At 47.6% G+C, this 70,148-nt stretch overlaps 5 protein-coding genes and 1 long non-coding RNA gene across 7 annotated transcripts; all 6 read right to left on the bottom strand.

Moving 5' to 3' along the window:
- Positions 1-14,894: 14,894 nt before the first annotated feature.
- LOC109743877 (protein NRT1/ PTR FAMILY 5.10) lies at positions 14,895-19,514 on the bottom strand. Of its 2 annotated transcripts, XM_040404481.2 has the most exons (5): positions 19,266-19,514; positions 18,963-19,183; positions 16,252-16,742; positions 15,931-16,133; positions 15,487-15,830 (listed from the first exon to the last, which is right to left on the bottom strand). In XM_040404481.2, the coding sequence occupies exons 1-5, from the start codon at positions 19,378-19,380 to the stop codon at positions 15,772-15,774; spliced, it is 1,089 nt and encodes a 362-aa protein (XP_040260415.1). In that variant the 5' UTR covers positions 19,381-19,514; the 3' UTR covers positions 15,487-15,771. The 2 variants fall into 2 exon arrangements, with proteins under 2 accessions (XP_020158552.1, XP_040260415.1); XM_020302963.3 differs by having other exon boundaries at positions 14,895-16,133.
- Positions 19,515-23,616: 4,102 nt separating this feature from the next.
- On the bottom strand, positions 23,617-26,620 carry LOC109743871 (protein NRT1/ PTR FAMILY 5.10). Its single transcript, XM_020302958.4, has 4 exons — positions 26,440-26,620; positions 26,140-26,357; positions 24,654-25,147; positions 23,617-24,579 (listed from the first exon to the last, which is right to left on the bottom strand). Exons 1-4 carry the CDS (start codon positions 26,510-26,512, stop codon positions 23,790-23,792), a joined length of 1,575 nt encoding a protein of 524 aa, XP_020158547.1. The 5' UTR covers positions 26,513-26,620; the 3' UTR covers positions 23,617-23,789.
- Positions 26,621-33,917: 7,297 nt separating this feature from the next.
- Positions 33,918-37,972, bottom strand: LOC123497882 (uncharacterized). The gene is made up of 4 exons (XR_006672441.1): positions 37,852-37,972; positions 34,971-35,165; positions 34,701-34,855; positions 33,918-34,581 (listed from the first exon to the last, which is right to left on the bottom strand). It is a non-coding gene; the product is annotated as an uncharacterized lncRNA (long non-coding RNA).
- A 1,191-nt stretch (positions 37,973-39,163) lies between these two features.
- On the bottom strand, positions 39,164-42,530 carry LOC109743873 (protein NRT1/ PTR FAMILY 5.10). Its single transcript, XM_020302959.4, has 4 exons — positions 42,248-42,530; positions 41,946-42,163; positions 40,232-40,725; positions 39,164-40,148 (listed from the first exon to the last, which is right to left on the bottom strand). The coding sequence occupies exons 1-4, from the start codon at positions 42,330-42,332 to the stop codon at positions 39,389-39,391; spliced, it is 1,557 nt and encodes a 518-aa protein (XP_020158548.1). The 5' UTR covers positions 42,333-42,530; the 3' UTR covers positions 39,164-39,388.
- A 1,888-nt stretch (positions 42,531-44,418) lies between these two features.
- On the bottom strand, positions 44,419-47,364 carry LOC109743875 (protein NRT1/ PTR FAMILY 5.10). Its single transcript, XM_020302960.4, has 4 exons — positions 46,547-47,364; positions 46,234-46,451; positions 45,324-45,820; positions 44,419-45,247 (listed from the first exon to the last, which is right to left on the bottom strand). Exons 1-4 carry the CDS (start codon positions 46,629-46,631, stop codon positions 44,473-44,475), a joined length of 1,575 nt encoding a protein of 524 aa, XP_020158549.1. The 5' UTR covers positions 46,632-47,364; the 3' UTR covers positions 44,419-44,472.
- A 5,775-nt stretch (positions 47,365-53,139) lies between these two features.
- On the bottom strand, positions 53,140-55,694 carry LOC109743876 (protein NRT1/ PTR FAMILY 5.10). Its single transcript, XM_020302962.4, has 4 exons — positions 55,416-55,694; positions 55,065-55,282; positions 54,492-54,934; positions 53,140-54,418 (listed from the first exon to the last, which is right to left on the bottom strand). Exons 1-4 carry the CDS (start codon positions 55,567-55,569, stop codon positions 53,584-53,586), a joined length of 1,650 nt encoding a protein of 549 aa, XP_020158551.1. The 5' UTR covers positions 55,570-55,694; the 3' UTR covers positions 53,140-53,583.
- Between the last annotated feature and the right edge of the window lie 14,454 nt (positions 55,695-70,148).

A 70,148-nucleotide genomic window follows, 5' to 3' on the forward strand; every position in this document is an offset into this window, starting at 1 on the left:
CGCTAATAACCGATTAGCGATCGCACCTAGTGGCTTCCTACAGTCAGCCTGGCTCTGATACCAAGCTTGTCACGACCGGTTTCTCAATAAAATAATTATTGAGGAACCAATCCCTGTTACGGACCAGCGAGGAAGAATTCCTTCTCACTGATAGACAATATATTGGTCACAGAAGAAAAATACCAGGAGTACTAAATATAATATAAGGTTGAGCAGAGACTGCCCAACAATTTATTACATGCACGCCGATAAAACAATACGGCGGATAGGGTGGCAAACTACTAACTCACGATAAAAACGGTGGTGGAAATATCATCGCGAAGCGAGTGACATGATTCCGGAATACTACAACTCTTCGAGCGTCGGAGTGAGGCTCGAGAAGACTTATTGCGGGTGGCGGAAGCGTAAACGATACAAGTGACCAATATCCGGGATCGCGCAGGACTGACTGGGACTCCTCTAGGCGTCGGACGCGCTATCAAACTCTTCATCCAAGAGATCGCCTTCGTCAACATCTGGCCAAATCAACAAGCCAGGTGAGTACTATGAAAGTACTCGCAAGACAGTTCGGACATAAAGTATAACAAATGCAAACATGAAGCACATGAATAAGTTAACCTGAGCGATCAGACATAGAGATAATAAATACTGGGTGCCAAGCGAGGGTCTGAATGACGCCTCGAGCGGAAACTGCAGAATAGTAATGTGGGTGCCAAACGAGTGTCTGAAAGACTCCTCGAGCGGAAAATGCGGAATAATAATACAGGTGCCAAACGAGTGTCTGAAAGACTCCTCGAGAGGAAAATGCGGAATAAAAATACAGGTGCCAAACGAGTGTCTGAAAGACTCCTCGAGCGGAAAATGCGGAATAATAATACAGGTGCCAAACGAGTGTCTGAAAGACTCCTCGAGAGGAAAATGCGGAATAAAAATACAGGTGCCAAACGAGTGTCTGAAAGACTCCTCGAGAGGAAAATGCGGAATAAAAATACAGGTGCCAAACGAGTGTCTGAAAGACTCCTCGAGCGGAAAATGCAGAATAATAATGCCACAGTCGGGCGTCGGGGTGACACCACATAAAGGGCTTATATCGAAAGTGAGAAACGAGTACACGCCACAGTCGGACGTCTGCGCGACGTCACATAAAGGGCTTATGTCACAACTCATTAATACAATAGCTCGGAGACATAAATTATCACAAGCATGAGACACAAAATAAAGTTAGTCCATCAACTGGAATAACAATAAATCTGAGATTTTACCGCTTGAGCTTGTTCACCGGGGGCAAGATTTTCACACGGATAGATTTGGATGTAAAGTCTACATTACTGATCATGGATACGATGATTTGGAAAGAATTGACTCTGCAGAGTTTGTACTTAACCACAGCCAACGGATTTCAGTAGTCACGGGGACTAGTTCCGTCTACGGTGTTCTGGAAGGAACACGTCTAACCAGTACACACCCAATTTAACCATCCGAAGCCAGGGATCACCCTCGGCAACATTCAGGAAAAACCCTGAGTCGGGGAGGCTACAACCTCGCGTAGCATGGGATCAAATTTCTATACGCGCGCTATAAGGGGGTGCCCCCCCTCTCGGTCCCAACCGGAAACACCCATGCCCCCTGACCGAATGACTGGCTTTAATCCTGGGCCAAGGTACCATCATCCCGGCCTCTCTGTTTGGTGTGTACACGGAAAGAGGTTACCAACTTACTAAACCGTATCCTGGCAATGAGACATGTGGTAGCACGGAAAGGGGAAGGGACGATAACACGGCTCCAACCATGTTAACGTCGGAAAAGTCGGATGACACAAGGCTGGCATGCTACAACAGTACCACCTTGCTGCCCTTCATGTCACCACATGATTAGGCCACCTCTCATCAGAGGTCATCGCAATTTTGGAACATGCGGGAAAAGATCGATAACGTGGCTCCAACCACGTTAACGTCGAAGAGAGTCGGATGACGCAAGGCTGGCATGCTACAACAGTACCACCTTGCTGCCCTTCATGTCACTACATGATTAGGCCACCTCTCATCAGAGGTCATCGCAACTTCGGAACAACCGGGTCGTTGCCTTACAAGCAACGAGGTATTTATCGACACTCACATGCCACGCACAAACTTTCACATGAACATGCAAAACATCTGCCATATCAAATGTCCAAACATGCTTGCCTGGTTCGGAGAAGTCGGAGTCTAGCTCGGCGAAGTTCGCGGCTCCGTCCCCTCTCCCGGAACCTACGGCAATCACGAAACGGGGTACTAACGTGAAAACCAACACATGCACAGAAACTTTGCCAAATATTTTTCAAATAAATCCCATAAAAAACTAGACAAAATTTGGAGATTGACAGAAAAAGAATCACTCAAAAATACCTTTTCATTAAAAAGTTATAAAGGTTTCTGTCCAGGGACCTTTCTATAATGAAACAGAAAAGTTCCAGGGTTTTAACTGAGAAAACAGAAAACGCTTCGGCTGGGAATGCGCAAGCGCAAGGAGAAAACGTATTTTGCCCGAAGGCGCCAACAGAAAACGGTTCGGGGAAATAAAACAGAGGCTGACACGCGGGGCCCGCATGTCAGGTTTGAAAGCTCGCCGGCACCCGAAGACGGCGATGGACGCCGGCGTCGAACCACGGCGAGTTAGGAGAAACGGAGGGTACCAAGAGCTTCAGTGTCTTCTTCCGCGTCGGTGGGTGGTGGACTCGTCCAACGGGGAGCACCACGTCGACGGCGACACTATCTCCGGCGGACGGCGGTTCGGGTGAGGTTGGGGAACTCCGGTGGAGGGCTGCAAAGAACGAATTGAGGCGCGGGTCAGAACGGTTGATGCAAGGAGAAGCTACTGGCAAGAGAATGGGGGCTGTGGAGCACACACGGGGGCGAATCGGGCTGGATCCCGTGGCGGATCGCGACGGCCGGAGTCGAGGAAGGAGACCCCCTCGCGGCTCTTCCAGTGGCTGGGCGTGCTCTAGGGGAAGTGTAGGGCTGGTGGGTGCTCGAGTTGAAGCTCGGGGCCCCTATTTATAGGCAGATCGACGGGGTGGCCGTGAACGGAGAATCTCCGGCGAGCGATTACGGCGGAGCAGTGGGTTGGCAGGGGGTTTGAGCGGTCGAGCAGCATCAGTGGATGTTACTGGACTCGATTTGCAGCTGAACGGGGTTGGTCTTGGCGTAATGGCGTCTGCCCACGGTGAGGTGACCGCACGGGCTCAACGGCGGCAGAGAGTGCGCTCCGCGCCCTGGGGTTCACGACGAGAGCGGCAGCGCATTCGGGGGAGTGGACGGCCACGCGGCGGGCTCCGGTGGTTTGGGCGGCGCTGGGTGGAGTCGGCGGCGCCGTGTCTCCCGCTGGCGTCCGCAAAGCCGCCGCCGGCGTCGGTCACGGGGCGGCGCACCTTCTGCTGCTTGTCGCCGACGCCCGCAAGATGCCAGGCACTCGTGCGGTGCAGGAACGAGAGGGCGAGGACGAGGAGCAAGGCGACGTGAGGGTACTGGCGAGATCGACGCCCGTTTCTGAAGAAAACGACAGCAGCCACTTGACTGAACTCTGAACTTACTGAATCTTGACAGTGACCAAGCATTGCAGGTGTTCGACAGTAGGTTTTGGTAAAGAGATAAATTTTTCTGGAGCTGTAACTTGGTGAGACGATCACTCAAAGCACCCAGGGGCTGCCTGAATTTACTTGGAATTTTTGGAGAAGGTTTTGAATGAATTTCACCAAATTTGGCAAATCTGGTCCAAACTTGCAGCTGATGTAGTTTGAAAATTTTGAACTGGAGACCAGTGGATCTTCATGGTTCTAGGTTGAGGGTTCAAAGGACTAGGAGGGGAAAGAAGTTTGGTGGTAAAAGTCCAAACAGAAAATGGAGTTCCTTTGTAAATCTCCAAGAGGTAGAATAGAAGGCAGAAAATATTTGAATAGAATTTGAATGGAAAATAAATACATGGGGAGGTTCAACTTGCTGGATTTGATGTAAATCATGATCCAGAGGTGAGGGAGTGTTTAGGAGAGAGGATTTGCACTTATGCCATGGCAAGAAGGAATAGTTGAAAGTGGCAAAGTACTTTCCAAAAGCCATAGTGCAAATTCAAGAAAAGGTTTTCAAAAGTTATTCTCTCAAATGAAAAACATTTTGTCTTGAGCCCAAATGAAGAGCAAGAACTCCCCAGGTCAAAGGCAGATCTTGGGTGAATTCAAATAAAATTTTTGCCATAAAGAAAAATATTTGAGAGTGAGAGTTCTCTTGAAGAAAATTTTTAAATCACCCCCTTCAAGTCAAATAAAAAATCTTTTTGAAAAATTCAATAGAAACTTGGGTGTCACACCAAGTGCTGAAGAGGCATCCCAGGTATTTCTCAAGTCCAAACAAGATCAACTTGGCTATCTCATTCAGGCTACTTTGAGGATTGAGAAAGGTTTGGCCACCCTGACTCAAAATCAAGAGAGTCTTGAAAGGATTATCGAGACAAAGATACATGATCTAGATGTCAAGGTTACAGAGATTCAGACTTCTATGGAGAAGATTCAAGAAGAACTTGAGGACAGGAGTGACAAGACTACCACAAATGCATATCAGAGGGTGCCTAGAAGACAGAGGTCTGCGGCAGTGCCACTGACAGACACTAGGGCTACAATTTCAGCTCCTGCAGCCAGAACTTCAGTTGCCCCTCCAGTTGCAACTCCTCCAGCTCCACAGACTTCTTCAAATGCATTCGTTGCAGGACTGCTCTCACGCCACCTTCGCACTCCGGAGCTCCCGGGGATCAAGCTTAGAGAGCCGCATAACACTATGCATTTTCAAGCTTTTTGGTAACTTGTTGCCAAAGGGGGAGAAAGTGTATAGATCATAGGCTTCGAGAGAGAGTGTTTTGATTCTTTTTGCCTCTCTTGCTACTTATTTGCTTGCTTGTTTGGATGATACTCTATTTTATGCGTGTGTGAGATACTTGTATGGTCATGTGCTTGATCATATCATACTTTAATGTTCGTGCTTGGATGATGATATTCTATGATCATTCACATCTTGTCTTGGTGATGAGTGCATATTCCATATTCTATCATTTTGAGCGCTCCACCAAGATGTATGTGACATGGAAGAGTAACCCATGATCCTAATCGATTATGCATTTGCATTCAAAAGCAAATTTTAAATAATGCACAAATTTAGGGGAGCTCTTGCTTATCACATACTACATCTCAAAGCGACGATGTATTTCATTTTTGTTATCATTTGTCGAAGCTTTGATCTATATGTTGTCATTAATTACCAAAAAGGGGGAGACTGAAAGTGCAACTAATCCCTGGGTGGTTTTGGTAATTCTTAACAACATACAGCTCATTGAACTAATATTCTTTCAAGGTAATCATTTCAGAAAGTTCAATGATTGGCATGGCATGGACTAGAGATGTGGACCCCTCAAAATGCTAAAGACACATATTGGCAAAAGCTCAAGACTCTACATTTTCATTTTAGTGATCCAAGATCACATTGAGTCCATAGGAAAAGCCAATACTATTAAAAGGGGATGAGGTGTTGCTTAATGGCTTGCTTGCTTAAAATGCTTAGTGATATGCTCCAAAAGCCCTCAATCACTTTCTCATTTCCACATATGTCCTAAACCTAAAGTCAAACTCGGCCCCACCGATTTGATCTATCCGGCGCCACCGAGTTCATTTGACATAGCCATAGCCAGAAACCCTAATCAATTCGGTCTCACCGATAGGGATCTCGGTCTCACCGAGATGGGATTTCAAACTCTCTGTTTCCCTTCATAACGTTCCGGTCTAACCGAGATGAGCGATCGGTCCCACCGAGTTCGTAATGCAAACTCTCTGTTTCCTTTTCATAACATTTCAGTCTCACCAAAATGAGCGATCGGTCCCACCGAGTTTGCCTGACCAAGTCTGTGTTTGCTTATTACTGAAATCGGTCTCGCCGAGTTCATGTGATCAGTCTCACCGAGATGAAATTTTGCCCTAACCCTAGCGCATCGGTCTCACCGAGTTGATCATGTCGGTCCCACCGAAAAGCCTAACGTTCCCATTTTGAACCATATTGGTCTGACCAAGTTTCACTATTCGGTCCCACCGAGTTTGGTAAATTGTGTGTAACGTTTAGATTTTGTGTGGAGGCTATATATACCCCTCGACCCATTCTCCATTCGAAGAGAGAGCCATCAGAACGTGCATACACTTCCACTACTCATTTTCTGAGAGAGAACCACCTACTCATGTGTTGAGATCAAGACATTCCAATCCAACCATAAGAATCTTGATCTCTAGCCTTCCCCAAATTGTTTTTCACTCAAATCATCTTTCCATCATATCCAAATCTGTGTGCGAGAGTTGAGTGTTGGGGAGACTATCATTTGAAGCACAAGATCAAGGAGTTCATCATCAACACACCATCTATTAACTTTTAGAGAGTGGTGTCTCCTAGATTGGTTAGGTGTCACTTGGGAGCCTCCGTCAAGATTGTGGAGTTGAACCAAGGAGCTTGTAAGGGTAAGGAGATCGCCTACTTCGTGAAGATCTACCCAAATGAGGCAAGTCCTTTGTGAGCGATGGCCAGTGGCGGAGGACGGATTATTTTTGAGGTGGGGCGAACTCTTAAGCATTTAATGTGTTTGTTCATGCATTACAGCCGTATTAGTCTATGTTTAAAAATCCAAATATCTTATACATTTATGAATGGAGAGAGTATATTTTTTATGCAACTAACGACTACCAGGAAATTTTATTTTCAAATATGCAATTCATTACAAAAAATGCCACCAATCATTATATGTAGATGTAGATTGTCAAACCATTATCTAAAAAAATGACACTAAAATTCAAAACCAAATTATCTATGGCCATTATCTTTGCTAGCCATATTCCCTTCCCGTTCATGGTCTCCTACTGGCCACCGGCCTCACTCGCACAGTGTGCTGCTAATCGCCGGAAACGTGAGTACACGACCACGTCTGCATGCGCGCTCCTTCTGGCCGTTGGCCTCACACGCGCTTGGTTGGCCGCCGCGAACGTGCGAGCTCGCCCCTTTTTCGCTCGACTCTGGATCCTGGAGCTGGCGTTGGGACGATCGATTTTTTTTTTTTAGGTAAGTTGGGACGATCGATAGAGTGGATCGAGCGAGAGGCGTCGGGACCTGCTACTTGCCACGGCCCAGTTGGTTGGGTAATCACGGCCCAACAAAACGTTTCACGCTGATTTTTAAGCCGTTCTATTTTTTAGCAATCGATCATGTTATATATACGTATACACAAAACAGAAACGCCAAAATCAAGGTAGGGCGAGCGCCCAACCTCGCCCTACCGGAAGCTCCGCCTATGGCGATGGCCATAATGGGATAGACAAGGTTGCTTCTTCGTGAACCCTTTATGGATGGAGCCCTTCGTGGACTCGCGCAACCGTTACCCTTCGTGGGTTGAAGTCTCCATTAACGTGGATGTACGATAGCACCACCTATCGAAACCATGCCAAAAATCTCCGTGTCTATATTGCGTTTGCTCCCTCCAAACTCCTCCCCTTTACATTCATATGCAATGATTTACATTCCGCTGCTATACTCTTAGAATTGTATGTGTAGGTTGATTGCTTGACTTGTGTTAAGTTGCTAAAATTTGCGAAGACTTAAAATTAGGAAAAGGTTAGATTTTTATTTGGTCAAGTAGTCTAATCACCCCCCTCTAGACATACTTTCAATCCTACACTCCTTTCAGTTCATCGCCGATGGGCGAGGCTGCTCTACTACAACGCACCACCCTCCTCCATCAAGACCATGACCTTCGAAAGCCTCGATTTACACCTTGACTAGCACAACGACAATGTGTGCCTCCGTGTCCCGCCATCACCTTTGACACGTGAGGCAGTGCCGATCCCGGCTAACCCCGAGGCAACTGGATCTTCATCAACCCACCAGTCCGCCCTATCATGCACTGGGCGACTCCACCACCACCTTCAATCGCACCGACCACCTGAACTACATTCCTCCTCCAGGGAAATCCGCTCAGGTGCTAGATCCAATCGGCAGCGACTTCCGCCTTCCCCGAGTCCTTATGGATGGGGCAGCGGGGTCAACGTCATCTTCCCGACACACTAGCAAAGATAGGAATTTCAAAGTCTCGTCTGAGCCCCTCGCCTACCGGCTTCCACGGTTTCGTGCTCATGGTAGGGACTAGAACCAATAGCCCCTAAATTTTCTTCTCTGCCAACTGCTACTACTAGTAAGGTACACGTGCATTGCACGCATGAGATTTGGCAACCAAAATATGAATAAATACCACATTACAGCATGTAAGCTTTGAGTCATATATGCATGATGTAGATGTTCATTTAATTCTTATAGTTCATCCATTCAAAATCAATTAATTTTTATAAAAAAAGTTAATCTATTTTAAAATTCATGGAATTGTGCATTGTAAAGCATAAAGTAAAAACAAATAATGGCAATTCATCTAGAAAAAAGTTTGGGCAATTATAATACAGAAGATTCTAGAACAAAGGAGAAGTGCTTGTGTTTTGAGGTTTGTGCATTGTGCTCAAGTTCAATCATGTAGTCTTTTAGATTGTACATGTGGCAAAATCTGGTGGAATATATAGATAATATCCAACGGCTAGTAGTGCTCGGATTTGCCATCTCTACACCATCGGATTGGCAACGACCATCTTTCAAAGTTACTAGTGGTTGGGCCGCGCCTTTGCGCGCCTCTTGAGGCATTCTTGTGCGCCCCTATCTTTTCTCAGCACATTGGGCCGCCTTATTTGGTCCTCAATGTTGCTCCAGAGCGATTTTTTAAATATATTAGTTTAAATGTTAGACCGATCAATCCAGAATCAAAGATAAGGTCACCTGCGTATGTTGTAAGAGTTCAGATCATGCTTGATCAACCATATTTAGAAACTGAATCGCGCTTAGAGTGTAATTTAAAAATCTTACAGAGATTCATTAGGCCCCTTCTAACTTCTAGAGACAAGTTATAAGTGTACCATATAATAAGATTCAGTCATACTAAAATGGTTCAGTCATACAAAATTTTCGCATCATATGTATTCTTGGCAGTACCAATTTACCTGCTATTTTCAATCATGATAGTGGACAAACAAGGAAGGCTTGAACATATGATCTCGAAGATTTTCTATGAGTGTGTGAGGACCTGAAGGACCCAAAATATAACATCAGCTAGTTAATCAAAGAGGCCTGAATAGAATATGTCATGGGTGGCCTTGAGAAACTGGAAAAGACTATATCTGCAAATCTATTTCCCCATCGACCCCTTCCACAGCAGTTGCTATAGCACTGCCTTGTTCTGCTACCTTTTCCATTCTTGAAATTGCATCACAGAGGAACTTGGCAGTGTCCAACATGGCATTGACCACACTACAGGAAGATGCCTAACTTTGCCTGTACATGAAAGCCATATGACCAAAAATAAATCAAGAAGACAAGATAGAAGAGGTACATAAGAATGACAACAAGATGTCAGTATAAAACATGCTGGAAATTTCTTAACAGAACATTTTTTGTACTTCGAATTACATTATTCCTCTTGCAGTTATTGTCTTTGATTATTAGCCAAGACGTTAACATTACTCATCATGATCTGTCCCCAGTTCAAATTGACTCACATGATTTGTTTTCTCAAATATACGGTATCGTATCATAGGTTTATGGTCACTGTAACTTCGATTATTGAGCAAATACAGTCCTAGGATTACGAGAGCATGCTAACTTGGAACTGTTTAATGTGTTCATGCTAACTTGAACTGGCTCTCACCCATTATCAGACATGAGCAATCGATTAGTGCACAAAACTAATTAAGAACAATCTTACTGAAGGTAAGACTGTCAAGGGATACTACTGATTTGGGTAATGAAGAAAAATAACAAGCAGACCTTGGACCATCTTCTGCGGTGCCTCAGTGGACGATGAGCTGGACATCACAAAAACTGGTCCCACGTCAACATTCGATTCATCAGGCCTGAGACCCTCTGCTATCACTCGATCCGATATGACCTGCAAAAAAACACACAAATCCTTCATAAAACACACAGCTCATCAATAGAATACCTGATGCTGATCATTAATCCCATCAAATTCCTACAGAAAACCCCCAAACCTAAATTGTTTTACTTTTTGTTATATGTTTTGTTTAAACCCAGTCACTCTTTCCAGTTTGTCCTAAATACCGAAGCATGCCTGTCTCATACTTGGCATCCCAAGAAAAATTCAAGAGTAAGATTAGTCTTGATTTAGCCAAGAATCAAATGACATAAATATCAACATATTCACTTTGAAACTCAAGGTAATGGGTGCAAAGGGGCTAACGCAGATCATAATGAAAAGATGCATGAGAAGGACCTCTTGACATATATGAGGATATACCATAGGTTGTAAACAAAGTAGCAATGGACCGATAGTTTCTACAATCATCCTCGAAGAGGAACAAACTTGGTAGAGTAAACAATGAATTTATGATCTTTAGTCTTTACAACCTTAAAATATATTGATCTAAATATTCATAGACTGAAAGTCAAGTAGATTCCCTGCGACAAAATAAATAAAACATAGTAGGCGCAGTGAGTGGACAAACACATTAGCATGGTCAAAAGGAACATCAACATTTTAACATGCCTACAAAAAAGAAAAAATATGGGAGGACACTGTAATATCATGCAAACAAGAAATCACCTCAGATACTTATCCCTTTTCTGGAGAAGAAATGCATCAAACACCTGAGTTGTACAAACAAAAATACGAAATTAGCAACAACTGGTACTTCATTCACAATCACAACCTGCATCATTAAGTCTTGCTAGTCCTTAGAGCTAAAAGTACATATATTAGATTGGGAAGATCACATTCAGTTAATCCAAAATAATCAATGAACTATAAGAAAACAAATTCCTTGGGCAAAATGTACAGATAGTTTTAGAACTGACCAACAACCAACTAATGGGAAATCTAAGATTATGAGATGGTTTCAGAAGAAAATTTCTGTACAACAACCTTCTAGTACATGAAAAAGTTCCTAACATGTTAAGGTTTTCTTGTATGCTCTTCCACTAATATGCCTTTCTGGACATACTAATGAGAAAATTCAGAGGGAAAGCACCGCAAACCACAAGCTCACTTTTGTTTTCGTTTTGTTAGTGTTGCACATGTTCGTACCATGCATGCACAACAATTCCAAACATGTTACCAATCAAGATCACTTGTGTTGTCATCTCTTCCTGAAACTCACACTGATGGCTCGCCTCCTCAGCTACACATGCCATGTCAGGTTTCAGTGAGTACATGTAAATGAAGAAAAGGCCAAGAGCAAAGAAATAAGTGAACAGATGGCATTTCTTGAAGACACTTTTAACAAGGAACATGAAGGTATAGATGTAGAAAGAAGTTTTGGGTCTATCCTCACAAATAACCTGCAACAATTATTTAGAGTTGTTGTTTTTAGCAAGCACTATATCATTGGTCCAACTTTTCAAATTTTCTTTTGCATCTGTATCAACCACCAAAGAACAATCCGAAAAGGTAACATGAATGCACACCACCAGGCAATAAATCATGAATTGCACAGAAAAATAAGGAACAACTTTTGTGCATGCATTCATCAGTGGAGCAAAGAATGTCCATTGCTCCATAGTTATCCGCAGAACCTAAGAAGCATGAACTGGAAACCAATCTGACAGGCTCTGAAACCAGATGTCGATAGGACACACTGTAATCCTTGTAAAAGAACAAATCTTATTTTCTGCTACCCAATTTGATGCTATATTTGTCTCCTGACCAACGGTGGAAAAGAGCAAGGTACCAATAAAGCATGGAAGGCAAAAAAAACTACTTTGCAGGGACCAAGGACATGCCTAGAATCTATATCTATCCATCTCCTTGATAGTAAGAACGCAAGAGCAGAATACGCTATCAACCAAGACAAAGCACCAGAAATATATTCTCTACGAACGACCAAGTAAACAGACAAACAGATGAGAGCTCACCCTGCATAAACGCGAATGGCAGAGCCATGAGAACGACAACCGCAAGGCCCGCAAATGAGTAGCAGATAACATCACAAGTGCCATGATTCTGTAAAGCATAACACCTATTAAAAAAGTAAGAAATTCTAGGAAATGGCAACAGAGGAATTAATACAAATAAACTGCCAGCTTTCTAATTTTCAGGTCAGCAGCTAAAGGCCCACCCTAAATATACCATTATCTAACCACATGAGTAATTGCTAGGATGCTTCACACACAACATGAGATAAAATCATACCTACCCTACCTTTACTACATGCTCTCACTTCACTGCTTCATATACTGGACACTAAACTATTCAAAGATCTAGCATAAATATTGGCATTCAATAGTATGCATCTCAGATTTGATTGCAAATAATTTTATCTTCCATCTCTTTAATGGATTTTCAACAACAAAGTTATATCCTGGTATATGCCTCAAAAAGCAAAAATGAACAAATAATTTTCTGAACGCTAGCACATTCACATTAGAAAAAAGAAATGATGCATCGTATAACAGTATCAATGTGCTTCAATATCACTGAAAAAAATACCTTCCATCGCTTGATTTGCCCAGCGGTGAAAGCCATTCAAGATACAATATGTCTGAATCAACCGAATCATAGCAATAATCCAGTTCAATGTGGGAATATACCCGCGGAGAAGAATGAACATCCAAATATAAATGACAATCTCAAATTATCCAAATATCTTTCTTGAAACACATAAACTGAACAGGAAATCTAATCCCACCTCTCACGAAGTCACATGAAGTGGAGCAACCAATCCATATTTAGAAGTATTGGACAACAAAGAGCAAACTATTAGCATTACTCAGTAGATATATGGTACATCCTTGATAACCGAAGTTTCATCAGTATAACCTGTACATCAATAGGAACAAAATACGGAGTAGCTCTCAGTAACTCATCGAAACAAATCAACCGGTGAAAGCAAGAAACACTAAATTATCTGTGCAAAGGTGTAACTAAACAGAATTACTCTGGGTGAAATAAGAAGATGCATTACTAATACAGATAGCACATTCAGCATGTCATTCTCACAAATCATGGTGGGCATGCTTCCAAAACATTAGTAGTGATGCTTCAAAAGAAAATCACTAATGCATCTAATTAGTCTCGCCAACGCATTAGACAACGAGATAGACAAATGCCAGATAAGAGACGGCGAAAAGTTCCAGGGAATCATTCACAAGGATCGACAAAGTAAATGGGTATTGAAGTTGCAATTGTAGTTCAATGCAAACAAATTTTAACAATTTTAGTGTTTAAGTACACTTCAGGGCTCTTGCCACTAATTTTCAGCATACAAAAACTTACATCACTATCAGTCATGGCACCCCAATGAGTATCAAGAATTCGATTCATGGAGAAGCTTTCATAAGATTCACTGGATAAACATCGCCCTAGTAATAGCAACATAATAGTATATAAAACCAGCAACCTATCACTTGCCTTGTCGTGATAAGGAGATATGTGGAAGAAATTCAACAGGGGGTATTTAAAGAGGACAACGACTACAGGCACCGCAACAAAACTCTGCTACAAACTTGCAGGTCGAACGCGTTGCCATTGACGTCGTCTCCTTGTAGCTGGGCAGCTTAACCCCGTCCTTCTCTTCAAAGTTATCAGACCTCACTCGGTAAACTGGCCAGCCATCCGTCCCATCTACTGTGCAAACAACAGGGAGTAGATCGGATGAGATCTCACAAATAAAATGACCAATTCGATTTGGGCAATCGGCTTGTACCTTGACGACGGGGACCTGGCCGCCGAACATGAAGACAGTTCCCATCTGGAGCAGGAGACGGAAGGTGTCACGGATGTTGTTGGCGTTGAACTCCTTGAAGCTCCCGGCGCAGTCCCGCCCTGGAGGACGAAGGCGTGGCGGCCGGAGTAGCAGCGCCGGGCGACGGCCACGAGGCGCGCCCTTGGTCTCGCCGATATGGACACGGACGGATGAGGTTGTGACTGGTGGTGATGGCGGGATCCAGTCCGGACCGCCGGGGGATTGCGCGCTTGCCTCGGGGGAGGGTGTATTTGGGGGACGGCTGCAGCGGCGAGACGGCGGCAGGTAGGAGGAGGAGGAGGGGCGGCGGGCTGGAGAGGGGAGAAATTGGATCTTTTGCCCCACTTTACTTCTCTACTTGATCATTTGCCCTCCCTAAGAGGTGGGGTCCGGAGCCACTGTCATTGAGACAATCATAGGGATCATCCAACCCTTGTAAAGTGAGGCAAATCATCCAATCTCCCAGGGAGGCGCTCGAGGCGAAGGAGGCGGAGCGAGAGGGTTTTCCTAGATAACTTTTCCACTCTTTCCTGTTTTTATCTTTTTACTTTTCTGGCAACCCACGCATTCAACGTGGCAAGCGCTAGAAGGTGTCATTCACGCGACGGTTATATTCGCACGCTATACAGGGGTATAGACATCACTCATTGCCTACTCGAAGCGTTGCCGCTCCACTACCCAAAACAGGTAAAAATAATCAGCGAACATCATCTGCACAAACGTGCAAAGCACCAGAACCATAACGGGAACAGTTTCTACACAACTATTCAGGTCGCTCGCCCGTGATTCTCTGAACTCACCGTTGAGTACTGAGTGCAGCATTTACAAAAAAAAATGAGACCAACCCAAGGGCTAACCCTCGTTGGCTTTTTTTTATAGGAGAAACTCCGTGAGCACCGCGCGTCCGTGCCGGGACTCGAACTCGGATGGGCTGGCAGCAACCTCAGCTGCCCAGCCAACGGGTCGACGCCCCGTCCTCGAGTGCAGCATTTACCACTTTACTGAACAGAAGAGCTAACACAACATTTCAACGCATTTGCAGAGCACCGTGCAGTTGTGCGACATCGGAGAAACTTTATTTTCAAATTTTCAATGCAATAATTCGTTGTATGCTGCAGACCTCACAAATCGAATGGACAGACCGTGTGCAAACTGACATCTCACCTCAGGGCATTGACGCGCAGGGAAAACTTCCCTGCAGAAATTCTCATTGGATCCGGCAGTGTAACTGTTGAGGGACCTAGCGCTGATTTTGTTCAGCCGGCTGAAGCAGCAACGTCCAAGCAGGCCCGATCATTCGCCTCAACTTACGGTGGTGACTTTACGTATTTACGAAGAATGTCCTATTATATATGTACAACAGCCTAAAGCAAAGCTTCAGCCCATCTTCCAGATTCATGGACTCTGAAAAGGCTATGGGCGACAACCCATGGATTTCAGGCATCTCAGTTCCAGTCCCTTCGCATACCATCATTGTGCTGAAATGCCCTTTTTCTTGTGGACATACACTTGTGAAAAGTAAAGAAAAGCAGCCAGCCCGAGAACACTGAGCACGGCCAGAAGCCAGTAGAAGTAATCGAGATGACCGCGGTTTAGATTGTCCGAGAACCAACTATCTCCGCCGTTGCTGGTTACCCAGTCGATTGCGTACACCAGAATGCCACTGGCGAAGCTCCCGGCCCCGAGTATGCTCAGGTATAAGGCAAGGCCCATGCTGCGCAGATCCTCCGGCACTTGGTCATAGAAGAATTCTTGCAGGCCGACCACTGTGAACATGTCTGCCAGACCGGCCAGGACAAACTGGGGTACCATCCACCAAAAGCTCATCGGAATGGTCGCTTCAGGTTTGTCCACTAGGCCATATTCTCTGGCTATCCTGAGCCTTCTCATCTCCACAAGGGCCGCGACAACCATCAAGACCACAGAGATGGCTAGTCCAGCTCCAATCCTTTGCAAGGGTGTGATACCACTGGGGTTCTTTGAGTACTTTCTGGCTAGCGGAACGAGTATCTGGTCATATATAGGGATTGAGATGATGATTGACACGCTGATCAGGCTTTGTAGGGAAGCAGCTGGTACATGTAGGCTACCTACCCACCTATCTAGTGTACTTGCTTGTTTAGTGAACATCGTCATCCACTGGGCATAAACAACTGCATAGATCAGGCAGGTTGCTCCTATCGGAAACAACTTAAGCACTGACTTGGCTTCATCAGGGAAACATATCATTTCTGCATTATCCTTGGCTTCGCTGGATGTCGATGTTGGCATGCAGTGAGAATCATCAGGTGATCTTCCAATCAAAAACACAGTGTGCATGCACACACAAAACAGAGAGCAATAAAGTCAGTGTTTCTGAATAAAGAACGTCATACGGTGATACAAAGTTTCAGAGTTTAGAACAAACTAACCTCAAACACCATGATGCATGCCAGGTTCTAATTAATGATAAAAGGTATCTGCGAACCTCTCCAAATAGACTTCCATCACTTCTAACAGGGTAAAAGCGGTAAGTCCTGGTCCCAAGCCAGAAAACTGCAAGAGAAAGAGACATGACGACGCACGGGATTCCAAACCCATACTGCCAGCTTATGTTATCTTGAATGTAATTCAAGATTGAAACTGTAACAAGAGTGCCTCCATAAGTCCCAAAATACCACCAGTTGAAGAAGGAACTCCTCGAGGCATATTCTTCAGGGTCCTTCTCATCAAATTGGTCTGCCCCAAATGCTTGCACACAAGGTTTGTGCCCACCTTGAGCAAAGGCCACCATATACAGGGAGATGTAGAAGAAAGGTAAATGAGCAGTCGAAGTCGAGTATAGAGCAGAATCCATGCGGTCTCCAAATTGATTTGGTAGTTGTGTGGCAAGAATTGATGATAGCGTGAGCATGCCCAGGCCCTGGATGGTGGATTTAATTCAGTGAAGGAAGTATTTTAGCACAGTGATGCATAGTGTGTCAATCAAATAATTTTCCAAGTAGACTAAAAAAGGAAAAAAAATCCAGGCTATTACATGAAGGACAAAAGTTCTCAAGCAGCTACTATGATGCCTGAGTAAGTATTGCAGAATTTGTTTTGAGGAAGAATAGTAGGTTTCCTTACTGCGTGTATTTTTTTTATTATATACGCAAAAGGGTTTCCCCCCGCTTTATATTATAAAGCAACGACCACAGAGCAAAGTAACGGGTATTTTTTTAATTTGTAAAATATCAAAACTTTACAGGATATGTACAGGGAAAAGAAAGGGAGGAAATCCTAGAACAAGCCCCAAGGCCTCTAAAAATACAGATTACAAAGGGCTAACCCAGGATTGAAGATCTGAAAGGGATTTCTTCTTGGCTCTATATACTAACAGGGATATTTCTGCTTTGAACTTGGACCTGCATCTATAAAGGATTAGTGAAATTCCGTTGAAACTAAAGTTGTTAGTAGTCCAGATTGCCCAACTGACGAACATGATAATTTCATGGCAAATGGTAGCTGAATTATCTGCCATGTCTGCAATTATGTTCTAAATATCCATATTTTGAGGAGTCCGTTCTGTTAATGAATTTGTGAAGCTGTTTGATCAGTAGACAACCATTTTGCACCCTCAGGTTCGGGACAGCTAGCCCTCCTTGGCTCTTTGGCTTACAAACAAGATCCCAGGCAGCAAGAGGTGGATTTTTCTTTGGGAGATCCTTATCTCTCCATAAGCAATGCCTCGTGTACTTATCCAGCTCATCAATAACCTACTGGTAGATTTTTAGGGAGCTGAGATAAAATATAAGTAGAGATGAAAGCAGAGTTCACAACTTGAAGTTTACTTCCATAGCTTAGATCGTGAGCACAACTAAGGAGGCATAGAGAACTCCTTCCTGGGTTTGGTGGAGCTCAAGGGGAGGCCAAGGTAAGTGAATGGCAAGGACCCTGTCACCAGATATGGTGATGGGAATGATATTGGACTTGGCATACTTAACTCAGTCTAGTTGCCAGAGCAAATTTTCTAGGACAAAAATCCCTGAGGAATTCTAGTTCCATAAACTCTTTCTTAGTTTCCGGGAAGCAAATAATGGAGTAAAAAAAATGGAGCAACCAAATTCCTAAATTTTATTGTAAATATGCACCCATTTATCACTGGAATTCTTAAGATATTTCAATGCTATTTAGCCATGGGGGGAAAGGAGGAGGCACTAAACCACCCAAACCGTACGCTGGGGATTAGGAAAAACAGTGCTGAATCAATAAAGTGCAAGCTTGAGAGAGACCAGGCCAGCTCAATGATGGCAGGTAAGGAAAAAAGCAACATAAATACTAGAAGCCAGGCCATGAGAGGGTTCTCAATGCCACTTATTGTATAACTGGGGAATCCAAGACAAAGATAAAGGCCATACACCAAAAACAAGATTTGCTAGAGAATGGTAACAACATAGTCTGAACTTGATCATGGGCCTACAAATCTGCATACCAAAACTTGCCCCGCACTTTTTTTTTGGAAATCTTCTAAGCTGGTTCATCAACAGCTTTTTAGGAGGCCTTCTACTTCTTGTTTGCTTGTAATTCCAAAACTAAACATCGACACCCTTTTTGGAGGCCTTCTCTTCTTGCTTATTCGAGAAGCAGACCACAAGATCATCGCTCTTAGTAACACACTCACTAGAATGTGTTCCTATGTTTTATGAGATAGCGCACGAATTCTTCGAATGTGGTACCGCCTTTGTTCTATTTTCAGGGCTTGTTGAGTTGTGCCCTCAGCATAACCCTTTCGTACTTTGTGTTGTTGTACCTTGTGTGCGTGTGTGTGCGGTGTAACTCTTGTTGGACCTTGTGGCTGTGGTGGTTTGCTTTATATATAAAGCGGGGCGAAAGCCTTTTTCGGTAGAGTCCCAAGATATCCATTCTTGTACCAAGTACTCTATTCCACTGTTTGCAATATCTATCCTATATGCCAAATTAGCACCGGAAAAAAGGTTCAGACTTACAATTGGCAAAGTCAATTTCAACTATAGCTTTAACTTTTCGAGATTTTAAACCATCCAAAAGTACAAGTACCAGGTGCTCGGCATCAATCAGCAGCTGATCCAGACTGCACGGCTACTCGCTTCGACAACGTGAGACCAGAGCAGTATGGCGCACATACCAGGATGTAGAGCAGAGAGGCACAGACTACGGTCCGGTAACGGCCGAGCCAGGAATCGGCGACGGCGGCCACGCCGAGCAGCGGCAGCAGAAGCGCGACGCCGTTCCAGGCGTTGATGGTCGCGGCGGCCGACGCCGTGGACTGCCCTAGCGGTCCGGTGAGGTAGGCGATGAGGTTCCCTGAGATGCCGGTGTAGGCGAACCGCTCGGAGATCTCCACGCCTGCGATACCGACGGCAAGCGGGTCAAAGAGGATCGAGGCTTGGAGGGCACGGCCGATTGCCTTGCTGGTGCTTCGCGGTACCGATGATGAAGAACGCGGCGGGCCACCGGCCGGAGGTGAGGCGGGATACTGGGCGGCCGAGGTGGTCCACGGCGGCTGCCGGCTGGGGCAGCAGGGGATCCGCCGTGGCGTCCATGGACGTCCACCTGTTCCCCTCCTCTCCACTGGCCGAGGTCGTCGGTTGCTTTGACTCTTTTATTTTTTTTAGGAAAACTGTTGACCTCACTTTTTGCTGCGAGAGCGCAATGGGCGAAATAACAATGATCCTACACCTACGAATATAACATCCTTTGTACGTGTAGCATTGCCCGCCAAATAATATCTTTCCCAAAATTTCCATACAGCAGAAAAGAACTAAGTGGCACTTTTTTTTTGAATAATTTGAATTGCTTACCACATGTGTCACGTGGTGAGCTAAGTGCCACTTTTTTCAAAAAGGATCTGTATTTTTTTTTAAAACTTCCAATCTTCACCAACTGTCAAGGTAGTATAAAGAACGGTAGAAGTAAAATTTATATCCAGTTTTGTAGACCACCTAGCGACGACTACAATCACTGGAGAGAGCCGAAGGTGCGCCGCCGTCATCGCCCTCCCTCGTCGGAGCCGGGCAAACACTGTTGTAGTAGACAGTCGGAAAGTCATCGTGTTAGAACCAGCGCAACAGAATAGCAACCATCCCTGGTGAAGAGAAGCGTAGATCGGAAGGATCCAACCAGCAGACACACAGGCGTAGACGAACGCCGACCGAATCCCACAAGACCCGTCGGAGACAAACCTCCACACGCCTTCTGACGACGCATGAAACATCACCGAGATGGGGGCTAGGTGGGGAGGACCTTATTCATCATCAAGAAACTATCGCCCCTCGTCTTCTTGAGCATGGCACAAACCCTAACAAAACTCAGAAAAAAGGCTAAAAAGATCCCTACTATAAAGTTCACCAAAAGTACAATGCTCAACATAATTCACTCTTCAAGTCTGAAAAGAAAGCACACACTTTTTTACTTTTGAGAACAAGGGTACAAAGTTTGTAGAAGAAATTATCAAGACTATGACACCAAATTAGTATCATTAGATACATCATATCTTATACTCCCTCCGAATTGCCTCTATACAATGTAAAATACATGTATACAGGCCGCATCAATTAATTCAAATCGGAGGGAGCATATGTTTAAGCTTGTAGTTGTTGATGATTTTTCGTACAAATCTTGCCAAAATCATCATCATTTGACTTCAGATAAAAATATAAGCCTTGCTTTCAGAGACAAAGTGAGTAAACACCAAATCGAGGTGCTAGAACCATTGAACGATCACTATCGCCGTCGACGTATCGTTGTTGTCGCTCCGATGAAAACCGGAAAGTCTTTGTGCACGTGCCATGATGACTAGTGCCACGTAGCGTTGAACCCCTAAATCCATCCAGAACTCTTGGCACTAGATCTCGCGCATCATGTACGCATGACGAAAAATCCTAACCTCACTGACCAAGGAGATGACATAAATATATGTCGGAGCTCTATTGACTTCGTCTAGACAGACGAACTCGAGAAGTGTCAGAGCCCGAAATCCAACTCGACGAAGAAGCGCCTCATCCGTCCGAGCACCACCCCTGCGAGGACTAAAAACCCTCGGCATGACTACCTCATGTGCGCACCACCATATTAGTCTCACTAGGACTAAACTCAGAGATGATTATTCATTGATAGTTGTTGTCGGACACGCTGTTTTCATAAGTGGACATACGTACAACTTCAGTAGGTCTAGGGGGGAAGAAAGAAAAATCAACTATTTCACCTCGTGTCATAATAACCATTGTTTTCAGGTTTCAAAGCATAAGCGCAGTAGAGATGTTTTTCATTTAATAAAAAGCAACTGTAAAGAAGACGAAAGAAGACGTTTAAGGGACACTTACTCCAATTAAATTTGATGTCCCATGGTAATATACAAATATGAAAGTTGCGCGTAGTTGCTAGATTCGAAGACAATACGAAAATTAGCCTTATGAAAGTTACTTGTCATGACAAACATGTAGAAGGAAAAAATCACAGGAGCATGCAGGTGTCGAGGCACGCATATTATCAGCCGTGCTCGGCCGCAGCATTGCTTCGCAATCCGCAAAGTCATTGAATTCCGCATGAGGGCACACCAAATTTGAATTTTTAATTTATGAAACTTGTGATTTTTGTTGTTTGTCGTATCAAGTTTCAGCAGCTAAAACTTGAAGAAGTTTTAAAAACTCGTTAAAACGTATTCAAATAGGTATAATTTCAAAGCCTTCGTCACAAGAAACACAAATATGAAAACGGTGCTAAATTTGGACGTTCAATTCAAAAGATACAAAAGATTGAAAATCGAAAGCCAAAAGAAAAATGGGGTTGGTGCCTCCACACTTGTGCGCCACAAATCTCCTTCCATATGTAGAAGTACAATATGAGGTAAAGGATGGATAAGCATGAGCTGGCAGGATGGGCTTGGAAAAGGCAGACATCATGATTGGGCTGAGATATATGTATTGATAAGTTGTCTTAGATACCCTTACAAAATTATATGGTTGTTAAACAAAAAGCCCAGACAACGGGATTTTTTAAGGGCACTGGGGCAGTTAAAAGCCAAAACGGGTTATGCGTGGATCTCGTAAACGCCTCAATGTTCTTACTCCAACCATTGGTTCTCTCAGTCCTTCCTTCCTCTCATATTTATTGGCGGGGCCTAGCATGAAGGTTCAAAATATCAGACATTGGGTTCTTGCCGGTTTGGCTTCGACATATCGGATGATATGTCGATATATTGGAGAGAATATATCTGAATTGTTTTCATTATTTTTGTTCAAAACATGTCATTTAGTAAAACAAAATGTTTGATGTTAATGCTCTAGCATAACAAATTTAGACTCTAATTTTATTAACTTCGTAATCGAGAAAGTCCTTAAGAAAGATTCACAAAATCCGTACTCTAAAATAAAAAAACAATACGTTATATATGCTATTCTACAAAAATATTATGCATGACTTTGATAGTATGATGAAGTAGTAAATACATAGTTGTTTTTTTGTTACTTTTTGATAAAGAATTATTGGCATCTACATATTGGTCTATATCAATGGCCATATCGGCCAAATATATGCCATATCGGTCGATATTTCAATACATATCGGATGATATGTGTAAAATGATATTTACAAAATGATATTTCATACATTGTCAGATCCCCAAAACCAATAAATCGGCCTATATATCGGTCGTATCGGCCTATATTTAAAAGGTTGTCTAGCATTTATTGTGGTCTTCTTGATTCGGGGAGTAAATAGCATAAAACTACTACTTTACAGGCTAGGGTTCCAAAAAACTACCGGTTTTTAATTTTTCTCAGATAACTACCAAACGAGGGGTCGGCTGTTTCAAAAAACCCAAAACGCTGAATGCTTATCAGTTGATCGTGATTATGACAGGTGGGACCCGCACATAAGAGAACCGTTTGTTTGACCGTTTGTTTAACTGTTACCTTACATGTAGGACCCACATGTCAGTATCTATGTAAGTTCTAAAAAAGCAATCAGGTCCCTATATCTTTTAAAAAAAAGCAATCAGGTCCCTATATCTTTTTTAAAAAAGCAATCGGGTCCCTGATGTTTTCTGGAAAAAGCAATCAACAATTGCGCGGGCAGCTCGCCGGCCAAGCGAAAGGCGGCGGCTCGGCCGCCGCGTTCCTCGTCGCGACGGCGGGCTTCTCTAGTCGGGCGATGGGCTAGGTGGAGGAGCTCCTGGCCATGGCGCGGATGGCGGCGGCCCTTGCTCGTCGGCGCGCTCCTGGCCATGGCGCGCGACTGGTGGTGGCCTGAGCCACGGGCCATGGCGCGGCTGGCGACGGCCCGAGCCCCTAGCCATGGCGCGCGGCTCGCGACGGCCTGAGCCCGCCAGGGGAGCCGGCGTAGAGGCAGCCACTGGCCCGGCGGCGGCCGGCCCTTGCTCCTGGGCGCGGGGCGTGGTGGGGGTGGCCGTGGTCGGGCCTTTGCCGGGAGGAGGAGACGGGAAAGAAAGAGACAAGGAGAGAAGAAATGGTAGGAGGAAGAAGAGACATCTTACACGTGGGTCCCACAATAAGTTAACGGTAAAACAAAACGGTCAACTAACGGATTGTTTAGGAGTGGGTCCGATCTGTCATAAATCGGTTTAAAACGTTAACAACGCAGAATTTGGGTTTTTTTAAACAGCCGACCACCCATTTAGTAGTTATCTGAGAAAAATTTAAAACCGGTAGTTTTTTGGAACCTTATCCCGTAAAGTAGTAGTTTTATGCTATTTACTCTGATTTGGGAGCGTTGATGCTTATGTTCTTCGGTTCCTCCCTTTTGTGTCGTTGGTTCGAACGTACAGCACAAAGATAAGATTAACTGTTGATCATCATACATTATGAGTTTCTTCATAACCGGCAGTATGCATCTATATATATCGACAATGCACTGTAGGAAGGTGTTTGTAGCGCACTGCAGAGTGCAGCTTTCTATACCACTGGACACCGTTGTGCTTCCAGTTGTTGATGCCCTAATGGAGGACGACTGGCTGCTCAGATTTCTTCCGGTACACATACCGGTTTGCAAAATACAAGAACACGACCACCTCCAAGGCGCTGAGCCCAGCCAAGATCCAGTAGAAGTAATCAAGGTGCGCGCGGTTGAGGTTGTCGGCGAACCAGCTGTCTCCCCCGCCCCTCGTCGTGGCCCAGTCGACCGCCCACACGAGCATGCCGCTGGCGTAGCTCCCCACGCCGAAGATGCTGAGGCACAGGGCCAGCCCCACGCTGCGGAGCCCGTCGGGCACCTGGTCGTAGAAGAACTCCTCCAGCCCGATGAAGCAGAACACCTCCGCGAAGCCGACCAGGACGTACTGCGGCACCAGCCACCACAGGCTCATCGGCACCGCCACGTCGGGCCGGTCGAGCAGGCCAGCGTCCGTGGCCACGCGGAGGCGCTTGGCCTCCACGAGCGCCGCGACGACCATGGTGACGCAGGACATGACCATCCCGGCGCCGATGCGCTGGAGCATGGTGACTCCCGCGGGGTGCCTGGTGAGGCGCCTCGCGAAGGGCACGAGGGCGCGGTCGTAGACGGGGACCAGCGCGATGTAGGTGAAGCTCACGAAGCTCTGCAGCGCCGCGGGCGGCACGACGATGCCCGTGGCCGCGCCCAGCCGCCGGTCCATCGTGCTGCCCTGCTTGGTGAACAGGGTGGAGACCTGCGAGGTGGCTGCGGCGATGACTATGCTTGACAACCAGATAGGAAGCAGCTTAACGAGGAACCTGTTGTCGTCCATGTTCTCACCCGTCGCCAAAAGCCTGCACAAGTAAAAACATCCGCCATTACCCACTCACTATGATACCATCTCTCTGTCACGTCAATTTGCACTCACCGTTGTGTGTCAGTGGTGGCATCGTCAGTTCGGAAAAATGTGAGCTTCTTGGTGAGCTGCGCCAAGGAACTGCTGTTCACGGGCTGCTCTACACGGTAAGTCCTCGTGCCGAGCAAGAAGACGACGAGGTACACCACCATGGTGGCCCAGCACACGGCGAACCCCTCCGTCCAGCCGACATTCTCCTCGATGTAGGTGATCACGATCGCCGCGATGGCGTAGCCCCACGATATGGAGAAGTGAAACCAGTTGAAGTAGGAGCTCCGGGACGCGCCCACGCTGGGATCAAACTGGTCCGCGCCCAGAGCCTCCGAACATGGCATATGGAAGCCCTGCGCCAGCGCTAGCAGGTAGATCGCGGTGTAGAAGAAGGCGAGCCGGGCAGGCGATGATGCCGAGATCGGCGGCGAGCAGGTGCTGGCTGTGCTGTGGCAGCCGGCAGGATGCGGTTGCGGCGTTTGCAGCATGGATGAGACCGTCAGCATTCCCAAGCTCTGCTCATTCACAGCATTAATAAACGGGATATCAAATATGCACGTGAAAACGTTACAGATGGGTCTCCATTTAATTAGGAGTATTTATTTATTCAAAAAAATTGTTTCCAAAAAATTGAAAAAAAAATCTTGAATGTTCACAACCCATGTGTCTACAATCCCAAAAAGTTCAAATCCAAAATTGAAATATACATGGAGAAACATAAAAGAGAGGTCCCCATGTGAACAGTGTCATTTTGTGCATTAGTATTTTTCTGGCACTATTCATCCTATTTTTTTTTAATTTCTCAGTGTGTATTTCGAATTTTGTTCTGAACTTTTTAGGGACAGTAGACATATGTTTTGTGAACATTAAAAAAACTAAAAGATTTTCGACACATGTAAATTTGGTTTTTTGTACCTGGTATCATAGGATATTTCCCCTTGAATACTACCCCCTCCTTCCCATAATATAAGAGTGTTTTATTATGGAACGGAGGGAGTAGCTCTCTCTAGGAAAAGTGTGGTTAGGTCTCAATTGACTGAGACTTAACCATGTCCCAATCAAGTGACATAGTGCATAAGAAAAAAAAACTTTGTACGAATCTCTACGCAAGATCAAAAGAATAGCATCCACAGAGATATATGTGATCAGAATCACTAGCAGCAGTACGCATCGCATGACATGGGTGTCTCATCTGTCCATCATCTTCTGGTTACTTCCCCGCTACCCCGCGCTCTGTTACCTCAACGAGATCGTCGGTCCACACATTTTTCGTTCGTGTACGAAGGATAGGCGACAAGACACTGCATCAATTCGCCGACGGCAATTGAAGCAGACCTTTTGCTGTGGCTGGATGCCAACCCCAAAAGGTTTCGTAGTATAGAACCATTTGTAGCGGAGTAGATTCTACGGCGCAATAATGGCAAGGGAATCAAGGCGCGGCATGGATGGATCATGCTCCAAACATGGTCGGAACAGGGGAGGGGGCGAAGTTTGTGCTAGCACTGACCAGCAGGTAGAGCACGCCGGCGATCAGGACGGCGCGGTAGCGCCCGAGGCGCGAGTCGGCGGCGAGCGCGCCGACGAGCGGCAGCACCAGCACGGTCCCGGACCACGCGTTAACGCCGGCGGCCGCGGCCGCGGTGGACATGCCCAGCGGGCCGGTCAGGTACGTGATCAGGTTGCCCCCCACGCCGGTGAACCCGATGCGCTCCAAGAAGCCGACGGCTGCACGCACGGCGCACAGATGGTTAGCTCAGACTTTTAAACACTCATTAAGCGCGCGGCGGGGAATGATCGGCGAGATTACCGACGATGAAGAGCGCGGCGCGCCAGCCGCCGCGGCGGCCGTCGCGACGCGGGAGTGGCTCGCCTGACTCCATCGCTTCGCGCCTTGGCGCTCTGGCCGGAGGTGGTGCCGGTGCGTGATCTATTATTCAGTGTGTGCCTTCTGCTGGTGTACCTGCAGGTTACAGCTGCTCTGGGCGGTATATTTTTTATTAATATACTACCATCCACGTGGCTCGCGTGATGGAGAAGGGGCCTGTCCAAATCGATGGAATTAATAACTACCCCACTATTATTGTGACTTTGTGAGTGTGGATCAAGGCATGTTCCGTGAAATCAAGTGTGAGATGCAGATCGGTTGGCTCCTCACTTTTCAGGGGCGAGATGCAGATTGTAAACTAGCATTTCTTCTACCAGGCACTCCGGTCGTCGAGTCTACATTACAAGCTCGCATTTGTTGGTGTAGACGTATCGCTTGGAAAAATACAGGAAAACGAGCACCTCCAAAGCCGCAGAAGCCGGTTCAGGTTGTCCGAGAACCAGCTCTCCACCCTGTGATCCTCGTCGCCCAGTCAACCGCCGAGACGAGCGTGCCGCCGGTGTAGCTCCTCACGCCCGCGATGCTCAGGCGAGCCCGACGCTCCGAGCACTTAGTCGTAGGAGAACTCCTAGAAGCCGACGATGGTGAACTCGTTGGCGAAGCCGATCGATCAGCACCAACTGCGGCACAGCTACCTGCCGGCGGTCGATCAGGTCGGCATCCCTGGCCGAGCAGAGGCGCACGGCTTCCACTAGCGCCGCCACAGCCATGGCGACGGACGCTATGGCCATGCCGACGCCGATGCGCCGGAGCATCATGATTGGGTCCCGCTCGTGGACCGGACCGGACCGTGCCGGAGAAGGCAGGCCCGCCCAAAAAAATGTGACCGGTCCGGTTAGTGAAATCAGCCCGAAAGAACATCGTCCGGATTTTAACTGGTCCGCTCGATGAGACTGAGAAAAGGCGCAGGCCCACGAACAACTCCCTAGAGGGCAACGGCACCATCGCCCATCTACTCTCCCAGCACCATAGCCAATGCGAACCAATTTATGATTGGATAGTTAGAGAGACTGTGATATTCCCAGCCCATCAGGATTCAAGTCCTGATGCGCGCATTTATTTCTGGATTCCTGATTAGAAGGCTTGTAATATACTATTTCTTTGTTTATATTTGGAAAAACGTTTCTTTTAATCCGACTGATTCTCCCGCATCGTAAGCCGCCTCCCTCCTGCGCCACGTGTCCCATTTTCTTGCTTATCTTCTCGGCCCAATCGATCTCCTGGTGTCCTCGCACTGGATCCCCTCCGCTCCCTCTCTCTCTACCTAAGCGCCTCCCTTTCCGGCAAGCTGCTAAGCCGTGCGCCAACATGCACTGGATGGATGTTAAGAGGTTGCTTGTGAGGCGTGCTGCAATGGCCACGACGACGCTTCCACGACCACGGCGACAAGGCATGTCCCGACGGCGTTGACGGTCAAGCCATGGTTGTGAGGCGTGCTTCAATTTGTTGTGGCAATGCTTCCGTAAGAGAGAAGGAATAGGATGCAACACGAGAGGTTCATTGATCATGCGGTCGGTACATATACTGTTACAAGGCACGAACGTGCAGACTCAATTGTGGCTAACAACCTCCCTATAGAGTAGCTAACTAGCTAAAGACTAGGGATATTTTGTTAGAGACTACAACGGCATGTAGAGGTAGTTAGACTCGCTTACAGCTTCGACGACCATTGACGGCCGCGACAATGCTTCAACGACCGTGTCAACGGGCGTGCTTCAATGGTCGTGGCAATACCTCCATGACTATGACGACTTCGACAGCCACGACACTGCTTCAATGACTAGGGCGACGAGGCATGTCATGCCGACGTTGACGACCACGGCGATGCAACTAGGCATGCTTCAATGGTCGTGGCGATGCTTCGACGACCACGACGGCGGGCTCGCTTCAATGGCAATGCTTCCATGATCATGATGACTTTGACTGCCACGACAATGCTTCAACGACTAGGGCAACGGGACATGCCATTACCGCGTCGACGACCGTGGCCATGCAACGAGGCATGCTTCTATGATCGTGGCGATGCTTCGACGACCACGATGATGCTGACGACTGCGGAAATGCTTCGACGGGCACGACGACGGGCGTACTTCAATGGCCATTGCAATGCTTCCATGACCATGATGACTTCGACGGCCACGACAATGCCAACGACTAGGGCTAAGAGGCATGACATGACAGCGTTGACGACCGCTGCCAAGCAACGAGGCGATGCTTTGAAGACCACGACGATGTTGACGATTGCGCAAATGCTTCAACGACCATGACAAAGCAAATGCTTCGACGACCATAACAACGAGGCGTGCCATGATGGCATTGATGCTCGCGAACATGCAAAGAGACATGCTTCAATGAGTTTTGCGGAGCATCACCGGTGTTGTTATGGAGCGTCTTCAGGTCGTCGGGGCATCACCGGTGCTGCGAGGGAGCATCGTCGAGGCCGTCGGAGCATCGCCGTTCCAGCAATGGAGCATCGTCGAGGCCGTCGGAGCATCGCCGTTCCTGCAATGGAGCATCGTTCGGACCGTCCGAGCATCACCGGTGCTGCGACGGAGCATCGTCGGGGCCGTCGGGGCATCGGCGTTGCTGCAATGGAGCATCGTTCGGGCCGTCGGAGCGTCACTGGTGCTGTGATGCAGCATCGTCGAATCCGACGGAGCATCGCGTTGCTGCAATGCGGCATCGTTCGAGCCGTCGGAGCATCACCGGTGCTGCAACGAAGCATCACCGGTGTTGTGTTGGAGCATTGCCGGCCCGCCGGAGCATTGCCGGTGCTTCAAGGATGGTCGCAGCAACGTCACTGTTACAACCCAGCGCATGGCGAGCTAGCTCGTCGCGTTTTCCTGTGAGAGGACCGGTGACGGGGCTGCCGCAACCTTGGAAACGAAGATGCTGTGCATATCTGATGGCTGGCTGGAGTCGCTGGGGAGAGATGGGTATTTGGGATGGAAGTTATGGTCCAGAGATCAAGCGGCCCTAATTGAAGGAAATCAACGTCTGGCAAGGTGGTTTAAAAGTCCCTGCCATCAACCGGTTTACGCCTAGCAGCGGCCTTATATTTGAGACGTAAAGTTGTGTTGTGATATTATACCGCGAGTCTTCGGGGGTGTCACACAGCGCCACCACCGCGCCCGCCGCCGGCCACCGTCTCTAGGTCGCCGGAACGACACCGTCCGAGCTTCACCGCCGCCGTCCTCTGCCCTGGGACGGGGAACCGCGCGCGGGTATGGGAGGTCCCGCCACCACCAACACCACCCCGACCAAATCCGGGGGCGCCTACCGGCGGCGGCGTGGGGGTGGGGAGGGTGGACGAAGAGAAAAGGGGCTCGCGCCACCCCGGCCGCCTCCTGGGGAGACGGTGCTAGGGCGGAGTCGAGAGGGGGAGGGCCCCCATTTGCAACTGGATGTTTCTAGGGTTCGTGCTGTTGTTTTCTCGTCCGAGACGTGGGGTTAGGTTGTTAACCCGTCTTCCAGCCTTCTTCACTCATGACAGCACACAAACTTCATAATAGCTAAAGTGTTTAACTTGGTAACAAGTTCACAAACAACAATTACTCGCAAGCTCCATTGAGTTCAAATTACTGACATAAATGAAAACATGTGATAATAAGCAGGGACATCTCCACTCTTCAGTCTTTACAGGCCGTTTCTTCATCTTCCTACAAGATGGCAGCAATGATAGAACTAGTAAAGAACACAAAATTTGAATATTTAAATGACTTTACAGCGATGTCACATATTCAACAGTTTCGCACACGGGCAGTGCCTTCACAAGACATCAGAGATATAGAAGTGGGGAAGACTGACATACTGACATTTCAAAGGTTTGGGTGATGGCAAAAAATAGTCACAATATACTCCCTCCGTTCTAAATTAGTTGACGCATATTTAGTACAAATCTGCATCAACTAATTTGGAACGGAGGCAGTGATACTGGACTGTGATGTTCTATTCCAGTTCTGTTACCGACCAACTAGGGTTCTTGATTACACAATGGTTCACGTTCCGAAATCACAGCAGCAACACTACTTTTCTCAGCACGGTCAACGAGTATATGGAGTCATCTAAACAAAAACATGCAACGGCACCACTAATCTTGTACATGGCACAACTAAACGGAGCAAAGAAAAACAAATAGCATACCAGTTTCAAACACCAAACAGATTTGGCTAAGACCTAACAAATTTTAGGAGATACAAACACGAGTGAGCCGCACAAAAACTTGACCAACATACAACTACTAACAAATTTAAGGAGATTGAGACTCGAACCTGGATTTTGGAATGTAAGGCTAAGAGCTCGGTACGTTTCTTGCGGAGTTTCTCCATAAATTCGATGTCGTCAAGGTACTTCAGAAGATAAACACACAAGAAATAATTAGTCAACGGATCAATCAATTTCCCACAAAATGGTTCTTTACCACACAATTTATGGCATTACATCAAAGGACTCTCTTATCCTTTCCTCCTCTTCTCTCAGTTCTTCTTCTTCATCGTCGTCTTCCTGCACCCCAGGAAAAAACACATAATTGACGTTGGCGCAGCAAAACAAATATGCAACTGCAAAAGATGGACCACAGGTAAGTAACACTGAAGATACTAAAACACTAGCTATTATATATATTACCGTACCTTGTTTTGGGCGTCGCGACACACCTCGTCGGTACATGTATCATAACCAAGGGAGAGATCAGTGTGGCCGCAATCAAAATGAGTAGGGGGGTGCTTCAGATGAATACTTCCATTGTTCGTACAACCATGGCAGTGAACATCTAAAGGAAGACACGAGTGAGATTTGTCATTTAAGTACATGATAACCAGCCTGGCTCAGATACACGAGAATAGTTGAATACGTGGCAAAAAAATGCATGATTGCAGCAGCACATACAACTGGCTGTGTGTGAACCAGTTCGATTGTGATATTACAAACATAAAGCTATGTATGGTAGAAGATGGCACAATGGGCAAACAGTCAACAGTAACAGCTCCACAATAAACAAGAAACGCATTCACAATTATATCTATTAGCTAATTTCAAATAGTATTCCAAAACTGCTTAAATAAGATAAGAGTGTGTACTACCCTTGCCATCAGGGTTAAACCCCACAGAAATTGTTGAGAAAATATCCTGCCGCAATGTTCTGACCTATATCTAACAGCTAATTTCAAACAGTATTCCAAAAAATGCTTAATTTAAGATAAGAGTGTACACTACCCTTGCTGTTAGGGTCAATTCTGCAGAAACTGCTGAGAAAATATCCTGGCGTATCGCTCTGATCAAGTGTGACTTCGGCGAAGAATTGATTGACACTGCCCACATCATCATCAGCTCCTTTAGTTTTCATAGTGATATTGAGATGATAGTGCCATGCATTGGGACCTTCGCAGATTGATTGCCAATGCACAATATCTTTGAGTTCATACTCGAAACCCTAGAATGAGCGTGGGTTGGATCATAGCCGATGCGAACCAACCTGTGGTTGAATGGTTAGAGGGATTATGGTATCCCCAGCCCACCAGGGTTCAAGTCCTGGTGCTCGCATTTATTCCTGGATTCCTAGTTGGAGGGCTTTTAATATACTATTTCTTTGTTTATACTTGAGTCATAGAGTTGTGTTGTTATATTATACCATGAGTCACTGATCTTGATCATGCATGCTGCGCGGATGTTTAGTGCACCATTAATTTTAGGGGCGTCAGACAGCGCCACCACCGCGCCCGCCGTCGATCGCCGAAACGCCATCGTCCTCTGCCCCAGGACGGGAACCGCGCGCGGGTATGGGAGGTCCCACCGCCGCCAACCCCCCCCCCCCCCCCCCCGACCAGATACGGGGGCGCCTGCCGGCGGCGGCGTGGGGGGGGGGGGAGTGGACGAAGAGAAAAGGGGCTTGCGCCGCCTAGGCAGCCTCCTGGGGAGACGGTGCTAGGGGGGAGTCGAGAGGGGGAGGGCCCCCATTTGCAACTGGATGTTTCTACAGTTTGTGCCGCTGTTTTCTCGTCCGAGACGTGGGGTTGGGCTGTTAACCCGTCTTCCAGAGCCTTCTTCACACATGACATCACACGTCATAATAGCTAAAGTGTTTAACTTGGTAACAAGTTCACAAACAACAATTACTCGCAAGCTTCACCGAGTTCAAATTACCGACATAAGTGAAAACATGTGATAAGCAGGGACATCGCCACTCTTCAGTCTTTACAGGCCCTTTCTTCATCCTCCTACAAGATGGCAGCAAGGATAGAACTAGTAAAGAACACAAAATTTGAATATTTAAATGACTTTACAGCAATGTCACATATTCAACACTTTCACACACGGGCAATGCCTCCATAAGACATCAGAGATAGAGAATTGGGGAATATTGACATACTGACATTTCAAAGGCTTAGCTGATGGCGAAAAATATAGTCGCAATATACTCCCTCTGTTCCAAATTAGTTGACGCATATTTAGTACAAATCTGCGTCAACTAATTGGGAACGGAGGGAGTGGTAGTCGACCGAGATGTTCTATTCCAGTCCTATTACAGACCAACTAGGGTTCTTGATTACACAGTGGTTCACGTTCCGAAATCACAGCAGCAACACTACTTTTCTCAGCACGGTCAACGAGTATATGGATTCATCTAAACAAAAACATGCAACGGCACCACTAATCTTGTACATGGCACAACTAAACAGAGCAAAGAAAAACAAATAGCAGACCGGTTTCAAACACAAACAGATTTGGCTAAGAGCTAACAAATTTTAGGAGATACAAACACCAGCGAACCGCAGAAAAACTTTACAAACATACAACTACTAACAAATTGAAGGAGATTGGGACTCAAACCTGGTTTTTGGAATGTAAGGCTAAGAGCTCAGCACGTTTCTTGCGGAGTTTCTCCATAAATTCCACATCGTCAAGGTACTTCAAAAGATAAACACACAAGAAATAATTAGTCAACAGCCGGTCAATCAATTTCCCACAAAATGGTTCTTTACCACACAATTTACAGCATTACATCAAAGGACTCTCTTATCCTTTCCTCCTCTTCTCTCAGTTCTTCTTCTTCATCGCCGTCTTCCTGCACCCGAGGAAAAAACACATAATTAACGTTGGCGCAGCAAAACAAATATGCAACTGCAAAAGATGGACCACAGGTAAGTAACACTGAAGATACTAAAACACAAGCTATTATATATGTATATATATGTATATATGTATATATATATATATATATATATATATATATATATATATATATATATATATATATATATTACCATACCTTGTTTTGGGCATCGCGACACACCTCATCGTTACATGCATCATAACCAAGGGAGAGATCAGTGTGCCCGCAATCAAAATGAGTAGGGGGGTGCTTCAGATGAATACTTCCATTGTTCGTACAACCATGGCAGTGAACATCTAAAGGAAGACATGAGTGAGATTTATCATTTAAGTGCAAGATAACCAGCCTGGCTCAGATACACGAGAATAGCTGAATAAGTGGCAAAAAAATGCTTGATTGCAGCACATACAACTGGCTGTGCGTGAACCAGTTCGATTGCGATATTACAAAAATAAAGTTATGTATGGTGGAAGATGGCACAATGGGCAAACAGTCAATAGTAACAGCTCCACAATAAACCAGAAACGCATTCACAATTATATCTATCAGCTAATTTCAAACAGTATTCCAAAACTGCTTAATTAAGATAAGAGTGTATACTACCCTTGCCGTCAGGGTTAAACCCCGCAGAAATTGTTGAGAAAATATCCTGCCGCAATGTTCTGACCTATATCTAACAGCTAATTTCAATCAGTATTCCAAAAAATGCTTAATTTAAGATAAGAGTGTACACTACCCGTGCTGTTAGGGTCAATTCTGCAGAAACTGCTGAGAAAATATCCTGGCGTATCGCTCTGATCAAGTGTGACTTCAGCGAAGAATTGGTTGACACTGCCCACATCATCATCAGCTCCTTTAGTTTTCATACTGATATTGAGATGATAGTACCATGCATTGGGACCTTCGCAGATTGATTGCCAATGCACAATATCTTTGAGTTCATACTCGAAACCCTAGAATGAGCGTGGGTTGGATCAGTAACGTTGCATGCACAAAGCATTAGCAATAAAATACGGCAATCCTGGTAGTGGGACGACAGAGTGAGGGCGAGCGGGATGGAGAGAGAAGGAACCTCATCGTCGTGCTTCTTGTCCAGTAAAGCTTTAACCAGTCTGCACATTCTCAGTTTCCCTCTCAGCTATTTTCGAACTTGTGGCGACCTTCCTCGTGCCATCTGACCACTCAAGAGATTCACGTATGAGACGCTCCTTTTTTGTTTCCTTGGACCTAATTTTAGATCAGACAGAGCATACGATTAATAGATGTTACGTTCTTCACAGAAGGTAAGAGATTTTTTTTTTTTTGAGAGAGAGAAAGAAAAAGAGAGAGCTCAGAACATTACGTGTCAGTGCTACTGCCACGAGCATAGGTATGGAGAGCACTTGCAATTGCATGAAAGCTCTGAAACGGCCGACCTGGCAGCTCTGGATATGAGTGATACACCCCTGAACGATCCACTCTGACGTAGACTGGTGTAGGCAAACGGAAATGCCTCCAGGCCATAACATGGTCGGTGTCCCAATAAGGATTGGGAACCCTGCAGTGGGAAGGCTCGATCGATGAGTAGAAGAACGATTGTATGTTATATTAGAGCATCTACTACACGCACCTCAAAGTCGCCCCATACTCTATCCGTTCGCGAAATTTTGACCTGGACAAACGCCTTAAATGGGCCTCAAACACCTGGACTGATCGGCACCCCTCATATCTAGCCTAAATATGGGACGGACATGTGGCGTCTAGGCACGCCCATCACGTCGTACCCGACAGCCCGACCCCACCGTAAATTGTACCAAATCCACTAAACCCTTCCTCGTCCTTCCGCCGCCCTCCAACCTTTCTCGCGCCAGAGCCCTCGCCGTCCGCCACCCTCCCCCTCCCATCCTCACCACCGGCCCCGACCTGCCGTCGTAGATGTCATCCAGCACGACCTCGACCGCCGCGACGGAGACGCAGTCTGCCTCATCCGTCACCGTCCCTTCCTCGGCTCCGTCTTGCAAGGCGGAGAACGTCGCCCGGAAGATACGGCGGCGGCGACAGCGAGAGAGGGAGGCGGCGGCGCAGGGAGGTTCAGACATGGTCGAGCAGCTGTCTCCCCCGCCGCGCCCGGCACGCACACCCTTTCCATCCGAGCGGCGACGCGGATTACGCCGTCCGACGTCGTTGAGAGTTGAGACAAAGGAGGATTCGACGGCCGGCTAGGCTATTCCGAACATCTTTTCCACCGACGCACAACCTGACAATGGATGTATGTGACTCGCCGCAGCTCGTTCGGGCGCGGATGAGCACGGGCACCAGCGGCACTCGGGCTGCGCTTGACATGTTCGATGGAATGACCGAACAAGAGTCAGTACATTTTCTTTGCTCCTGTCCGATCATATTTGTGCATAAACCACTAGTTCATTTCGCACATGATGAATGCTTGCAAACCACGATCATGTAGGAGGCGTACATGTCGAACTTGATCAAAGACAATGAAGATCCGACCGGAATGGAGTACGAATTGGAGGGCACCACCGCATTTGAAGTTGGGACAACATCCGATCTCAATCCGAGCAAGAAGTAGAAGAAGACCAAGACGGCGAAGGTAAGAGGTCCGGTAGTCTCAAGATATGAGGACATCATGTTGGTCAAAGCTTGGTTGGCCACAAAATGGATCCAACATGCGACACCGGGCAAAATGCGAACACGTATTGGGAGAAGATTTGAAAGGAGTACCATGAATAAAAGGATTATGTGGAACCGCATCCTATCGCGACCACCCACAATGTGGCATCTCTCCAACATCGATGGGGGATCATTCAAGGGAAAGTAAACAAGTATGTCGGCTACTACTCACAAGTGACCAAACGCCCTCAAAGTGGGATGGAAGCGGCAACTCACGTAAGCTCAATTATGGAGGAGGCGGCCCAGCGCCTTCTTGATCGCGGGCAACAACTCCTCCTTGACAACGAGGCGATGTCCGCGCGCGGCGGGAACGACGCATTGATGCGGCTGTACCGACTGCGTGGCGGGAACGCATACTCCTCCTTCACGCGACATCCGATCTGGACGCCGCGATGGTGCAGGGACGAGGCTGGCTCCTCCTTCATGCGGCGTCCGATCTGGACGCCGCGGATGTGCAGGGCGAGGCCGTCTCCTCCTTCACTGGCAGGAGCGTGGATGCCGACTTGGGCTTGACGCGGTGGCGCAATAGGGACAGCAGCTCCTCCTTCACGCACATTGGCGATGGCGGCGACGGCCCCATGTAACGGAGCGACCGCTCCGTCATTATCTCGATCTGACGGACGAAATCTTCGTCCGCCAGAGCGGCCTCCTTGAGGAGTCGGGGCGGCTGCTGCGGTGGCTCATGCGGCTGTTGCGGCGGCGCCTAGTCCTCCTCGTCACCGGAGGATATGACGATCTCCTCCTTGGCGGAGGAGCCGGCCTCCATGGACGCTGGCGGGCCGGGAGAGCGCTTCCGCGACGCCAAGAACCATCGGAGGAGGAGCTTTCGCCTACTCCGCCTGCGGGTGCGGAGCACCACGACTTCAGCATCGCCGGAGCTTGTGTCGAAGAGGAAGAGGGAGGGGCTCGGGCGTGAAGATGGGGAGGAAAGGGGGCCAGTGCTCGAGGAAAGGGGTGGTGCATCTCCGGCGCATGGTTTAAATAGCCGCGACGAGGCCCAAGCGAAGGGGCGGTCCGCTTCAATGCGGCGCAGCGGCCGGAGTTGGTTCCTCGGGAACCTGCGTCCGTATTGAAGCGGCGGCTGCCGAGAGGTCACGTCGGTCAGCACCGCCCTCTCTCTCTCCGGTCGCATCGTGGCATCAATGCCGGCCTCCGCGTGCTCTGGGTCAGCATGAATGCGGTGCAGTAAGCAGCACGTGCATCGAAAGAAAAGTGTGGGAGGGGCGGTGACGGGTTTTTTGATGGGCTGGGTCGGTCAGAAGCGGGCATGGAATTGGTCCGGACTCTAGGAAGCCTACCCGCGTTTGTCTTTGGTTTACTGGAGGAATCGTATCCGGACCGACCTGCGGACCGATACATGGATCACGTTTGATGACTTCGACGGACAAATTCTAAAACTGAATACCATAAAATATATCATGGCGTGATGTGACCTGGAACCTTGCCGCGAGAAATCGGACTGAAATGTAGCTACGAATCACCGTCCACAGACAAAACAATTCGATTTCGACAAATCACAAACAGGAAATGATTAAGGGCCAAGAGCAAGATCTTACGTGGAAGGTGGCGTCCGCCCTTTTGGCTCAACGGATCTGATCCTTACCGGCGGGGGTGGTGTGGGGTGCCCCATCCTCTCTTTTCGCTGCTGCCTGTCCTCAACAGATCCCGGCCCTGGGGTGTATATTTAAAAATATTTATGTATTTTGATATTTTTTGAATTATGAAAATGTTTGAAAATTTTAAATATGTATATAATACAATTCAAAATATTATTTAATTATACAATCATTTCAATAATTATATGCACATTTGTATATTTCAATATTATTATATTTAAAAATATTCATAATTTAAGATTTAATCGTTGACATGAATATTCAATCTTGTCTAATATTTAAATTATCTTTTTTTAATATAACGCATGTGTACAAATATTCATAAATATTTAGTACATGTTTGTATGCATCATTTTTTATAACTTAAATATAAGCCACGAGTGTATATTTTTTATTCATTAATTTTATTTAATATACATTTAAATGTACATATTGACTAAATAATTTTATGAAATAAATGGGTGTATATTTAAAAATATTTATTACCAATTGTCATCCGTATCTATAACATTTATGACACACGGACATAATTTTCATTAATGTTTTACAAATATCTTAAAAAATAGTGTGTGCAAAATGGGTCGCACCATCTGTAACCCATTTAAGCTCGACATGCGTCCTCGTTCAATACGTATAGCCTAGTTATCCAGTGGGGCGTTCTGGTGACTGGACTCCATGAAGCCAATTTTTTTGGAAAATAAAATAAAAATCAAACCTTTTATGTTAAAGAAAAACTGATTAAAATATGCAAGTATACAAGGATGAAATGTATATGTGTTTGCAATTCAAGATGAAATACCTTAAAATGTGACATGTACAAAAAAATCATGGACTTCGAAGACGTAATGTATCATGTGTTGAAAAGCCCTTGGTTTTTTTTCACAGCCCACATTATAATGTATTTGTTCTGAAAATTTACACACATGTGCATTATGCTTCCATATATATCTGTATTTCTTTCTGAATTTTTAAAAATGATTTTTTTTATGAATTATGAATTTTGCAAGCCTCCAAAAGTTATCTATACAAGTCATTCCAACAGAAGGGTGGAGTATACCTTCAGTGTTAGTCATTGGTAAAAAAAATGCCACATCCACAAGGGCTTTTGTGAGGAAGAAGAAAATCCAAGGAGTTTGTCGAAAAAATCAGGCCACACGGCCCTTCTCCGTGTCCCGTGGCTGACAGCCGGCCTCACATGCCTAGTCAGTGCAGATTTTCTGTATACAAACACAGTAAGCAAAGTATGTGCACATCCGAGCCAAGTTTTACCACTTTGATTTATACCGCAATTTTTAACATCAAATTAACTGTTTAGCCCACTATGTATACCGCAACTTTTAATACCAAAGTAACCGTTTACCCCACTAGTGTAATTGAGTATTTTTTTTTAAACAACGCCTAACGAAGGGTACATGCTATTAGGCGTCGGTGGGAAAATGCCAAATACTCGTGAAACTGATGGAGGACGTACGGATCATTACTCAGGTTTGTGTCGGTAGGCATATTGTTTTGCAAAGTACAAGAACACGACCACCTCTAAAGTGCCGAGGCCAGCCAGGATCCAATAGAAGTAATCGAGGTGCGCACGGTTGAGGTTGTCGGAGAACCAGCTCTCTCCCCCGCCCCTCGTCGTGGCCCAGTCGATCGCCCACACGAGCATGCCGCTGGCGTAGCTCCCCACGCCGAAGATGCTCAGACAAAGCGCCAGCCCCACGCTGCGGAGCGCGTCCGGCACCTGGTCGTAGAAGAACTCCTCCAATCCGATGTAGCTGAACACCTCCGCGAGGCCGATAAGGACGTACTGCGGTACCAGCCAGCATAGGCTCATCGGCACCGCCACGTCCGGCCGGTCGAGCAGGCCCGCGTCCTTGGCAACGCGGAGGCGCTTGGCTTCCACGAGCGCCGCGACGGCCATGGTGATGCACGACGTGACCATCCCGGCGCCGATGCGCTGGAGCATGGTGATGCCCCGGGGGTGACCGGTGAGGTGCCTCACGAAGGGTACAATGGCGCGGTCATAGACAGGGACCAGGGCGATGAATGTGAAGCTGATGCAGCACTGCAGCGCCGCAGGCGGCAGGACGAGGCCCGTGGCCCCGCCTAGGCGCCGGTCCATCGTGCTGCCCTGCTTGGTGAACAGGGTGGTGATCTGCGAGATGCACGCGGCAAACACTAAGCTTGACAACCAGATAGGAAGCAGCTTAACGAGGAACCCGTCCTGATTTGTCTCCAAAAGCCTGCACAAGTAGACACAACCGCCATTACTCACTGTGATGCCATCTGCCAGTCAACAGGTCAATTTGCACTCCCAGGCGCTCACCGTTGGGTGTCAATGGTGGCATCAGGTCGAGAAAAGACGAGCTTCTCGGCGAGCCGCCCAAAGGAACTGCCGTCCATGGGATGCTCTACCTGGTACGTCCGCTTGCCAAGCAAGAAGACAGCGAGGTACACCACCATGATTGCCCAGCACACGGCGAACCCTACCGTCCAGCCGACGTTCTCTTCGACGTAGGTGACCGCGGTCGCCGCAATGGCGTAGCCCCACGAGATGGAGAAGTGGAACCAGTTGAAGTAGGAGCTCCGGGACGCGCCCGCGCTGGAATCGAACTGGTCCGCGCCCAGGGCCTCCGAGCACGGCTTGTGGAAGCCTTGCGCCAGCGCTAGCAGGTAGAGCGCGGTGTAGAAGAAGCCGAGCTGAGCAGGTGATGATGACGTCGAGGGCGGCGGCGAGCAGGTGGTGGTTGTGTCATGGCAGTCGGCGGGACGAAGTTGTCGCGTTTGCAGCATGGATGAGACCGTCAGCATTCCCAGGCTCTGCTCATCATCAGACATCAACATTAGTAAACGCGATGTCAAATATGCACGCGAAAACGTTACAAACGAGTGTGCAAACTGCAACAACTTAAAAGTCAAAAGCAAAACATCTCTAGCCAATCCCTAAAAACTTTTAACTGTTCAAAAAGAGTATTTTAAGGAGTTAACCGTGTAGCATAATCCTCAAAGAACAATGGTTAACTTTTCAAAATTTTAAGATGATATGCAGCTCAGTCTATTGAAAATGCTCATAAGATAGCGTATATGTATGCGTGCTTATACGGGTGAGTTTATGCGTGTATATATGCACGCTTGCTTTTGTACCGTGGTTAAAAAAAATTGTTCAAAACCCAGCTCAACTCTCTCATTTTTAAGTGACCGCATATGTCTCTCCTTAAAAAAATCTTTCTCCTTTTTTCTATGTGATACCTCCTCCAATTCCGGGTCGCCGGAACCCGCCGTTCGCCACCCTGGTGACCAAAAAAATGAAATCTCCACCACCCCCACGCCTCCGGCCACTACGAACTTGGGTGATTCACAGATGGGGCCATCTCGACATCGCACTGTTTGCGCTGGTACTCGTGGGAGTGGACTGGGACGTCCAACTGATGTTGTTGTCATACCCGTGAACCAGTGTGTGTGCGCGCGCTCCGTGTGTGCGCGTATTGCGTGTTACTTCCTTTATTTCAAAATGTAATGTGCCCATGCTTTTAAAAAATACGAATTCAGTGATATATTCAGTGATATAATTTTTGCTTCCGCCACTCTTGGTCTCGTTGGTTAAATTTACGATTAAACTTGAATCTCGAAAAGAGCGGGCGCACTACATTTTAAAATGGAGGGACTACTATAACTTAAACTGCACGGCTTGATTACTTTCCTAGTTCAGACTCATCACATGGATGGCTGCTGATCTGTCCGTCCCCTTCCAATTGCCCAGGTCTGGATTCTGGAATCTCAATGAGAGCGTCGATTCAGAATTTTGTTGTTGTTGTTGTTGTACCATTGTATGAGGCGACAGTGAATCAATTTCGTGACGGCGATTGAAGTAGACCTTGCCAGAATCAATTCGTCGCGCGAAATTCTACGGCAAGAGTGAATCATAGCCACCTCCACCACACGACTACCTACCGCGCAATGACAATGGAATCAAGGCACGTCGTGGATATGAATATGATGCTTGGAACAGAGAAGGGAGCGGAGTTTGTGCTAGCACTGACCAGCAGGTAGAGCACGCCGGCGAGTAGGACCGCCCGGTACCGCCCGAGGCGCGAGTCGGCGGCGAGCGCGCCCACGAGTGGCAGCACCAGCACGGTCCCGGACCAGGCGTTCACGCCGGCGGCGGCGGCCGCGGTGGACATGCCCAGCGGGCCGGTCAGGTACGTGATCAGGTTGCCCCCCACGCCCATGAACCCGATGCGCTCCAAGAAGCCGACGACTGCACGTACGGAGCAGACATGGCAGTTCAGACTTCATACATCATCCATGGCAAGTCAACGCGGTGAATGGCCGGCGAGATTACCGACGATGAAGAGCGCGGCGCCCCAGCCGCCGCGGCCGTTGCGACGTGCGCCTGAACGTGAGAGGGGCCCGCCTGACTCCTCCATTGCTTCGCGCCTTGGCTACCGGCCGGAGGTGCGCCGGTGCGTGATCTATACAGTTTGTCCCGTCTGCGGGGCGTACCTGGCCGGAGTAGACAGCTGCCCACGGTGGTAGTACGTATATTTATTAGTACCATGTGGCTCGCGTGATTAAGATGGGCCTGTCTAAATCAAATCAGTAACTATTTTTGTATTATTATTATTAGAAGGGAAATGTTTGTGGCCGGGACGCCGGCCGAACCGTTGCGCCGGTCGCGCTCCGCGCGTTGGATCTTTTTTATCCAAAGACGCTGTGTGCGTCACGTGTTACCAGACCCATATATTTTTTACTATTCCTTTCCCAGTTTTTGCTGCAACCGCACGGGGAAGGCATTTCGGTGCGAGGAGGCAGGGCGGCTGTGTTTGGCGACGAGGTCGTTGGTGCCTGGAGATGAGGAGCGGCGGCGGCGGCCCAGGACGGATCTTGATTCTCCGGCGATCTATGCGCCCCCTCCTCCCCCCCCCCCCCCCCCCGGCGGATGGTAACTCTCCCCTCGTGCTCTACCTTTGGTTGTTGTCTCCCCCTCCCCCATTGGCATTAGGGTTATGGTGCCGGGGTTGTCGTTTGTGTTCCCGTGGGCCGCCGCCGGCGTCGGCGCAGATGGGGACGGGGTGGTGTTCCCACGGGTCGATGGAGGGAGCAGGGTGGTGTTCCCACGGGCCGAGGGTGGGGGCGGGGTGGAGGATTTGATGCTTCTGGTGGCTAGGGATTTGGGATTGGAATTAGGATTTTTTGTTCCTCCACGAACTACGGGATTTTTTTTGTTCTCGCACATATGCTAGGTTGTGACAACGGCCGCCGCCGCTGACTGACCACCGCGGCCGCCATGGCGGCCGGAGGGGCAGGGGCTTCCCGTGCGCAGGTGGATACGGACTGCATAGAGCAGAATATAGCTCTCCTGCCCATTTCCCCCAACAAGTGTTGCAACATTTCTATTGGCATTGTCACTGGCCACATGGGCATTTCCATGATTTGGAGCTGCACCATCCGTGTTCAGCTGCAAGGAATCATCACTGTCAGTTCCCGGAGTATCATTTAGATCAATGCCATCCACTTCTTCTTGGTGTGCAACATTTTGCAGATCATCATCAGGGAAAATTGATGGCTCGACAGCAACATTCTGCAACAAAATCACGTCCAAGTCAATTTTTATTTTGCTGCGTGAAAAAACATGCAAAAAGCGCGAACAAAAAAAGTGGACGCAGCATGTCAATCACAATTCCAAAACAATTCCTGCATACAGCATTTTAGGACGTAGCATGTAACATTCAGCAAGTAGTATGTAGCAAGTGCAACACATACTTGTAACATTTTACTAGCAGACAGCAGGAAAAAACATCTTACTAGCATTAATTGACAACATATCAGAAATACTACACAAAAATCAAACACAAGTATGTTGACAGCATCTCTTTTTTAATCTCATGCCCATCAATTGAAATCAAAGGTTGCAACATTTTATTGTGAACGAAAGGATCTAGGGTTTGCAATTGGAATTCATACCAAATCAATTTCATCCCGGCCATGCCATGCTGCATCTTGGAAGACCACACCAGGGTTGTAGTACCGTTGCAGCACCGGTCCACTACCACCAGGGTCTTGCCGCCTCAGGGGACTTCGGCCATGAACGGCAGCGGAGCTCGACCCAAATCCATGGCGGCGAGGAGGTCATTACGGATGTAAGACATGGTTGAAGCAAGTCCAAGGCCGCTTGATAGATGGGGGAGCCCCTCCTCGAGATGATTCGGTCGCGGGGAACCAAAAAAACGGCGGGTCCGGCCGCCGCGGGTCGGGGACGGGCAGACGGGGGGAGGGGGGAGGAGGGGGGATCCAGCTCCCCTGTTTTCCTCGTTGTGGCGGGTCGTAGCACGGTTGCAACAAACATGTTCTTTTTTGCTGCAACGGTTCGTTCGGTACAGACTCGCGCGCAGATCTGACGGTTCACACTAACCGCATCGGACGGCTGGGGCTCGACCGGCCCAACAGTTGAGCCCGTGCGCCGGCGCAGATCGCTGCCCTATTAGAATGCAGTACAGATCAAGAAATGTTCCGTGAAGTGAAGTATGAGATGCAGATCGGTTGTTTCTTCCGGGCCGAGATGCATTTCTACATTACAAGCTCGCGTTTGTTAGTGTAGACGTATCTCGTGGAAAAATACAAGAAAACGAGCACCTCCAGCGCGGCGACCCCGGCCAGAGCCCAGTAGAAGTAGTCGAGGTGCGCACGGTTGAGGTTGTCCGAGAACCAGCTCTCCCCCGTGCGCATCGTCGCCCAGTCGACCGCCGACACGAGCACGCCGCTGGCGTAGTTCCCCACGCCCATGATGCTCATGCAGAGCGCGAGCCCGACGCTCCGGAGCGCGTCGGGCACCTGGTCGTAGAAGAACTCCTCCAGGCCCACCATGGTGAACACGTTGGCGAGGCCGAGCAGCACGTACTGCGGCACCATCCACCACAGGCTCATCGGCACCGTCACCCCCGGACTGTCGACCAGGCCGGCGTCCCTCGCCGCGCGGAGGCGCGCCGCCTCCACGAGCGCCGCGACGGCCATGGCGACGGACGCGATGGCCATGCCGGCGCCAATGCGCTGGAGCATGGTGATCCCGGAGGGATGCTTGGTCACGCGCCTCGCGAGGGGCACGAAGGCGCGGTCGTAGATGGGGACGGAGGCGATGATGGCGAGGCCGACGAAGCTCTGTAGCGCCGCCGGAGGCACGACTAGGCCTGTGGTCGCGCCGATGCGCCGGTCCATGGTGCTGCCCTGCTTGGTGAACAGAGTGGACACCTGCACGATCACCATTGCATACACGACGCTGGTCATCCATATCGGAAGCAGCTTCACCATGACCCCCTTGCCTTCCTGCTCTTTTGGCCTCAGTAAACTGCACTGGCATAAGCGTAGGTTAATCACAGTAATGACATCTCCAGCGTGGCAGCATAAGTGGGCATCGAACTTACCATTCATCGTCCATGGCGGCGCTGCGACGGAAGACCCTGTCAGTCCATGTACGCGCCGTGGCTGCCAACTTTTCCGTGAGCCGTGCGAGAGCACGGCGGTCGCGTGGCTGCTCTGCGATACGGTACGTGCCCGTGCCAAGCAAGAACATGGACAGGGACACGAGCATCATCGCCCAGGACGCGCCGAACCCGGCGGCCCAGCCGACGTTGTCCTGCACGTAGCTCAGCGCGACGACGGCGACAATGAAGCCCCACGACATGGAGAAGTGGAGCCAGTTGAAGAAAGAGCTACGGGACGCGATGCTGTCGGGGGAGCTCCGGGGGAATTGGTCCGCGCCGAGGGCCTGCGCATTGGGCTTGTGGAAGCCCTGCGCCAGCGCCACCACGTAGATCGTGGCGTAGAAGAACGCCGCGCGGGGAGGGGACGCCGGCGGCGATGCCGCTGGTTGAGGTTGACGTGGTGGTACCATGGATGACACCGTCAGCATCCCGAAGCTCTGTCCACAACATAATTTCTGCTATATTGAGCTGTTGGTATGTACAATTATTCACTGAACTGTAATGAACTGAATAACTAGGTTCAGACCATGTCGATTTCAGGACAAGCGTATGTTTTTGTCATTTTAGGCCTAAGATTTTAGGAACAGATCCAATTTCGTCATATAAAGATGCCACCGTGATCCTAAATCCCTTGTGTAAAGATCCATTCGACAACACAAATGATTAACATCATGTTCGCGCATAAAGCGACGTAGCAGTGATGTCACACGCACTGGAAATTAAGAAAACGATGCTAAACCTACCATTCCATCCTATAATATTTCAGAAATGAAACAGACGGCAAATGGACGATCGTGGAGGGAGCTAAAAGACACACAAAACGTCAAGAATTGAGAGCGGGTTCACCAACCACGAGGTAGAGCACGCCGGCGGCCACGATGGCCCGGTACCGGCCAATCCAGGAGTCGGCGGCCAGCGCGCCGAGAAGCGGCAGCATCGACGCCGTCCCGGCCCAGGCGTTCACCCCGGCCGCGGCCGCCGCGGTGGACAGACCCAGCGGGCCGGTGAGGTACGTGATCAGGTTGCCCTGCACGCCGTAGAACCCGACGCGCTCCACGAACTCCACCGCTGCAGGGCCATGGCCATGGCGCGGGGGAACAGCTAGCCGTGGTCAGTGGAACTTGACTGCTTGAGAGTTGAATTCAGATGGAGGCGTACCGTACCTATCAGGAAGAGTGCTGCTGGCCATCCGCCGGGTTTGCTGGTGGTCGACGGCTCACCCGGAGGCAGGAGCACGCCAGAGTCCATTCCTTCCCGTCAGTGAAGGGAAGGGAATGCTGCGTACAATGTGCTAGGTGGCCTTAGGGGATGTGTTAAGTGAAAGCACACTCCTGCCGGCTTATGAAAACGTTAACAAAGTTGTTGCTTGCATCACGTACTAGTAGTTGTATCTTCCTTTTGCAGTGAGTGTATTAGTAGGCCTTGTCCTCGTTATATATATAAAGCAACAGCCAAACAAGCTATACGGCCGAATGATGCAAGGTGATGAGGTAGCCTTCGCAGAACGCCGATCTCAGGACAACGGGGTCACGCAACGCATGCGACTACACTACTATTGGAGCACAGGAAGATCTAAGTACCACGCCACCCAAGAGGCCGGGGCAGGAGGTAATTCTTCCTCCTTTCTTCTTCTTCGTTCTCCCAAATCTCTCCAAACACTACCACAACTTTGTCTGGATCTCTTTACTCGTTCTTTTTTTTTTTGTGACTCGTTCGATTCCAGTTCAGACCCTTCTGCATGATTGATCTACGAATGTTCCTCCTCCGGTCTCTAAATTATTTTTGAAGTATTGTACGCAGAGACATATCTTGAATATATGAACCTTAGAAAAATATCCACATGCTCAAAAAAGTGTTCATGTATCTCATTAAAAAAAGCTTGAATACTTGAAAAGCGAACAGAGAAAAAGAAACAAAACAAAAGTGAAAAATAAGAAGGAAAAAATAGAAAATGGAAAAGTAAATAATCAGACTATAAACATGAAATAAGCTGAAATAAGGAAAAATATAAATATTTTATGGTTAAAAAAAATCTAAGGTTCCAATCTATGGGTCTTTTCATCATATGGTTAAAAATGTTTAATATGTACGAAAAACAAGTAGAACATATATTTGTAAAATATTAAATATGCATGAAAGAATGTTCCTTATGTATGCAAAAAATGTAAAATGTGCATGAAAAAAATTAAGCAACAATACATATATTTTTTAAATTAGTTATGTGTTTGAAAATTTACACGTGTATAAAAAAATCCTGTTATATATGAAAAATGCACAATATATATGAATAAAATAGACATGTTTTTTTTGAACCGGGCACAACCCCTTTCCATTACTTATCATAACGGAAAAACACATAGTTCAGTACCACCATACTTCAAGAAGACCAACTAACTTAAGGAGGCTAGAAAGGGGAGAGCGAGTTCAAAGCACCACTGGGAAACCCACCGCGAGCACTCGTCATCGAGCAGCCCACTGTGGGACGAAAATCCAGTGACACCATAGACATGTATTGACAAGAACAATGAAAACTGATAAAGAAACAAATAAAACCGAGGAAAAACTGAGAAAGAAACAAAGTAAAACAAAGAAGAAAAGAAAAAGGAGAAAAGTTAAAAAAGAGAGGAAGAAAACGGATGCAAAACCGCTCTACAACGTGTCCCTTGCTGGGCTGATTCATTCAGGGTTCAGTTAAGGGCAGATCCCTTCCAAGTTCCTTTTTTTTTAGATTCAGAGTTCTCTTGGATGCATAATATTGTCAGACTAAAGAAAAGTCAAATGATTCATTCAGGTTTGAAAAGATCCCTTCGCAGTTTTTCTTTTTATGAGATTCAGTGTTCTCTTGGATACACAATATTATCAGGCTAAAAAATGTCGAATGATCCATCCAGGTTCAGTTAGGAAAAGATCTCTTCCGAGTTTTTTATTTTTATGAGATTCATAGTTCTTTGGGATGCACGATATTGTCAGATTAAATAAAGGACGGATGATTCATTCATGTTGGGTTAAGAAAAGACCCCTTCCGAGTTTTTTTTAATGTGTTTCAGTGTTCTCTTGGGTGCTTAATATTGTCAGGCAAAACACAAGTCGAATGATTCATTAAGGTTCAGTTAAGAAAAGACCCCTTTCGATTTTGGGGACTGCTAAAACTCACTCGACTGAGTTTTAGTCAAGTCTCAGTCGATGGTGTTTAGTCGCTAGGTGCGATTTCTGTCTTTCTCTCGGACTGCTTCCTTTGAATCGCATGCACGCACGTGGGCTTCGCCCTTGTAGCCATCGTTTAATTCATTGTATGGGCTTATCTGGTCATCGGGCCTCAAAGGCTTGTTTGTTTTCTCATTTTTATTTTGTTTTTTTAGTGTGAGTGTTTTCCTTTTCGCGGCCGATGCATGTCGCTGAACTTTAACGTACCCAGCCGCCATGCCTAAATAGTACATACTGTTTTTGGTACGAATTTTTTCTGTTTTTTACTATCGTTTTGCTATATTATTTTTTCCGGTTTTAAATTTGTTCCCTTTTTTGTTTTTTGTTTTCATTTTTTGTTTTTATTATTCTTATTATTGCAAAAATATTGCCACCTTGTTGCACATACATCTACATTGATCAAGCACAATTACATGTCTATTCTCCTTGTTCAATTTATTTATTTTTCTTAAAAAAAGTACTGTTATGGGCACGGTTCGATAGTATGGAGTCGCACATCATTCACACACAATTGTAAGCATGTCATCCGTGTGCGCAACTTATTTATTCTTTCCAAAAATATTAGTCATCGACCAACTGCAATTGTCGCACCTAACTGCAACTCTTCATGTAACTGCAAATGTCATCCCCGACTACAGATTTGTAGTGTATGTCGGTGGGGAGAGGGCAGTTCCATGTCACTAGGCATGCAAATTGCAAGTGTCGTACCTAAGTGCAGCTGCATGTCTACAACGACACCGCAACTATGAGGTGTTTTACCGAGGAGAGAACGGATGCATGTGTGCTACTACCTCCGTCTTGGTTTATTGGTCCTCTTCATATTTTGTGTCAAAATTTGACCGTATATTTTAACTAACAAAATGTCAATGCTTCGTATTTTGTTTGTCTTGTTTGTTAGCGAGATGAGGTAGATCTGAGGGGATTTTGGGTTCCATGTTTTGTTTTGGATCAAGTCCAGAGTAGTAGCTTGAAGCATAGAATTGATCCCCTTTTTCTAGTCAAGCAGTGGAATGTAGTGTGTCCTCTTTTTTGTATGATTTTTCCTTCAAACTTTTTGCATGTTTGAGGATTATTACTAAACCCAAACCCCCTCATATCTCTTACTGAACCCAAACCCAAAGCCCCTCAAATTAGTAGCATGTTTGTGAATCAGTAGCATGGTTGAGGATTATCTTTTGTTTGTGGAATGGAGTGCCTCGGTCTATTGTTTTATTTTATTTTAGATTTTGCTGAAATCCTATTAATCACTGGAAACAAGAGAGATAATTACTGGGAAATCAGTAGCATGTTTGTGGAATGGAATGGGCATGTTTATTTGTTTTTCAGATTTTTGAAGGAACCCTATTTAATCAGTAGCATGTTTTTTTAATATTTTCTCGGTAAACAAGGAGTGGGCAAATTTATTTGTTTGTCAGATTTTTTGGCTGAAACACTATTAGTCTATAGCATGTTCAAATCTCTTTTTTTTCTGGAATCAAAGAGAATGCCTATTAATCAATAGCATGTCCAAATCTCTCTTTTGTCTGGAATCAAAGAGAATGATTACTGAAACTAAGTTTCTAGCAGTAGCATGTTTTTTCAGTTTTTTTTTTGCCGAAACCTATGAATCAGTACCATGTTCAATATCTTTTTTTTGTATGGAATCAAGATAAAGATTACTGAATGCATCACTAGTAGTGGTATGTTTTTAATATATTCTTCTTTTTTTCTCTACAACCCAATGTAAATATATTTTTGCTCACCAGCTGTCGATGGATATGATAAATCATCATTATCTTGAAATCCTTTTTTTAAGCATGCAAGTTTCTCGCTAAAATCATTAGTTGAATATGTATGTCTCTCTAGCACAAATTTTATGTTTGGTGCCTTTTTTATGTGCACAGGAGATGGCTTGCAGAGTTTGTCTGAGCCCTTGTTTCCGCGAGAGCAGGGGAAGCGGCATCAGCATGTATGTCTTGAAGGAGTTCAAAAACGAAGGGGCAATTCCGCAACCTTTGTTTATTTTTTATTGTATTTTTTGTCATTTTCTGATCCTTATTTTTTTAGCCATTATGACGCATGTAGAATGCAGTTTTTGTAGAATTCATGGGTTGATGTTCATGTTCAACCCATGTAGGATCCATGTTCAATCTAAATTTAAAACAATTGGATAACACTTTCTACAGTTGTCTGTTTGTCTTCTCCAACATGGTCGCAACTGGGCTTTTGTTTTGTTCGATGAGGACGGCGGTGAGAAGGGGGTGCGGTAGTTGCATGTCTACACTAGTCATGCAATTGCAACCATCGCAGCCAACTCCTACTGCATGACTTTTCAATATGGTTGTAACTATGCATTTTTTTGTCGGGGGCGGCATTTTAGTCATAGATACAACTGGTCTTTTTTGTTTTGTCGGGGGGCGCATCAGGGATAAGGGGGGAGGGGTCCAACATGGTTGTAGCTGGGGCCTTGTTTTTGTCAGAGGGGCTACGGGGAAAGAGGGGACCAGTTACATGTCCAATTGTAGTCATGCAACTACAAACCTTCACCACCACCTACAACTGCAAGTCTTCCAACATGGGCGCAACTGGGCTTTTGTTTTTGTTGGAGGGTGCGACGAGAACGGAGAGAGGGGCCCAATTGCATGTCCAACTGTAGTCATGCAACTGCAACCATCACCCCTGCTTGCAACTGCAAGTCTTCCAACATGGTAGCAATTGGGCTTGCGGGAAGAGAGGGGGGCCAGTTGCATGTCCCACACTAGTCATGCAATCGCATGTCTTCTAACTTGGTTGCAACTAGGCTTTTCGCTTTGTCGAAGGGACCGATGAGGAGGGGGCCAGTTGCATGTCCAACCATAGTGACGTGGCTGCATGTCTTCTATCTTGGTTGCAATCGGGCTTTTGTCTTCTCGGAGGGACTGCGAGGAGAAGGGTCAGTTGCATGTCCCACACTAGTCATGTAACTACAGGTGTCGTGCCCCGACTGCAACTGCATGTCTTCCAACATGATTGCAACTGCATGCCTTCTAACCTACTTGCAACTGGGCTTTTTGTTTTGTCGGAGGGACCGACGAGGAGAGGGGACGGTTGCATGTCTCACACTAGTCACGCAACTACATGTCTTTCCAACATAGTTCCCAATTGGGGGCCTTTGTTTTGTCAAAGGGGGCGGCGAGAAGAGAGCGGGGCTAATTCCATGTTCAATTATAGTCACGCAACTACATGCCTTCCAAAATGGTTGCAACTGGGGATTTGTTTTGTCGGGTCGCGTGGGCAAGGAGATGAGGTCAGTTGCATGTCTAATTATACTCATGCAACTGCATGTCTTACAACATGTTTGCAACTAGGGGGCTCTACTTTGTCGGAGGGGGCAGCAGGAAGAGAAGGGGGCCAGTTGCATGTCCTACACTATTCATGCAATCGCATGTCTTCTAACTTGGTTGCAACTAGGCTTTTCGCTTTGTCGAAGGGACCGATGAGGCGGGGGCAGTTGCATGTCCAACCATAGTGGCGCGGCTGCATGTCTTCTATCTTGGTTGCAATTGGGCTTTTGTGTTGTCTGAGGGACTGCGAGGAGAAGGGTCAGTTGCATGTCCCACACTAGTCATGCAACTACATGTGTCGTCCCCCGACTGCAACTGCATATCTTCCAACATGGTTGCAACTAGGGCTTTGTTTTGCAGGAGGCGGTAGCAACGTGGTAGGAGTGGGGTAGATGGATGTCCGACTCTAGCCATGGAACTGCAAGCGTTACCCCCACCCCCAGCTACAAGTGCCTCTCGCAATTGCAACTTCAACTCACTGGTGTTTTGTCCAGGGGAGGGGTAGCAGTTGCATGTCTACATTAGGCAAACAACTACAAGTATCGATCCGACTTCAACTACATGTATTCAACGCAACTCCAACTTAGCGGCATTTTTTATTAGAGGAGGGGACAATAGGCCGCAAATGCAAGTGTCGCCCCTATCGCGGTTGCATGTCTACCACTATTTCTATTTTTCTGCTTTTATTTCTACTTTTATTCTTGTAGGTCTTTTAGCTTTTCTAAATAGTGGTATTTTTTCTTTCAAACGTGCCACCCAATTTTACAGCGCCCCGTGTGCAACAACATATGTTATAGCTTGCAAGCAACTGCAAGCGACACTAGCAGCTGGGCATAACTAGGGTGCGGGCAGGGCGGGGGCCTAGGAGCTTGGGTGTCCCGGTATGTGAAATTTATTTTCAATTTTTCATTTTTGGTTTTGTAGTTTCTGTTTTTTCTTCTATTTATTTTTGCGTTTTGGATTTGTGTTATTGTTTCTTTTCTAAATTAGTGATGTTTTGGATATTTATCTAAAAAATAATGCCACTCGATTTTGCGCACACATGGGCCACACATTGTTTCTTAATTTATTTTTCTTCCTTTTTGTGTCAAAAATATGTGCTCAAAGAAATACAAACACACTACACTTTTTTAAACAACTACACTTTTTATATGCATTATGTTTGTTTGAGACACACCACAGTGCAATCGGCTGGGAGAGTTGACACAGACACCCATATATTTTGACAGCCCAAATACAAACAAAGAAAAAAAACCAATCTAAAAGAAAACGAGAGAACATAAAACAATAGGAGGCTGCCCACGTACAAGCAAGAAAAAAAGAAGCCCAACACAAAACAAGCGATTTGAGAGAACAAAACAAAGGACAAAAGCAGCCCACCTAATAAGACAAGAAAAAAAAAGACAAAAAGAAAGCCTCATACACGTTAAGTAAGCCCAGAGGAAGTCTAAGTCGACTGAGTCCTAGACAAACCCTTCGATTTTTTTAATGAAATTCAGATTTCTCTTCGGACGAAGACTTGCTGCACAATATTGTCAGTCTAAATACGACTGGAGAAAATTTGAACCCCAAAATTTATGACAGTCTACCGCGAGCGCACTCTATAACAATCTGAAATTTTTGTACTGTACTTGTTTTGAAATTTTTTGCACTTGCTACACCTCTCTGGCGTAGTACTAACCAGAATTAATAAGTTACACCAATGTAGCATCAGCATCTGCATCACCTCCCCTGTAATCGCCATCGTCGCTCTTCTTCTTGTACACATAGGCTCGCGAGAAGAAGAAGAATGCGACGAGCTCGAGGACGCAGAGTCCGGCGAGCAGCCAGTAGAAGTAGTCGAGGTGCGCGCGGTTGAGGTTGTTGGAGAACCAGCTGGCGCCGCGCTTCGCCGTGGCCCTGTCGATGACGGAGATGAGGAAGCTGCTGAGGAGGTGGCCCACCCCGAAGATGCTGAGGAAGAGCGCGAGGCCGAGGCTGCGCACGGCGTCGGGCACCTGGTCGTAGAAGAACTCCTGGAGGCCGATCATGGCGAACACGTCGGAGACGCCGATGAGGACGTACTGCGGCACCATCCACCAGAGCGTCATGGGCAGGTGCGCCTTGGGGGCGTCCACCAGGCCGGCGTCCCTGGCGACGCCGAGCCGCCTCATCTCCACGAGCGCCGAGAGCACGACGGCGACGAGGGAGAGGGAGAGGCCGGCGCCGACCCGCTGCAGCATGGTGATGCCCGTGGGCCGCCCCGTGTAGCGGCGCGCGAGCGGCACGAAGAGGCGGTCGTACACCGGGATGAAGGCCACTATGCTGACGCTGATGAAGGTCTGCAGCGCCGCCGGCGGCACCTTGAACTTGGGGCCGATCCGGCGGTCCAGCGTGGCCGCCTGCTTGGTGAAGAAGGTGGAGGTCTGGGAGAAGATGATGGCGTAGATTATGCAGGACGCCCAGATGGGCAGCAGGCGGAAGACGCTCCTCACCTCCTCCACCAGGTCCTCGTCGGAGTTCTTGGCCTCCACCTTGCCGCTCGCCGGACTGCACCAACGGTCATCACGTCAGAGGATGCACATGATCAAAGTTAGATTCAACCATGGATAAGCGTACATACTTGGTGCGGTGCTTTGATCTCCAGCTCTTGATGAGCACCAGGAGCGCCTTGCCGACGCGGGCGACGGGGCTGGGCTCCTTGGTGGTGTAGTAGCGGTAGGAGGGAGTGCCAATGAGGAAGACGGCGAGGGAGACGAGGATGACGATGCAGGGGATGCCGAAGCCGAGGCCCCAGCCGACGTTGTCCTGGACGTAGCTCGAGACCATGGTGGTGACGGCGGTGCCGGCGCACATGCCGAAGTACCACCAGTTGAAGAAGGAGCTACGCGCCACGTTCTCCTTGGGGTCCTTCTCGTCGAACTGGTCGGCCGCGAACGCCTGCGCGCAGGGCTTGTGCGCGCCCTCGCCCAGCGCCACCAGGTAGAGCGCGACGTAGAAGACGGCCACGTGGCCGCCGGAGCGGAAGATGTGGAACGCCGACGACAGCGACAGCGTGCCCATGCTCTGGATTGAATCGAACGCAAGAGTCAGACAGAGTTGGAGATCAATCCTACTATCCGACGATTCATCCAGCCTAACTACTTGTCATGGACTCTTGTGGCTGGATTGGAGTCGGGAGTCGCGACTGACTTACCACGACGAAGAGGATGGAGGCGAGGACGATGGCCCGGTAGCGGCCGAGCCAGGCGTCGGCGACGCAGGCCACCGGCAGCGGCAGCATCTGGGAGACGCCCTTCCAGGCGTCGATGGACGCCGCGGCGCGCGCCATGGGCTGGCCCAGCGGCCCCGTGAGGTACGTGATGAGGTTCGCCGCCACGCCCTTGTACGCGAACCGCTCGGCGATCTCCATTGCTGCATGCGCGAACAAAACAGCAACACGAAACGAAACAAACCTACCGGTCAGAACTCGAGCACCGAATAGGCTCGGCGGTCACCGCACGTGCTAGCACAAGAGAGAGATCGGCGCGCGCGCGCGCGTACGTACCCATGACGAACACCGAGGACTTCCAGCCGCCGGTGGCGGCGCGGGAGGCGGGCCGGCCGCGGTAGTCGACGGCGCCAGCAACGGCGTCCGCCATGGCGGCGGCGCTGTCCTCCGAGTGTGCGTAGGCGTAGGCGAGCAGGCTCCGGTGATGCATGGTGTATGTCAGCTCGCCGCTTTATGTAGGCGGGACTGATGGATCGATCGATGGAGACGGTCGTGCCCTGCCACCGCCAGGCGTCGCGTGCAAGGCGAGACGTGTCCGGCTGATCGCGAGCGAGCAGTGCCCAGATCGATGAACAGCATTTATGACCGGATTTTTGCCGAAAGGCACCTCTCCTTTCTCAGGATATCTTTGTTTTGTTATTTGGTCCAAATTTAGGGCAGACGCCGTAGCTTCCTGCCGAATTACAATTCGTTATTATCAAAATTTATCCCCGTTCTTCAAATTTCACGAGATTTTACGTCCTGCCTTGTAATAGTACGAATTTATGTCCTGCCTTTTATACGCGAGGCGTGGCACGCCCGTGCGCGCCCACCAGCGCCATGCGAAGGCCACGAGCGCGGGGATTCCCGGCACGCGCGAGCTGGGTGCGCCGGGGTCCTGTTGGATCGGATGGGCGGCTGAGATTCACCCAGCTCGAAAGGGGTGGGCACGTACGCAAGTGCTGAAGTGCACCCGGACCCTAACCGCACGCACCCCCCGTTTCCCCCGATTCGAAACTGATGGTAACTAGCAGCTGCCATAGGAGAGGCGCTTGCTTGCTTCTGACTTGTGAAAACTTTTGAGGAAAAGCAACGGACAGGAACTGTTGGCAATCGGATCACGGTATGGCCTCTGCTAGGAATGTTGTACTCCACCACGATTCGTGTGTGTAGCTAGCTAGAAAATGACCTCGGCTGCTCGAGGTCCCCGGTCTGAAATTCTAGTGGAAAATACGGGACAGAAGGCACATGATGTACGCACGCATCGATCCTCTACGTACACATTCCCGGTTCCTAGTTCCCACACACTTGCTCTTATGAGAATATTGGAGACTTTCCGCCCCACCGAGTCATGGTGATCAACATCAACTGATCTTCCTTCCTGGGTCTTGAATGGTCGTTCAGCACGCCTCAGAGTAGGAGGAATCTAGCTTTTGGTTTAACATCCAATGGTTACGCAACTGGCTAGCAGCTCGATACAAGCCGATCGATGTCACTCGGCCTCCACCGCAGCTGCCGGTCAGCCATGCCGGCCTGCCTAGCTAGCTAGCTAGAACCCTACCTTCATCGGCGTTTTTCCTTCTTTCTTTTCTAGGAGATTCAATTCAATGGCGTGCGAGAAAGCAAGAGATATTTATGCATGCATATCTTGGATCATGTCGCCGATTATACACTATCTTCTGTGCTTACCACGTGCTAAGAGCCGGAGAAGTTTGTTCTATATCCACCCGTTCGGGGATGCCGGCACTGCACGCTTTTGATCAGGATCAGTCCTCTACAGATACACTGAGCACTTTGGCGTGCATGCGTGCGTGCTTTTGCATATCGCCCCTGCTTTTTATATTCGTGTATGTATGTTCGGTTTTTAATCTTGAATTGCATCTGCCTCACCAAACATGATTAGGCTAAAAGTGTCTAGTGCTCTCAAAGCTACAACTACAATATAAGGCACACATATGTAACATTCTTTCATGGAATCATAGTCATTAGATGTTTAGATTTGTGTAATAGATGTAGTACAACTTTTGCTTTTTCAAACATGAACGTACTACTCCCTATTATTTAGATTTGTGTACCTGTGTCTCAACTACAGATAGTATGGTACGTAGGGGCATAACGTTGCATAAGAGTGGACAATTCTTTCACTATCGAGATCGTGCTGATGCCTTGACAGTTCCAACATATTTTTTTTCTTTCAAAAAGGAGGTTGAGACCCCGGCCTCTGCATCATGATGATGCACACACGTTGTTATTAAATTATTAAACACAACTGAGCTATTACAAGAAAGTATGAATAAAACACCTACAACTAAGTTGACTTCTTTCGCAACAGCTCCTTCAAAAAGGGGTACACACCTTCGTGTCATCGTCGCTACGTCCGGCCAGTGAGTGCCAGGACATGGATTTTCATCCTAGTTGCCCAAACCAACCACTTAAGGCCAATACATCAAACAACAAAGACAACACCTTCAACAAGGTAACGACGCAAGTTCGTCGTTGTTGATCCCGACCAATAAAGGCCGGAACATAAGTTTTCACCAGAACATGAAGTGGTGTTCCAAACATCATCTTGAAGACGGATATTTTGAAAGTCATCCCAGCCAGTACTCCAGCATAGTTGCTCTAGTAGATGGGGGGGGGGGACAGTTCCAACACATAGCGCTTGTTGATCCCTACGGCCCTCTGCCGGGGAGGCCGCTAAAGATGTTGTTGTTTTGGTTTTCTTCTCTGGCATGACATTGTTCTGCGCCTTCTTTTTCTCATGTTGAGGAATACAAGCTCGGGGGGGGGGGGGGGGGGGACGAACTTTCCAACGGTCGGGTCCAACGCAGGCACCTCTTCTCTTGGTCAAAGATGTCCGTCGCTAGCCATCCAAAAGCTCTGGTCAGCTCCTCCCTCTGATCAAGTACCCCGATTGCGGCTAGGTGATGAAGTACTAGTTTCGGCTAGTGCTAACCACCCAAGATGGGCATTCTACGAGTGCATCATTTGTTGTGGTTTTGCTCTGCACTATGGGCTCACCTTTGCTTGTTCAATGTGGGAGTTTGATTTCACAAAGGATGTGCTTTTTTGGATATTTTGGGGGGGGGGGGGGGTAAGGGAGTCCTGGATTAGGGGGTCCTCGGGCGTCCGGGCTATGTGACATGGGCTAGACCCATGGGCCGTGAAGATACGATATGGAAGGCGTTCCCCCGTGTCCGGATGGGACTCCCCTTGGCATGGAAGGCAAGCTTGGCGTTCGGATATGAAGATTCCTTTCTCTGTAAACCGACTTTGTACAACCCTAGCCTCCTCCCGTGTCTATATAAATCGGAGGGTTTAGTCCGTAGAGGCAATCATAATCATACAAGCTAGACATCTAGGGTTGAGCCATTACGATCTCGAGGTAGATCAACTCTTGTAAGCCCTATACTCATCAAAGTCAGTCAAGCAGGAAATTAGGTATTACCTCCATCGAGAGATTCGGGGCCCCCTACCCGAGATCTGCCGGTTTTGACACCGACATTGGTGCTTTCATTGAGAGTTCCTCTGTGTCATCGATAGAGGGATTGATGGGCCGCCTTGTCATCAACGACAGCATCACTTCTGGAGGAGCCCTAGTTTCAGGGCAGACCTGAAGGAAATATGCCCTAGAGGCAATAATAAAGTATTATATATTTCCTTATATCATGATAAATGTTCATTATTCATGCTAGAATTGTATTAACCGGAAACATAATACATGTGTGAATACATAGACAAACAGAGTGTCACTAGTATGCCTCTACTTGACTAGCTCGTTAATCAAAGATGGTTATGTTTCCTAGCCATAGACATGAGTTGTCATTTGATTAACGAGATCACCTCATTAGGAGAATGACGTGATTGACTTGACCCATTCCGTTAGCTTAGCACCCGATCGTTTAGTATGTTGCTATTTGCTTTCTTCATGACTTATACATGTTCCTATGACTATGAGATTATGCAACTCCCGTTTACCGGAGGAACACTTTGTGTGCTACCAAACGTCACAACGTAAATGGGTGATTATAAAGGTGCTCTACAGGTGTCTCCAAAGGTACTTGTTGGGTTGGCGTATTTCGAGATTAGGATTTGTCACTCCAATTGTCGGAGAGGTATCTCTGGGCCCACTCGGTAATGCACATCACTATAAGCCTTGCAAGCATTGTGACTAATGAGTTAGTTGCGGGATGATGTGTTACGGAACGAGTAAAGAGACTTGCCGGTAACGAGATTGAACTAGGTATCGAGATACCGACGATCAAATCTCAGGCAAGTAACATACCGGTGACAAAGGGAACAACGTATGTTGTTATGCGGTCTGACCGATAAAGATCTTCGTAGAATATGTGGGAGCCAATATGGGCATCTAGGTCCCGCTATTGGTTATTGACCGGAGACGTGTCTCGGTCATGTCTACATAGTTCTCGAACCCGTAGGGTCCGCACGCTTAACGTTACGATGATAGTTTTATTGAGTTTTGATGTACCGAAGGAGTTCGGAGTCCCGGATGAGATCGGGGATATGACGAGGAGTCTCGAAATGGTCGAGACGTAAAACTCGATATATTGGATGACTATATTCGGACTTCGGAAAGGTTCCGAGTGATTCGGGTATTTTTCGGAGTACCGGAGAGTTACGGGAATTCGTATTGGGCCTTAATGGGCCATACGGGAAAGGAGAGAAAGGCCTCAAAAGGTGGCCGCACCCCTCCCCATGGTCTGGTCCGAATTGGACTAGGGAAGGGGGGGCGCACCCTTCCTTCTTTCTCCTTCCCCCTTCCCTTCTCCTACTCCCACAAGGAAAGGAGGAGTCCTACTCCCGGTGGGAGTAGGACTCCCCCCTATGGCGCGCCTCTCCCCTTGGCCGGTTGCCTCCCCCTTGCTCCTTTATATACGGGGGCAGGGGGGCACCCCAGAGACACAACAATTGATCCTTGAGATCTCTTAGCCGTGTGCGGTGCCCCCCTCCACCATATTACACCTCGATAATACCGTTGCGGAGCTTAGGCGAAGCCCTGCGTCGGTGGAACATCATCATCGTCACCACGCCGTCATGCTGACGAAACTCTCCCTCAACACTCGGCTGGATCGGAGTTCGAGGGACGTCATCGAGCTGAACGTGTGTAGAACTTCGGAGGTGCCGTGCGTTCGGTGCTTGATCGGTCGGATCGTGAAGACGTACGACTGCATCAACCGCGTTGTGATAACGCTTCCGCTGTCGGTCTACGAGGGTACGTGGACAACACTCTCCCCTCTCGTTGCTATGCATCACCATGATCTTGCGTGTGCGTAGGAAATTTGTTGAAATTACTACGTTCCCCAACAAGACCCTTCGGCTTGGCAGCTTCACCATGGGCGCCTGTTCGGCCTTTAAGCCAAAGGTGGCCCCCAAGTCGCCAAAAATCATCTCCGCATCGGCCCCGAATACTCCGACAAGATGGATCCGGCAGATGTAGCATCTTTGAACGAGCTGCTAGATCGCATCGCCACCTTGGGAGTCGCAACTGACTATGATCGAATTGGGCTTAAACCCGATCAGAGAGAAATCAAATCTCCACCAATCACCCATCTAGTAGCGGTTGTGGAGGAACAGGCCAACAATAACTCTTCTCCTACATTGAGAATGAACTATGTTCGGATTTCGGAGCCCGGAGGGCCGGATACCCGTCTCCGGGAGGACACTCCCTGTTCTCCGAACATAGGACCGGACGTTAAGTCTGAAAACTCACCAAACACTCCGGAGCCCGAGCTGGTGACCTCGGAAATTCATCAAACCCCGGATTACACAGTGGGTCAGGACGCGAATTTAAGCCTGCCCACCCACCACAGAAAATATTCCCCAAGCAATTCCGGTCCCCCGGACATATGCGATCTAATGTATGTGCGGCAGCAGCCTCAGGAAACGGTCCATCACTTTTGGGCTAGATTCCTCCTTGCTAAAAACAAGATCGAAGATTGATGCGACGACGACATGATTTCCGTATTCGGCAACAACTGTACGGACGAGGGAATCCTTAATGCCCTCAACCGCCATCGCGTACTGCACTTTGCAGATTTGGCACACATAGTACATAAGTACTGCGCAATGGAAAGCGCTTGGAAAACTAAGACAACCCGCTGGGAACCGCAGTGTTGGGAATCGTAGCATAATTTAAAATTTTCCTACGCTCACCAAGATGCATCTATGGAGTATACTAGCAACGAGGGGAAAGGAGTGCATCTACATACCCTTGTAGATCGCGAGCGGAAGCGTTCCAATGAACGTGGATGACGGAGTCGTACTCGCCGTGATCCAAATCACCGATGACCGAGTGCCGAACGGACGGCACCTCCGCGTTCAACACACGTACGGTGCAGCGACGTCTCCTCCTTCTTGATCCAGCAAGGGGGAAGGAGAGGTTGATGGAGATCCAGCAGCACGACGGCGTGGTGGTGGATGTAGCGGGTCTCTGGCAGGGCTTCGTCGAGCTTCTGCGAGAGAGAGAGAGAGGTGTTGCAGGGGAGGAGGGAGGCGCCCAAGGCTGTGTGTTGCTGCCCTCCCTCCCCCACTATTTATAGGACCCCTGGGGGGGGGGCGCCAGCCCTTGGGAGATCAGATCTCCAAGGGGGGCGGCGGCCAAGGGGGAAAGGGTTGCCTTGCCCCCCAAGGCAAGGGGGAACCCCCCCACCCTAGGGTTCCCAACCCTAGGCGCATGGGGGGAGGCCCATGGGGGGGCGCCCAGCCCACTAGGGGCTGGTTCCCTTCCACTTTCAGCCCACGGGGTCCTCCGGGATAGGTGGCCCCACCCGGTGGACCCCCGGGACCCTTCCGGTGGTCCCGGTACAATACCGGTAACCCCCGAAACTTTCCCGGTGGCCGAAACTGGACTTCCTATATATAATTCTTCACCTCCGGACCATTCCGGAACCTCTCGTGACGTCCGGGATCTCATCCGGGACTCCGAACAACTTTCGGGTTTCCGCATACATATATCTCTACAACCCTAGCGTCACCGAACCTTAAGTGTGTAGACCCTACGGGTTCGGGAGACATGCAGACATGACCGAGACGCCTCTCCGGTCAATAACCAACAGCGAGATCTGGATACCCATGTTGGCTCCCACATGCTCCACGATGATCTCATCGGATGAACCACGGTGTCGAGGATTCAATCAATCCCGTATGCAATTCCCTTTGTCAATCGGTATGTTACTTGCCCGAGATTCGATCGTCGGTATCCCAATACCTTGTTCAATCTCGTTACCGGCAAGTCTCTTTACTCGTACCGTAATGCATGATCCCGTGACTAACGCCTTAGTCACATTGAGCTCATTATGATGATGCATTACCGAGTGGGCCCAGAGATACCTCTCCGTCACACGGAGTGACAAATCCCAGTCTCGATCCGTGCCAACCCAACAGACACTTTCGGAGATACCTGTAGTGCACCTTTATAGTCACCCAGTTACGTTGTGACGTTTGGCACACCCAAAGCACTCCTACGGTATCCGGGAGTTGCACGATCTCATGGTCTAAGGAAAAGATACTTGACATTGGAAAAGCTCTAGCAAACGAAACTACACGATCTTTTATGCTATGCTTAGGATTGGGTCTTGTCCATCACATCATTCTCCTAATGATGTGATCCCGTTATCAATGACATCCAATGTCCATAGTCAGGAAACCATGACTATCTGTTGATCAACGAGCTAGTCAACTAGAGGCTTACTAGGGACACGTTGTGGTCTATGCATTCACACATGTATTACGATTTCCGGACAATACAATTATAGCATGAATAATAGACGATTATCATGAACAAAGAAATATAATAATAACCATTTATTATTGCCTCTAGGGCATATTTCCAACAGTCTCCCACTTGCACTAGAGTCAATAATCTAGTTACATTGTGATGAATCGAACACCCATTGCGTCCTGGTGTTGATCATGTTTTGCCCTAGGGAGAGGTTTAGTCAACGGATCTGCTACATTCAGGTCCGTGTGTACTTTACAAATATCTATGTCTCCATTTTGAACACTTTCACGAATGGAGTTGAAGCGACGCTTGATATGCCTGGTCTTCTTGTGAAACCTGGGCTCCTTCGCAAGGGCAATAGCTCCAGTGTTGTCACAGAAGAGAGTCATCGGGCCCGACGCATTGGGAATCACCCCTAGGTCGGTAATGAACTCCTTCATCCAGACTGCTTCCTGTGCTGCCTCCGAGGCTGCCATGTACTCCGCTTCACATGTAGATCCCGCCACGATGCTTTGCTTGCAACTGCACCAGCTTACTGCTCCTCCATTCAAAATATACACGTATCTGGTTTGTGACTTCGAGTCATCCAGATCTGTGTCGAAGCTAGCATCGACGTAACCCTTTACGACGAGCTCTTCGTCACCTCCATAAACGAGAAACATATCCTTAGTCCTCTTCAGGTACTTCAGGATATTCTTGACCGCTGTCCAGTGTTCCTTGCCGGGATTACTTTGGTACCTTCCTACCAAACTTACGGCAAGGTTTACATCAGGTCTGGTACACAGCATGGCATACATAATAGACCCTATGGCCGAGGCATAGGGGATGACACTCATCTCTTCTATATCTTCTGCCGTGGTCGGGCATTGAGCCGTGCTCAATTGCACACCTTGCAATACAGGCAAGAACCCCTTCTTGGACTGATCCATACTGAACTTCTTCAATATCTTGTCAAGGTATGTACTCTGTGAAAGACCAATGAGGCGTCTTGATCTATCTCTATAGATCTTGATGCCTAATATATAAGCAGCTTCTCCAAGGTCCTTCATTGAAAAACACTTATTCAAATAGGCCTTAATACTTTCCAAGAATTCTATATCATTTCCCATCAATAGTATGTCATCCACATATAATATGAGAAATGCTACAGAGCTCCCACTCACTTTCTTGTAAACACAGGCTTCTCCATAAGTCTGTGTAAACCCAAACGCTTTGATCATCTCATCAAAGCGAATGTTCCAACTCCGAGATGCTTGCACCAGCCCATAGATTGAGCGTTGGAGCTTGCATACTTTGTTAGCATTCTTAGGATCGACAAAACCTTCCGGCTGCATCATATACAACTCTTCCTTAAGGAAGCCGTTAAGGAATGCCGTTTTGACGTCCATCTGCCATATCTTATAATCATAGTATGCGGCAATTGCTAACATGATTCGGACGGACTTCGGCTTCGCTACGGGTGAGAAAGTCTCATCGTAGTCAACCCCTTGAACTTGTCGATAACCCTTAGCGACAAGTCGAGCTTTGTAGATGGTCACATTACCATCCGCGTCCGTCTTCTTCTTAAAGATCCATTTGTTTTCTATGGCTCGCCGCTCATCGGGCAAGTCAGTCAAAGTCCATACTTTGTTTTCATACATGGATTCTATCTCGGATTTCATGGCTTCTAGCCATTTGTCGGAATCCGGGCCCGCCATCGCTTCTTCATAGTTCGATGGTTCACCGTTGTCTAACAACATGATTTCCAGGACAGGGTTGCCGTACCACTCTGGTGCGGAACGTGTCCTTGTGGACCTACGAAGTTCAGTAACTTGATCTGAAGCTTCACGATCATCATCATTAACTTCCTCCCCAGTCGGTGTAGGCACCACAGGAACATTTTCCCGCGCTGCCCTACTTTCCGGTTCGGAAGGGGTGACTATCACCTCATCAAGTTCCACTTTCCTCCCACTCAATTCTTTCGAGAGAAACTCCTTCTCCAGAAAGGACCCGTTCTTGGCAACGAAGATCTTGCCTTCGGATCTGAGGTAGAAGGTATACCCAATGGTTTCCTTAGGGTATCCTATGAAGACGCATTTTTCCGATTTGGGTTCGAGCTTTTCAGGTTGAAGTTTCTTGACATAAGCATCGCATCCCCAAACTTTTAGAAATGACAGCTTAGGTTTCTTCCCAAACCATAATTCATACGGTGTCGTCTCAACAGATTTCGACGGAGCCCTATTTAAAGTGAATGCGGCAGTCTCTAAAGCATAGCCCCAAAATGAGAGCGGTAAATCGGTAAGAGACATCATAGATCGCACCATATCCAATAGAGTGCGATTATGACGTTCGGACACACCATTTCTCTGAGGTGTTCCAGGCGGCGTGAGTTGTGAAACTATTCCACATTTCCTTAAGTGTGTACCAAATTCGTGACTTAAATATTCTCCACCACGATCTGATCGTAAGAATTTTATTTTCCTGTCACGTTGATTCTCGACTTCACTCTGAAATTCCTTGAACTTTTCAAAGGTTTCAGACTTGTGTTTCATTAGGTAGACATACCCATATCTACTTAAATCATCAGTGCGAGTGAGAACATAACGATATCCTCCGCGAGCCTCAACACTCATTGGACCGCACACATCGGTATGTATGATTTCCAATAAGTTGGTTGCTCGCTCCATTGTTCTGGAGAACGGAGTCTTGGTCATCTTACCCATGAGGCATGGTTCGCACGTGTCAAATGATTCGTAATCAAGAGACTCCAAAAGTCCATCTGCATGGAGCTTCTTCATGCGCTTGACACCAATGTGACCAAGGTGGCAGTGCCACAAGTATGTGGGACTATCGTTATCAACTTTACATCTTTTGGTATTCACACTATGAACATGTGTAACATCACGTTCGAGATTCATCAAAAATAAACCATTGACCAGCGGGGCATGACCATAAAACATATCTCTCAAATAAATAGAACAACCATTATTCTCGGATTTAAATGAGTAGCCATCTCGAATTAAACGAGATCCAGATACAATGTTCATGCTCAAAGCTGGCACTAAATAACAATTATTGAGGTTTAAAACTAATCCCGTGGGTAGATGCAGAGGTAGCGTGCCGACGGCGATCACATCGACCTTGGAACCATTCCCGACGCGCATCGTCACCTCGTCCTTTGCCAGTCTCCGTTTATTCCGTAGTTCCTGTTTTGAGTTACAAATATGAGCAACCGCACCGGTATCAAATACCCAGGAGCTACTACGAGTACTGGTAAGGTACACATCAATTACATGTATATCACATATACCTTTGGTGTTGCCGGCCTTCTTCTCCGCTAAGTATTTGGGGCAGTTCCGCTTCCAGTGACCACTTCCCTTGCAATAAAAGCACTCAGTTTCAGGCTTGGATCCATTCTTTGACTTCTTCCCAGTAACTGGTTTACCGGGCGCGGCAACTCCCTTGCCGTCCTTCTTGAAGTTCTTCTTACCCTTGCCCTTCTTGAACTTAGTGGTTTTATTCACCATCAACACTTGATGTTCTTTTCTGATTTCCACCTCTGCTGATTTCAGCATCGAATATACCTCAGGAATGGTCTTCTCCATCCCCTGCATATTGTAGTTCATCACAAAGCTCTTGAAGCTTGGTGGAAGCGACTGAAGGATTCTGTCAATGACCGCGTCATCCGGGAGATTAACTCCCTGCTGAGTCAAGCGGTTGTGCAACCCAGACATTCTGAGTATGTTCTCACTTACAGAACTATTTTCCTCCATTTTACAGCTAAAGAACTTGTCGGAGACTTCATATCTCTCGACCCGGGCATGAGCTTGGAAAACCAATTTCAGCTCCTCGAACATCTCATATGCTCCATGTTTCTCAAAACGCTTTTGGAGACCCGGTTCTAAGCTGTAAAGCATGCCGCACTGAACGAGGGAGTAATCATCAGCACGTGATTGCCAAGCGTTCATAACGTCTTGGTTCTCAGGGATTGGTGCTTCACCTAGCGGTGCTTCTAAGACATAATCTTTCTTGGCTACTATGAGGATGATCCTCAGGTTCCGGACCCAGTCCGTATAGTTGCTGCCATCATCTTTCAGCTTGGTTTTCTCTAGGAACGCGTTGAAATTGAGGACAACGTTAGCCATTTGATCTACAATACATAGTGTAAAGATTTTAGACTAAGTTCATGATAATTAAGTTCATATAATCGAATTATATAATGAATTCCCACTCAGATAGACATCCCTCTCGTCATCTAAGTGAAACACGATCCGAGTTTAACTAGGCCGTGTCCGATCATCACGTGAGACGAACTAGTCAAAATCGGTGAACATCTCCATGTTGATCGTATCTTCTATACGACTCATGCTCGACCTTTCGGTCCTCCGTGTTCCGAGGCCATGTCTGTACATGCTAGGCTCGTCAAGTCAACCTAAGTGTATTGCGTGTGTTCCGAGGCCATGTCTGTACATGCTAGGCTCGTCAACACCCGTTGTATTCGAATGTTACAATCTATCACACCCGATCATCACGTGGTGCTTCGAAACAACGAACCTTCGCAACGGTGCACAGTTAGGATGAACACTTTCTTGAAATTATTATAAGGGATCATCTTACTTACTACCGTCGTTCTAAGCAAATAAGATGCAAAAAACATGATAATCATCACATGCAATCAAATAGTGACATGATATGGCCAATATCATTATGCTCCTTTGATCTCCATCTTCGGGGCACCATGATCATCTTCGTTACCGGCATGACACCATGATCTCCATCATTGTGTCTTCATGAAGTCGTCACGCCAACGATTACTTCTACTTCTATGGCTAACGCGTTTAGCAACAAAGTAAAGTAATTTACATGGCGTTATTCAATGACACGCAGGTCATGCAAAATAATAAAGACAACTCCTATGGCTCCTGCCGGTTGTCATACTCATCGACATGCAAGTCGTGACTCCTATTACAAGAATATGATCAATCTCATACATCACATATATCATTCATCACATCTTCTGGCCATATCACATCACATAGCACTTGCTGCAAAAACAAGTTAGACGTCCTCTAATTGTTGTTGCAAGTTTTTACGTGGTTTGTAGGTTTCTAGCAAGAACGTTTTCTTACCTACGTATGACCACAACGTGATTTGCCAATTTCTATTTACCCTTCATAAGGACCCTTTTCATCGAATCCGTTCTGACTAAAGTAGGAGAGACAGACACCCGCTAGCCACCTTATGCAACTAGTGCATGTTAATCGGTGGAACCTGTCTCACGTAAGCGTACGTGTAAGGTCGGTCCGGGCCGCTTCATCCTACAATGCCGCCGAAACAAGAAACGACTAGTAGCGGCAAGAAGAATTGGCAAACTCAACGCCCACAACTGCTTTGTGTTCTACTCGTGCATAGTAACTACGCATAGGCCTGGCTCTGATACCACTGTTGGGAATTGTAGCATAATTTAAAATTTTCCTACGCTCACCAAGATGCATCTATGGAGTATACTAGCAACGAGGGGAAAGGAGTGCATCTACATACCCTTGTAGATCGCGAGCGGAAGCGTTCCAATGAACGTGGATGATGGAGTCGTACTCGCCGTGATCCAAATCACCGATGACCGAGTGCCGAACGGACGGCACCTCCGCGTTCAACACACGTACGGTGCAGCGACGTCTCCTCCTTCTTGATCCAGCAAGGGGGAAGGAGAGGTTGATGGAGATCAAACAGCACGACGGCGTGGTGGTGGATGTAGCGGGTCTCTGGCAGGGCTTCATCGAGCTTCTGCGAGAGAGAGAGAGGTGTTGCAGGGGAGGAGGGAGGCGCCCAAGGCTGTGTGTTGCTGCCCTCCCTCCCCCCACTATTTATAGGACCCCTGGGGGGGCGCCAGCCCTTGGGAGATCAGATCTCCAAGGGGGGCGGCGGCCAAGGGGGGGAAAGGGTTGCCTTGCCCCCCAAGGCAAGGGGGAACCCCCCCACCCTAGGGTTCCCAACCCTAGGCGCATGGGGGGAGGCCCATGGGGGGGCGCCCAGCCCACTAGGGGATGGTTCCCTTCCACTTTCAGCCCACGGGGTCCTCCGGGATAGGTGGCCCCACCCGGTGGACCCCCGGGACCCTTCCGGTGGTCCCGGTACAATACCGGTAACCCCCGAAACTTTCCCGGTGGCCGAAACTGGACTTCCTATATATAATTCTTCACCTCCGGACCATTCCGGAACCTCTCGTGACGTCCGGGATCTCATCCGGGACTCCGAACAACTTTCGGGTTTCCGCATACATATATCTCTACAACCCTAGCGTCACCGAACCTTAAGTGTGTAGACCCTACGGGTTCGGGAGACATGCAGACATGACCGAGACGCCTCTTCGGTCAATAACCAACAGCGGGATCTGGATACCCATGTTGGCTCCCACATGTTCCACGATGATCTCATCGGATGAACCACGGTGTCGAGGATTCAATCAATCCCGTATGCAATTCCCTTTGTCAATCGGTATGTTACTTGCCCGAGATTCGATCGTCGGTATCCCAATACCTTGTTCAATATCGTTACCGGCAAGTCTCTTTACTCGTACCGTAATGCATGATCCCGTGACTAACGCCTTAGTCACATTGAGCTCATTATGATGATGCATTACCGAGTGGGCCCAGAGATACCTCTCCGTCACACGGAGTGACAAATCCCAGTCTCGATCCGTGCCAACCCAACAGACACTTTCGGAGATACCCGTAGTGCACCTTTATAGTCACCCAGTTACGTTGTGACGTTTGGCACACCCAAAGCACTCCTACGGTATCCGGGAGTTGCACGATCTCATGGTCTAAGGAAAAGATACTTGACATTGGAAAAGCTCTAGCAAACGAAACTACACTATCTTTTATGCTATGCTTAGGATTGGGTCTTGTCCATCACATCATTCTCCTAATGATGTGATCCCGTTATCAATGACATCCAATGTCCATAGTCAGGAAACCATGACTATCTGTTGATCAACGAGCTAGTCAACTAGAGGCTTACTAGGGACACGTTGTGGTCTATGCATTCACACATGTATTACAATTTCCGGACAATACAATTATAGCATGAATAATAGACGATTATCATGAACAAAGAAATATAATAATAACCATTTATTATTGCCTCTAGGGCATATTTCCAACACGCAGGCCCTTAAGCCATCTCCCGGACGAACAAAAAAGATGCACCCTCGCGGGGCACCTGACCATCATCCCGCGGACAAGAAAATTAAGCCACTTACGAGACATAGAACTGTTTTCGAGGAATGACTCGATAGGCCCTGTCAAATA

Source organism: Aegilops tauschii, chromosome 3 (assembly GCF_002575655.3).
Source record: "Aegilops tauschii subsp. strangulata cultivar AL8/78 chromosome 3, Aet v6.0, whole genome shotgun sequence".
Lineage (NCBI taxonomy): Eukaryota > Viridiplantae > Streptophyta > Magnoliopsida > Poales > Poaceae > Aegilops > Aegilops tauschii.

What these genes read in the sequence shown, in the direction of transcription:
- LOC109743876 (XM_020302962.4), bottom strand. Translation starts at nt 55,569, where the DNA reads ATGCATCACCGGAGCCTGCTCGCCTACGCCTACGCACACTCGGAGGAC. An exon ending in CCTCCATCCTCTTCGTCGTG is followed by an intron (nt 54,935 to 55,064) that starts GTAAGTCAGTCG and finishes GATTCAATCCAG; the next exon opens with AGCATGGGCACGCTGTCGCT. An exon ending in AGATCAAAGCACCGCACCAA is followed by an intron (nt 54,419 to 54,491) that starts GTATGTACGCTT and finishes CCGTTGGTGCAG; the next exon opens with TCCGGCGAGCGGCAAGGTGG.
- LOC109743875 (XM_020302960.4), bottom strand. Translation starts at nt 46,631, where the DNA reads ATGGACTCTGGCGTGCTCCTGCCTCCGGGTGAGCCGTCGACCACCAGC. An exon ending in AGCAGCACTCTTCCTGATAG is followed by an intron (nt 46,452 to 46,546) that starts GTACGGTACGCC and finishes ATGGCCCTGCAG; the next exon opens with CGGTGGAGTTCGTGGAGCGC. An exon ending in CCGGCGTGCTCTACCTCGTG is followed by an intron (nt 45,821 to 46,233) that starts GTTGGTGAACCC and finishes TGTTGTGGACAG; the next exon opens with AGCTTCGGGATGCTGACGGT.
- LOC109743873 (XM_020302959.4), bottom strand. Translation starts at nt 42,332, where the DNA reads ATGGAGGAGTCAGGCGGGCCCCTCTCACGTTCAGGCGCACGTCGCAAC. An exon ending in CGCCGCGCTCTTCATCGTCG is followed by an intron (nt 42,164 to 42,247) that starts GTAATCTCGCCG and finishes CCGTACGTGCAG; the next exon opens with TCGTCGGCTTCTTGGAGCGC. An exon ending in GCCACCATTGACACCCAACG is followed by an intron (nt 40,149 to 40,231) that starts GTGAGCGCCTGG and finishes CTACTTGTGCAG; the next exon opens with GCTTTTGGAGACAAATCAGG.
- LOC109743877 (XM_020302963.3), bottom strand. Translation starts at nt 19,380, where the DNA reads ATGGACGCCACGGCGGATCCCCTGCTGCCCCAGCCGGCAGCCGCCGTG. An exon ending in CGCCGCGTTCTTCATCATCG is followed by an intron (nt 19,184 to 19,265) that starts GTACCGCGAAGC and finishes TCGGTATCGCAG; the next exon opens with GCGTGGAGATCTCCGAGCGG. An exon ending in CATGCATCATGGTGTTTGAG is followed by an intron (nt 16,134 to 16,251) that starts GTTAGTTTGTTC and finishes TTTGATTGGAAG; the next exon opens with ATCACCTGATGATTCTCACT.
- LOC109743871 (XM_020302958.4), bottom strand. Translation starts at nt 26,512, where the DNA reads ATGGAGTCAGGCGAGCCACTCCCGCGTCGCGACGGCCGCCGCGGCGGC. An exon ending in CCGGCGTGCTCTACCTGCTG is followed by an intron (nt 25,148 to 26,139) that starts GTCAGTGCTAGC and finishes GTGAATGAGCAG; the next exon opens with AGCTTGGGAATGCTGACGGT. An exon ending in GCCACCACTGACACACAACG is followed by an intron (nt 24,580 to 24,653) that starts GTGAGTGCAAAT and finishes TTACTTGTGCAG; the next exon opens with GCTTTTGGCGACGGGTGAGA.